The sequence below is a fragment of the Puccinia triticina genome, chromosome 3A (genome assembly GCF_026914185.1).
Source record: "Puccinia triticina chromosome 3A, complete sequence".
Classification (NCBI taxonomy): domain Eukaryota; kingdom Fungi; phylum Basidiomycota; class Pucciniomycetes; order Pucciniales; family Pucciniaceae; genus Puccinia; species Puccinia triticina.
The window spans coordinates 1,617,730-1,688,306 of record NC_070560.1 but is presented as its reverse complement, the minus strand read 5'-3'; the positions used below and the strand labels follow the sequence as shown (position 1 = coordinate 1,688,306).

At 44.6% G+C, this 70,577-nt stretch overlaps 11 protein-coding genes across 11 annotated transcripts in view; 4 read left to right on the top strand and 7 right to left on the bottom strand.

Moving 5' to 3' along the window:
• Positions 1–395, bottom strand: part of PtA15_3A190 (uncharacterized protein) — a gene marked incomplete at both ends in the record, with an annotated part of 1,958 nt that extends 1,563 nt beyond the window's left edge. The window contains 2 exons of the mRNA XM_053167134.1: positions 94–203; positions 269–395. Of these exons, the coding sequence (XP_053018381.1) occupies positions 94–203; positions 269–395 (237 nt within the window). The remainder of the gene's footprint in view (positions 1–93; positions 204–268) is intronic.
• Positions 396–1,262: 867 nt separating this feature from the next.
• Positions 1,263–5,077, bottom strand: PtA15_3A189 (uncharacterized protein; the record flags this gene model as incomplete). The annotated part of the gene is made up of 8 exons (XM_053167132.1): positions 1,263–1,455; positions 1,521–1,690; positions 1,789–1,835; positions 1,956–2,121; positions 4,365–4,514; positions 4,573–4,586; positions 4,676–4,919; positions 4,982–5,077. 8 exons carry the CDS (start codon positions 5,075–5,077, stop codon positions 1,263–1,265), a joined length of 1,080 nt encoding a protein of 359 aa, XP_053018380.1.
• Positions 5,078–6,346: 1,269 nt separating this feature from the next.
• PtA15_3A188 (uncharacterized protein) lies at positions 6,347–7,256 on the top strand (the record flags this gene model as incomplete). The annotated part of the gene is made up of 6 exons (XM_053167131.1): positions 6,347–6,395; positions 6,555–6,626; positions 6,717–6,794; positions 6,866–6,894; positions 6,971–7,000; positions 7,071–7,256. The coding sequence occupies 6 exons, from the start codon at positions 6,347–6,349 to the stop codon at positions 7,254–7,256; spliced, it is 444 nt and encodes a 147-aa protein (XP_053018379.1).
• A 2,247-nt stretch (positions 7,257–9,503) lies between these two features.
• Positions 9,504–10,029, bottom strand: PtA15_3A187 (uncharacterized protein; the record flags this gene model as incomplete). Its single annotated transcript, XM_053167130.1, has 2 exons — positions 9,504–9,574; positions 9,675–10,029. 2 exons carry the CDS (start codon positions 10,027–10,029, stop codon positions 9,504–9,506), a joined length of 426 nt encoding a protein of 141 aa, XP_053018378.1.
• A 7,973-nt stretch (positions 10,030–18,002) lies between these two features.
• PtA15_3A186 (uncharacterized protein) lies at positions 18,003–21,338 on the top strand (the record flags this gene model as incomplete). The annotated part of the gene is made up of 4 exons (XM_053167129.1): positions 18,003–18,144; positions 18,214–18,477; positions 18,562–19,209; positions 21,304–21,338. 4 exons carry the CDS (start codon positions 18,003–18,005, stop codon positions 21,336–21,338), a joined length of 1,089 nt encoding a protein of 362 aa, XP_053018377.1.
• A 6,580-nt stretch (positions 21,339–27,918) lies between these two features.
• PtA15_3A185 (uncharacterized protein) lies at positions 27,919–28,641 on the bottom strand (the record flags this gene model as incomplete). The annotated part of the gene is made up of 1 exon (XM_053167128.1): positions 27,919–28,641. One exon carries the CDS (start codon positions 28,639–28,641, stop codon positions 27,919–27,921), a length of 723 nt encoding a protein of 240 aa, XP_053018376.1.
• Positions 28,642–48,803: 20,162 nt separating this feature from the next.
• Positions 48,804–51,967, bottom strand: PtA15_3A184 (uncharacterized protein; the record flags this gene model as incomplete). The annotated part of the gene is made up of 5 exons (XM_053167127.1): positions 48,804–50,226; positions 50,332–50,441; positions 50,508–51,359; positions 51,429–51,722; positions 51,794–51,967. The coding sequence occupies 5 exons, from the start codon at positions 51,965–51,967 to the stop codon at positions 48,804–48,806; spliced, it is 2,853 nt and encodes a 950-aa protein (XP_053018375.1).
• An 80-nt stretch (positions 51,968–52,047) lies between these two features.
• On the bottom strand, positions 52,048–52,747 carry PtA15_3A183 (uncharacterized protein; the record flags this gene model as incomplete). Its single annotated transcript, XM_053167126.1, has 2 exons — positions 52,048–52,474; positions 52,572–52,747. 2 exons carry the CDS (start codon positions 52,745–52,747, stop codon positions 52,048–52,050), a joined length of 603 nt encoding a protein of 200 aa, XP_053018374.1.
• A 1,035-nt stretch (positions 52,748–53,782) lies between these two features.
• On the top strand, positions 53,783–59,266 carry PtA15_3A182 (uncharacterized protein; the record flags this gene model as incomplete). The annotated part of the gene is made up of 8 exons (XM_053167125.1): positions 53,783–53,955; positions 54,040–54,080; positions 54,525–54,704; positions 54,792–56,402; positions 56,476–58,052; positions 58,120–58,568; positions 58,651–58,729; positions 58,808–59,266. The coding sequence occupies 8 exons, from the start codon at positions 53,783–53,785 to the stop codon at positions 59,264–59,266; spliced, it is 4,569 nt and encodes a 1,522-aa protein (XP_053018373.1).
• A 720-nt stretch (positions 59,267–59,986) lies between these two features.
• Positions 59,987–61,666, bottom strand: PtA15_3A181 (uncharacterized protein; the record flags this gene model as incomplete). Its single annotated transcript, XM_053167124.1, has 7 exons — positions 59,987–60,009; positions 60,104–60,448; positions 60,529–60,780; positions 60,849–60,983; positions 61,052–61,183; positions 61,271–61,396; positions 61,549–61,666. 7 exons carry the CDS (start codon positions 61,664–61,666, stop codon positions 59,987–59,989), a joined length of 1,131 nt encoding a protein of 376 aa, XP_053018372.1.
• A 665-nt stretch (positions 61,667–62,331) lies between these two features.
• PtA15_3A180 (uncharacterized protein) lies at positions 62,332–65,740 on the top strand (the record flags this gene model as incomplete). Its single annotated transcript, XM_053167123.1, has 5 exons — positions 62,332–62,509; positions 62,578–62,781; positions 62,865–63,343; positions 64,247–64,436; positions 65,016–65,740. The coding sequence occupies 5 exons, from the start codon at positions 62,332–62,334 to the stop codon at positions 65,738–65,740; spliced, it is 1,776 nt and encodes a 591-aa protein (XP_053018371.1).
• Positions 65,741–70,577: the final 4,837 nt, after the last annotated feature.

Below are 70,577 nucleotides of genomic sequence, written 5' to 3'. Positions count from 1 at the left end.
ATCGCAGATTTAACATAAGCTCATCAAGCAATCTTTCTCATTGATCACGGAGATGGTAGTTCGAGATGAGCATGGGGCTGAAGAGTACTCAACTTGTCGAACAGATGGTAAAACGAAGGGTTTCCCCTCTTGGTCCCTGTATGCGCCTACGCCAAGGTTCATTTTGAGTGGACTGGTGCATGCTTTGAAAGCCTCGGTGACACCTATGATCGAGAATTAATTCAGTCTCTCAGTGGTGATCTTGTTCGGGTAACAAGGAAAAGCATACCAAGGATCGGGTCGGGTGGGCCGGCTGGAACATTCGACCAGGTGGTGACGGACCTAAGGGCATTCTGATGAGAGAAGAGGGCAGACCGAGAGGAGTTTCTTGCCAGAGAGCGTGCCAAGGAAGCCATGATGCTGGTGAGTTCGTAATATGTTCCGTTTGGAATGTGACGTGGGTGCTGCTGGCAAACGTGGCTCGAGTGGGCTATTTGTAGTCCAAGAGAGCCCAGGGAGATGAGGCTGCTTAGTCAGCAGACCGGCCCCGGCTCACCGATCATCCAGACTCCCACAGCACACTTGCCCAATCGGGACGGCTCGGGAAGCTCGGGTGAGGGTGAACACGCTGATAAGCCTCAACTCCCGGCAACTGACATTGAGCGACTCGGGCGATGAACTGTTGCACATAGAAAATCCAGCGCCACGACGCAGTCTCGGTCGGTATGGCCCGGATGAATCCGCAAGCGCGCGAGTTTCTACTTGGGTCAGGTCTGCCACTGCCAACTGGTCAGGTTTGCTGAATTCATGCATTGGACTTGACTCATAAGAACCAGTGGACATTCTCAAACCGGGTGATATTCAATCATGTACAACATAAGTACAATCCAAAAAAAAAAACGGAGATGCAGCGCGACACAAATGGGCTTCCAAGAAGGAGGACTCAAGAGTCACTTCATTTCAAGTCCAAAGATACACAAAAACACAAATTTTGAGACACGCAGTCTATGTAAATGAAAGATAGTTTATTGTAGAGCAAAAACACGTAAAATAAGATGATGAGAATGAATGAGCTGATAAGGCTGGTTTGTGAAGAAATAAACAGTCAAAGAAGTAATGCAGGCGGCTATTGGAAAGGAAAAGGCAGAGAAAATAGTCGGATTGGTTTTGGTAAGAGGTTTTTTCCAATTCGCAAGACAGCTGGATTGTTTCTCGAGATAACAAAATATTCAGCTCCTGCTGCGATTTAACGGTAGTTAGATGTCGTTCCCGGGTATTGCCAGTCAAGGGGGCTTCACCTGGGCTTTGTGATTGACTGCTTCATCAAGGAACTTCATTGAACGAGCTTCTTGGTTTTCACAAAGACAATCCTGAGAAAGGGATGAGAATGTCAGCTTTCTCTTCTTCGTCTTTGGCAACCATTCTGATCTACTTGCCTGAGAGGCAATTGCACCTTTACTTCCCTCGTGCTTCGAACTTCAGGTATATTCACATCAATCGCCCATCGGACAAAAACTTCATCCTGGTGAGAAAATTTGGACCTCCAGGCAGCAAGATCCTTTCTAATTCTTTTCCGCATTTGGACTGATAATAGTTCACGCTTTTCCAAGTTGGTTTTTCGCGAGGCAAAGTTAAAGCCAGGCCCATTTGATATCCCCGGATTGAAGTGTTGTTTTCGAGCTTCAGGTTCGGTTGTTTTCGCTGTATTGTGCTGTTTGTAATACGAATGAGCGGATCAGAGCCGTCAGAATCCAGTACTGATGACCCAATCTGGCCAGATGAAAACTAAAGAGTAAGAAGAGTACTAACCAGGCAGTCGGGTTGGTCAGGAGCGTTGGCAGCCTCAGGATGGAGAGCTGATACAACCGCGAGGACAAAACATAGGATCCAACAGATCTTAACCAACATGATCCACGACCGGCAAAGAATCCACGCAAATGCAATTTTTAAGCTAATTACAACGGAAGTATACGAACAATGTGTATTGCTGTAATCCGAATGGTTAAGAGTGATGGGTTTCCCCTTGGAATGTGGGCTGATTTGGTTCGGTGGCGAAGATGTTTCAAAGAGATGAGTGGTTAAACTGATGGCAGAACTTAGGAGATCATGAGGTGGGCAATCCGAAGCCCTGGCGCCAGGTGCCTACGAGCGAAACATGAGACATGTGGAGAGGGCCTGGCTGGGTTGCAACATACTTCAGGGACTTGGTAGCGAAGCAATCGAGGTCCCAGGGTGTGTTGAGTTTTATCGACGACGAATGCCAGATGCCGTATCATCAGGAGTTAAGATGGGTCCAGAGAGCACACAACAGCACACATTTAAATCGAGATGACAACGGAACCGCAAACTTAGAGTCTCTATTAGGTCGCTTCGCTCCCCTTCCCATTGGTCGGGTTATAAATCGCCGGGTTATAAAGGCGAGTTAACCCGACCAAGCCTGCATGGTTGGTCACTCGCATTGATGCCGGGTTAGCATCAGGTTAACAAACCAAAGGTTTGATTTCAGGCTAGTGGTCGCTAAAGTTAGCGACCGCCAACCTGAGAGCATCTCCACCCGGGGAGGTAAACTCGGGTTGCTAAAACACCGCGATGGCAACTCATGTTTTGCATATAGCAACCCGCGCGGCTCTGGCACGCACCCGTGGTTGCTATAATATTTACATACGGAAGCACCCCAACACACTCCTTCATGACCCATTAAAAGCCCTATATATGTAGATGGTCATTGATAGCTTGCAAAGCCGTCCATGATTATTATAACCGGTCGTCGATAGCTTGCAAAGCTATTGATGATATGACCAATTGTTGAGTGAAAACTATTGACAACCATTATAATCGGTCCTCAATAGCTTGCAAAACTATTGATTACCGTTGAAACCAGTCGTCGATGGCTTGCAAACCTATCGATGACCGTTATATCCAGCCGTTGATAGCTTGCAAAGCTATGGAACCAGTATATCCATAGCTTTGCAAGCTCTCGATGACCGGTATAACTGGTCGTCCATAGCTTTGCAAGCTCTCGATGACTGGTATAACTGGTCGTCCATAGCTTTGCAAGCTCTTGAACCGGTCATCGATAGCTTGCAAAGCTATGGACAACCGGTTATACCGGTCATCAAGAGCTTTACAAAGCTCTTAGTGAGCGGTATAGCTGGCGAAGCTTTCGATGACACCAGGGGAAATTTCAGGGCACTGGCCTTGCAGTGACTTCAATTCAGAACTGTGACACTTTGAGGGATTCAGCAAAAATGATGAAAATCACCATAAAGATTCTGGATAGAAAACAAGTTTCAATTTAAAATCACTGGGTTGGATACTGAATATATTTTCATATTCACAAGGTAAGATTATGAAATTGCCCAAAACTTCCTTCTTGTATACACAACAATTTCACACCAATTTCAAACTAGTTTTCTGATGAAATAAAAGCAGATGCTAAAAAATTTAAGTGTATCAGCAATGCTGGAACAAATACAATACATGTATTTATTATACATGGCATGTATTGCTTATACATTGCATCTGTATTGCATTTTTTATCCAATACAATACATCATATTTTTTGCATAATGTATCATAGGGGCAACACCACAAGAGCTAGACTACATGTAGCAGCAAGCATAGCAAAAGCATAGCAATTTTGGCCCAACTCACTATGCTTTTAGTAGAAGGCTGGGTACTATGCTTTTCATTGAATTTTTTAGGCGAAGAAATGCACCAAAATAGCAAGCTATTTTCAGCAGCAAGTAGTGAAACTCCGGTATGCTTCTCACTAAAGTAGGACAAAAAACACTATTTTAGCAATTTTTCTGCAATACTGTAGCACCATTCAAATGTCAATCCACAACATCATTGATTGATGGAGGATTGATGATTATTTATCATTTGCCACATTTTCCACCAAAAGGTGCACTTGCTGGCTATGCTTTTGGCACAAAAGCAGCGTCATTGCTATGCTTTTGGCGCTAAAAAGTGCTCATAGCGCCAAAAAGCACCAATTTTTCTGGTATGCTACACTGTAGCTGATTTGAAAAAAAGGGAATCACTCCACACTGCTCAAATTTACAGTAGCAGTGCTGGTGGTTCACTACCACTCAAAGTAGTGGTTTTCCACTAGCACTAATGCTACTCTGGATCCAGAGTAGTGGTTTTTTGCTTCACTACACAAAAGAGCTGCTTTTCATAGCAAAGAGTAGCTCTTGGGGTGTTGATAGGGCTCTGCATCTTGATGTGATAAAATTGAGATTTACAACAGCATTCTTAAATTTGGCCTGGTGCTGTAAAAAAGTTCTATTCTTTGGTTGTGCTATAATACATTCCCTCATTGACCTAAATGGAAATAAGTCAACCTGTGTTGCATATAATTCAACAAGGGGATTACTCACTTGAACAATGATAAGGCCCAAAAATTCATCAACTCCTTCAAGGCTTCCGTAGAAGTTTACCCTATCTCCTTCTTTGAGAATCGTTCCAGGTGGAATTCTTATGTGATCATTGTCTAAGATGTACCTGGCTTTCAACAGTTCACCATGATTCTATAGTAGGATGTTAGTGAGAATCAAATTAATTGAGAAAAGTTGAATGGACACTTACATTCACCTTGTGCCCTACAATGACCTCAAAACTAAATTCAGCTCCTCATTCAATTTCACCGAGAGAATAGTCCCATCACTCCAAATCATAACCCTGGTTTTACACGTTTCCTTTGGATCTCCTCTGGCAATCCTTGCGTCATTTGGACCAAAGTTGAAATTGAATAGTCCTCCAGTTGGTTCAGACGTAACGTTTCCATCTATCGTATACAGCATATCCTCTAGCAACGCGTTCTGAATTTTCCGAGTAGGAACAAGTGCCAGAGAGCACATATTCTGACCATTTGACCATTTACCAGAAACAAAGCATCGGCTCATCACTATCCCATCTATTTTACAGAACACAGACTAAAGATAAAACACAATGTTAAGTAGCACATTTCATGAGTTATATCAGATCTTGTGCATACCGTTTCATTGGTTTTTATGTACCCCCAGAAATGAACTTGGTCTGCATTCGGTATGACTGTATTTAAATCGCCTTTGATTTTGTATAGACTGAGCATGGTGTCTGGAAAAATTGTCGAGATTTAATTGCAGTAATGAGCCGTAGTAATATGTAAGTTTAATCCAATGATATTGGGGAGATTCCACAGATTTTTTGAAGCTTGCTACGGGTAAAACTTTTCCTCTTAACAATTGAGGATGATCGTTCACGCTTATCATCTATGTTATAAATAATTGAAAGTAGAACGCTTCCACATCTGTTTGGCTTAATCTCCACAGCTGCTGATTCGAGGAAATCACATTGAATTGATGAGTTGGTTTTTACAATATGTTGATGACACCTTTCTTTGTGCCAGTTGGTTTGTGATCGGATTACGAATTCAATGGATACACTTCCATCGGTACACTCAAACAGAATTGATTGATCATATAGTGGAGTCATGTGATCCTGTCCCGTCCAATCGGTTGGTAAGATGCAAACAAATGATGGTTCAGTTTTTTTTAGCTGATTTTGATATACCTTGATTGCATCCAAATGATTCATTTTTGGGCTCAAATTTGGCAACATACATGACATTTCTAACAAAACTGCTGAGCAATTTTGCATAAAGTGACATGTTCCTTTATTCATGAATATTGGGTTTGATCGGAAGATCACTCATACCAGTCAAGGGGAACAGCTGATTTAAGGTGGATTATGGTATGAATTCATGCATCCAATTGCGAGCTCATTAATCAGAAACAGTGATTTTGAGGATGCACTTCGAGAAAGCTGTGCTTGCATTGCTGTCAAAGCATAAAATTCAAATTCAACAGTGACACTGCTCAATAATGTCAAATTGCACTGCGTTGTTCGGTTGACTTCAGAACTCAAATGGTCTTGAGTTTCTATGTCAACAAAGGCCAAATATGGTAAGATGAATCATACTTTTGTGTATGCACTGCTGATTCAAGGTGGAGGATAGTGGGATGTGCTGTGTTTGATTGCGAGTAGAGTATATTATTTATGTAAGGATTGCATGGCTTTGGAATCCGTGCATTCATAGTGTAGTGATACAACAGTGTTGATTCTGAGAGAAGTTTTTGCGTACCCAAAGGACTTATTTGGTATTGCTGATTCACAGTACAGAATACCCAGGCCTCAAGTGTATAATTGTGCGAAACGATGATTTTGAGGTTGCCTCTAGTCAAGTCAGGTCTATGAAGATATATATATGTGCTGTTTGATTTAGCAATCAATTCCCCAGAATCCTCAAAAACACTTCTGACCAATCGAAATTCGTGTTACACACTACTCTTCAGTGACAAGAACTTTTCAAGAACTGATAATGGACACGAACCCCAAGACTAAAGAATCACTTCGTAATAGTGTGGACTGTCAGTTGATCCCACAAAAAACTTCCCTCCTGCTTCCTTTTTATGCTCATTTGGATTTTGTGATCTAAAATAAGTTCATGCTCCATGTGGAAGGCTGTTCTGTGTGTTACACATTTACTAAGATATGAAATGTTTCCATTGATCAATCCCTAAATTCAGCTCCAGATGATCCTGTTTTAGATAGATACTCCGAGTCAAAGGATGATTCAAATATTGGGCAGAGTTCAACTGGTATGTATGAATTCCCCTCACTAGGTTTTCCGCTTATGTTACACTCCTCACCTAAACTTTAAAACAACTGCTTGACATTATTTTCTTCAGAAAATCCGAAAAACACAAATCAAATCGGACCTGACCCCAAAACTTTGATCAGTCAATCACCAGTTGTGAATCCCACAAGTAAGTCTTATCTATTTTGGTGCGGATTTTATTGGTGACTGATATGCCTTTTTAGGAACTGGGACAGCTAGGTTACAGGGGAGTGCTTCACGGCAAAGTAGTTAGTCATTTAGATTTCTTGCTTCTTTTTTGCGTGATAATATGCCAGGCTGCTCATTGTATGAAAAAAATAACAGAAACATCTTCTGCTGGGAGTGAAACAAGCCGTATGTTCTGCCTTCATTAATTCTTCCCACTACACAAGTTTAAGTTGCTAATATTCTGTTTGAAATTTAGGTAGCCAAGTCCGAACAAAGGAAAGGAAACATGGGTCAGCTTCAACAAGAAAGGGCTCGTCATCAAGAACGGAGGGAAGGTCTGGTGAATCACGCTCTGGAAGTGATACTTCTGCAACTTTGCAAACAGCACTTGCTACTCAACAACACATGCGGCAAGCGAATGTTCCCATCCGAACTATGTTAAGAAACATATCTGAGGATGGAAATACAGCTGGGGGTGATACCGGTGAGCCAGATAACTCTTATGTATTCTGCCATTTTATAAATTCAAAGCCATGAATGTTAACATGTAAACAAAAGATCGGCTTTCAGCCAACACATCACAGGTTCCAACGGTTAGCTTTTCAAGAGCAGGAGACATTCAATCCACGCAGTCAAGAACCTTGAATGATGAACAAGGTAGTCAAACTTCTATATCAAGTGTGTTTGGATTCCCTCCACATAATCATATCATCGGAACAAATGGGGATACTCACAACGGGTGATTAAAGATCGTTTCCAGGAATCAGTAGCGCAAACAGAACAAAAATCAAAATCATTGACCCCTAGAGGCAATGAAAATAGCAGTGATGATGATCGAAGTGCTTGGGGAAGGCATCAGCCGAGAGAGTTTTATGAAAGTGGGTGGTTTCTTGTGTACTATAATCTATATGATTCAGTGCAAGCTTTGACATCTTGGTCTTCTGACCATTGTTTCAGGCGATGGAAGTGAGGATTTCTATCCTCTAGGAATCTCTCTATCGGAGGTTAAGTCAACAGGTGAAGGTCCATCCGCATCGGTTCGTTGGAATGAGGGCACCAGCCAGCCTAGACTAAACTATGAAGGAGGCTGGAGAGCTGGTTCAGAGGAAGATAGTGAGATTTTTATGATTTACTGTTAATTATTCGATGTTCCTAATAATTCATTTTGATTTATCAGTCATATCACCGACAAGAAACATCTGGAGAGATGATAGTAGTTCAAAAACAGATGAGAAAAATGTGGAACAACGTGAAAAGCAGATGTCGGGTGGATTCATCATTGATGTGGATAAATGTAAGCTTGTGTGATACTGAAGATAGTGAGAAAACTGGATGAAGATTTTTTGCATGCTGATTTCTTCACATTGGATCCAAATGTGGAATAGCTCATGGAGAGGTAGAAATCAATGATAATCCGGAAGCCGCAATTGAAAGGCAATCATTTTCTCTAGTGACACGTGCAAATGAAGAATTGCAAGATGAGTTTTGGAATCCATTTTATGTTCCACCAGAGCATGATGCAAACGTAAAACGTATGGGATTTCTTTAAAAATCTATTATTTTGTTATTGATTACTAAATTTTGATAAGGTATATAGGAAAAGCGGATTTACTTTCAGAAGAGTTTGGTAGGAGGTCAGAGATTCTAAGAAAAACTGCGGTACTTTCAAGGCACGAGCAAGAGAGGAGTAAGATTTTCAACTATTTCATACATGTTCCAGGTAAATTATCTGATTTTTACTTTGTGCGAGTTTTTTTAGAAGAAATGATTGAGAAATGGAGGAAAGGGCCCCAAAGAACACCCATAAGTCATGAGAGTGGTGGATCTCGGCCAGAATCATACCTGTCAAAACTCAACCCACCTAATATGGAACCTCGTAAACGCATGCAATCTTTACCTTTGAAAGGCAAATTCAACAAGAAGGAATTTGGGAGCCTCATGAAGGGGCCAAAGAGGATGAACGAAGATTTGAACCCAAGTAGGCAGAGGCTGATTGATGCAGCCGTGAGAGGTGGGGGAGTTTTTAATTCACGGCAGTTTGGCGAACCTCTTCAAACCCTGGCAAAGAAAAGTATGTTTCATGTTGTCCCAATGATTATTCTGGGTTTGACAGTTGAATAAAAACAATTCTGTTTGTATGCAGCTGGGGAATCTTCAAAACGTCCACGCCTTGATCAAGAGAATGCAAATCAAGGCTGGGATTGGAATTCATCTGCTTTGAATGTTAACTGTAAGTTTTTCAATCACAATTGGGCGGTTTTTGAGATATTTCTGTTGATATTATTCACTGGGGGAAAGTTGGCGAGCCCTCCTCTCCAGTTGAACGGCGTGAGAAGGGAAAAGGAAGGGCAGTAGAACGTGAGGAAGTAGATATACAGATTGATTTTGAAGGTAAATCATTAATCTTTTGGGGAATTATGTTTGCAGAAAGATTCTCTAAATTTCCTTGCTCCACAATTTTTCCAGATCAAACGAATCAAATAAGACCAGTCAACTCAAGTGAAACCCAAAATCAATTCAACCCTGGTTCATCTACTCAGGCAAATTCTTCAAGAAAACTTGTTCGAATTCACTCTGGTCCACACCCACTTTCCAAGGAGATCCTCCAGCCTATTCCAACACTAACTTCTGACTCACCAATTCCAACACGATTGGAGCCAAAAAAGGCAAAATCCATCACCCACTTGGCTCAGAAATACACTTCTGGTTCGACTTCACAAATCCCACAAAATCCAAAGCCACCAGCTTGGCGTTCTGTACCTTTCGCCATTCCACAATCAAATGCTTCCACACAATCTCAACCGCCCCAGCCAAAATCATCTATACAAAATCACCCAAACAAAAATGCTCGACAACCAACACAACAAGCTGGCGGTTCTGGAGGAAATGGGGGCAGGAACAGTGATGAAGAGGGCCGTGGTGGTCAAAGAATTGGAAGAGGAGGAGGAGGAGGCAGTGGCAATGATGGTGACAGCGGTGGCGGCGGCGGAGCTGGACGAGGCAGCGGTGGCGGCGGAGCTGGAGGAGGCGGCGGTGGCGGCGGAGCTGGAGGAGGCAGCGGTGGCGGCAGAGCTGGAGGAGGCGGCGGTGGTGGCGGAGCTGGAGGAGGCAGTGGAGACCGTGGAGGTGGAGGAGGCGGCGGAGGTGGAGGAGGCGGTGGTGGTGGTGGAGGTGGTGGAGGTGATGGAGAGGAAGGAGAAGATAATAGTGATCATTCTCCAGCTGAAGATTATGCAGCTGATTCAAGATCTAGGCGGAACAAGGGTCTACGAAATAAGTTATCAGCTTCTGCAAAGAAGAAAACCCAGAAGGAACGTATGAAGGATCTGCGCGGCACTTTACCTGAAGGTTCGGAACCACTGAAGAATATTGTTCATCAACATACCCGGCTGCTCCTTGGTGTCACCGGAACCGATCTCAAAACACTCCCCCTACAACCAAATGCCGAAGAGCGAGATCTTGCAGTTCAGAGGGGAAAAAACCTTGGATTCGACCAACCACGTCCAACAGCACCAGCAAGCACCAGCAATCATACCCAAGCATACAAAAGCTGGCTGCAAACCCAGTTACGTGATCTGGGTTTAACACGCTTCACCTTTGACTGGGAAAGTTCCTGGAAACACCCTTTCAATCAGCTTATGGATGTAGTTTTTTATCGGACTCTTAGCATGGCTCTTCACTCAGGAGAGTATAACAATCATCCTTGGTCACCTGATCATGCTACCCATGCGATAGCTTCAGCCTTACTTGAACGATACTTCAATCATCTTCAGACTCAGTGGAAGTTGATCCAAAAGGGTGGCGAAACTGCGTTGGATGCACAAAAGGCACGGAACAGGTCTATAAAGACACGCTCAAGGGTATGTTTGAAATTTCTTATCTTTTCCCATTGAATAAATGACTCATGCTTGGTTTTATTTTGATGGAAGGTTTGTGAAAGAAGGCAGCAGTGGTGTGATGAAAACGGTTATCCAGAGCTTGCAGCTCAGTTCAAGGACCCAGCAGTTTGCTCCGATACCGAGGAGATATTGGTTGATCGTGTTACAAAACATAGAAAATTGAAGTTGAGCTGGAGATCTGATGGGTTTTCTGCCCTGGTCAAAACTATTGATCATGAAATTCAGGTTGGATCACGGATTGGAAAATCGAGACGGAAGAAGAAGTTCATAGCACGGGAGGAGCCAGAAAACACGGAGGAGAATCCAAGAATCCCAGAAAGGCTCTCCAGGCAGGTTTACAAAGAAGAATGGTTAAAAAACTTGACTCCAGGCACCATTGAAAATCTTAAAATCAAAGAGGTTCGTATTATGACTGATGATTTCATGCCTTATGCTGCCCATGCAAGCTAGTCTTTTGTATAATTTTCCATTTTTGTAAAGTATTCTGGAGTTTCATCGGTGGTCTTTTATATAATTTTCCATTTTTGTAAAGTATTCTGGAGTTCTATCCGTGGTCTTTTATATAATTTTCCATTTTTGTAAAGAATTCTGGAGGTTTATCTTGTCAGCATCTCTTCCAAAAGCTCCCTCCAATCAGTAGTGGTTAAAATAGTTGATCTTAACTTTTCAACTTGGTCAGAAACATAAAATCTGCTAATTTCAACCTTTGAAACAAACAAAAAGACTCACTCGCTTAGCTTTTTCTTTCTTTTTTGAACCTTTCAATTCAATATAAGAGCAAGTATTATTATTATGTGCTGTGAGAGTTAGTGGAAATGTTTAAGAGAGTCAAACGAACAAGAACAATTTTCTCTTCAACAGTTTCAGGTGTGATGAAATGGAAGACCTGTACAGATTTCTTCTGGCCAATTCGGTGAAGGCGGTCAAATGCCTGTGCTTCAACAGTAGGGTTCCAGTGGGGTTCCTACACAGAAATATTCATCATTATCTCTGCATCCATTTTCTAAAATTGAGACTCACCATGATGAATGCTATGCTAGCACAGGTGATGGTGAGTCCAACACCTGCAGTTTGCAATGATGCCAACAGTAAATTGGTGTTTGGGCTGTTTTTGAAATCCTTGAGACATTGGTCCTGCATCCTTGCATCCAGTTCACCATCCAGACGGTAGAAGGAAATATTGTGTTTTTTCAGGGCTATTCCAATCCTTTTGATTATGAAACAAATTTGATTTTTAGTGAATTTTTGAATGCATGATTATTGTTAGATAGGCACTCACAAATCCAGGAAACGTGTCCACGTTGAAAAAATCACAACCTTTGTATTTTCTTTCATGAGGGGGGAATGAGGGTCTACCATTTCACATAGCTGGACAATCTTTTTACTTTGGCAGCATTCCTCATAAGAAACATGATGATTAATTGTTTGACATGATCTACTTGAGGTGATGAGCTGATTTGCATCATTATCATTCATCTTTATCTCACCATCATCAGTTAGTCGGAGGTTAGGATTGGAAAGCAGTGGATGGTCACAAATGCCTCTGAGGCTATGGAGATAAGAAAAAAAACTCTGCTCCTTGTTGAGGTGGGTGGATGGATTCTCATTGTGACAATTTTTCAGGAATTTTTCAAACTGGTGATCATAATATTTTTGGGCTGGTGGTTTCAATGGCACAAGTATGTTGTGGTGAGTGATATCTGGCAGATTTTTCAAGGTCAATCTTTTTATGCGGCGTAACATGACATGTCTGAGAACAAGCTGCAAAGGCTTGACATTCCCATGTTTAAGTTGTGGCTTGAGGATATCTGACCATTGGTTATATGAGGCTTTGAGGTTAGAACACATAAAATTGAGGAGTGCCATGAGGTCATGAAGACTGTTTTGAAGAGGTGTTCCTGTGAGGCAAAGTCTTCTTTCAGCCACTATGGACTGAATTGATATTTGGGTTTTGGATTCTGCTGTTCTTATTGTGCTGATTTGAAAACATAATTTAGCTTCTCATTAGCAATAGTTTTGAAAGAACTGAAAACTCACTGAGCTTCATCCAATATCACTCTGAACCAAAACCGGGAGAATATGAAAGAGGCACTTGAGGAATTGGAACTCTGGAGCTGATTGAATTCTGCTCTAATGATTTCATAGGAGGTGATTATTATACTTGCAGAATCAATTGAAGACTTGGGAATCAAGTGACGTTGAGGTCCATGATACTTCAAAAACTCAATTGATCCCTTCTGTACATGTTTTATAATCTCTTCTGACCAATTATTTATTAATCTTGCTGGGCAAACAATGAGTGTTGTATGAGTGTGAGGAAACTTTACATCAGAGTTGTAACCATTTTTTGAAAATAGTTTTGCCTGTTCCACAGATGTTGCTATGAGAGAAATGGCTTGCAATGATTTTCCCAAACCCATTTCATCAGCAAGAATAGAACCTAAGGCTGTCTCTGGAACTTCAGCAGGATTTGAGAATCCAATATGAGTCCCATTAATCTTGCTCTCCCAAAGATACCACTTTTCAGTGATAGATTTTGACCATAAAGATTGTGCGGAGCAGGAATTCACTGATTCACGGTCAATCATGAATGAGAGTCCTTGGGCCTGGTGTGGTAATAGTTTTGTCTTGATAATATTTTGTGGTGGATAAATTGGTTGAAGGTCACATCCACTTGGTATTGACAGAAGGCTTGGATCAAACCTAGGGTTCATAATTTTTGAGCTTGAGATCAATCTTTCTGGCAGGTTTGCAAGTTTACAGCCAAGATGTTTGTTGGGATCATAGTTCTTTGGGGCCTGAGGGAAGAGGCTAGATTCAATTAGCTGATTGAAAAGTGACCCTATGTTGAGCTCATTGATGAATAGGGTAAGTGCAAGATTAATTGTTGCTGTGGGCTTGCATTTCACCTGCAAGAGTGATTCAACCAATAAATCAGGAGCTGGTAGCTGGGAGGGTTTGTAACCTCCAAGTGGACCATAGTGGGTTGGAGTTTTCAAGTTTTCAAGTAATACGGAGCTAAGTGGGAAGGGAATGCAGCCAATTGGTACATTGAAGGAAGTTATTTGGACTCCAATCGCTTGGTTTTGTGGTATTAAACGGGCCCAGTAAGTTCTTTCACTTTCAAAGAGTTGAGGAACAATTTCTTGTTGCAGATGTGATAGAGGACAGTAAAGAACTCCCAGGCAAACGAAATTACTTGCCATGATTTTTCTCCGACAATGGTGAATTCTGACCAAGTTGGGCAAGACTTTTATAACCTGAAATGAGGGTGGCACTTTGGCAGCAATGTTTTCTGCACAGAAAATATGTTAGACATTTCCAATTGAAACCCACAGAGACTACATTTAAAACTGCAGATAACTGAAACTCACATTGAAACCATGGAGTTTGTGTGGAATGTTTCAGCATATGCCTCAAGAATATTCATTTCTGGAGTTTGTGTGGATTGTCTCAGCACATGCCTTAAGATTATCAAACGGACAGGACGCCGATGTTCTGTCCTGTCCGTTTGCGTGCAAACGGACAGGACGCTGATGTTCTTGTCCTGTCCGTTTGCGTGCAAACGGACAGGGCGCTGATGTTCCGTCCTGTCCGTTTGCACGCAAACGGACAGGACGCCGATGTTCTGTCCTGTCCGTTTGCGTGCAAACGGACAGGACACTGATGTTCTGTCCTGTCCGTTTGCGTGCAAACGGACAGGACGCTGATGTTCTTGTCCTGTCCGTTTGCGTGCAAACGGACAGGGCGCTGATGTTCCGTCCTGTCCGTTTGCACGCAAACGGACAGGACGCCGATGTTCTGTCCTGTCCGTTTGCGTGCAAACGGACAGGACGCCAATGTATGTTCTGTCCTGTCCGTTTGCGTGCAAACGGACAGGACGCCGATGTTCTGTCCTGGACGCCGATGTTCCGTCCTGTCCGTTTGCGTGCAAACGGACAGGACGGAACATCAGCGCCCTGTCCGTTTGCACGCAAACGGACAGGACAAGAACATCAGCGTCCTGTCCGTTTGCACGCAAACGGACAGGACAGAACATCGGCGTCCTGTCCGTTTGCACGCAAACGGACAGGACAGAACACACATTGGCGTCCTGTCCGTTTGCACGCAAACGGACAGGACAGAACATCGGCGTCCTGTCCGTTTGCACGCAAACGGACAGGACAGAACATCAGTGTCCTGTCCGTTTGCACGCAAACGGACAGGACAGAACATCAGTGTCCTGTCCGTTTGCACGCAAACGGACAGGACAGAACATCGGCGTCCTGTCCGTTTGCGTGCAAACGGACAGGACGGAACATCAGCGCCCTGTCCGTTTGCACGCAAACGGACAGGACAAGAACATCAGCGTCCAAACGGACAGGACAGAACATCGGCGTCCTGTCCGTTTGCACGCAAACGGACAGGACAGAACACACATTGGCGTCCTGTCCGTTTGCACGCAAACGGACAGGACGGAACATCAGCGTCCAGGACAGAACATCGGCGTCCTGTCCGTTTGCACGCAAACGTCCAGGACAGAACATCAGTGTCCTGTCTGTTTGCACGCAAACGGACAGGACAGAACATCGGCGTCCTGTCCGTTTGCGTGCAAACGGACAGGACGGAACATCAGCGCCCTGTCCGTTTGCACGCAAACGGACAGGACAAGAACATCGGCGTCCTGTCCGTTTGCGTGCAAACGGACAGGACAGAACATACATTGGCGTCCTGTCCGTTTGAAACGGACAGGGCGCTGATGTTCCGTCCCGTCCGTTTGCACGCAAACGGACAGGACAGAACATACATTGGCGTCCTGTCCGTTTGCACGCAAACGGACAGGACAAGAACATCAGCGTCCTGTCCGTTTGCACGCAAACGGACAGGACAGAACATACATTGGCGTCCTGTCCGTTTGCAAACGGACAGGACAAAACATCGGCGTCCTGTCCGTTGGCACGCAAATGGACAGGACAGAACTTTCGCGTCCTGTCCGTCTGCACGCAAACGGACAGGACAAGAACATCAGCGTCCTGTCCGTTTGCACGCAAACGGACAGGACAAAACATTGGCGTCCTGCCCGTTCGCACGTCAAAGTACAGGACAGCCCCAAACCTCCCATGTTGTGGCGCTTGTCCTGTCCGTTTGACAGAGGTGTTGGGGCTGTCCTGTCCGTTACGGACAAGACAATCCTCAAAGTGTATGAAATATCATGTTTCAGCCTTGTCTGTATGAATTCCAAGGGACCTGACTGCACCGTGGTCTTCCCATCCAAACAGACGGGATACTCGTACATGTTTCAGAGGCATCTGTTTTCTGACAAGCCAACACATTCGTACTTTCCTGTCTGGTTTCATGCAAACAGACAGGACAACAGTGGCCTGGCCATCCTTTCAGTTCCCATGCAAACAAACTGGCCTAAGACTGTGAGGCAATCCTCTCTGATTGCATGGAAATGGACACGAGCACAATGGTGCAGCAGTCTGTCTGTTTGTGTGCGAACCAACAAGAATGTATGATGTGGGGCAGTGTTATGATATGATGTGTCACCCTACTACAGTACAAATGTTTGGTGATTTAATTGTGAAACTGTGTCAAATTCACAGTACTGGTGTGGGGCTTTTTTGATGAGTTTCAGTACACATGGTTTTCCCAAATCCCCGGTGCCTCTGAGTCTGGGAGAGAAACAACCCTCCTCTCAACTCCCATCAATCTGTTACAGCTGAAAACAGGAATATTTCCCTTACTCAAAATACTCAACTTTTTGATCAATCCAGATGTCATCAATACCAACATGTTTGGTCCTTGCACCACGCAACAACCAAGCAGAGCATGAATTCTCCATCCAAAACATCGTTGTCAACCCCAAAAATCCAGAAGAATATATATCTCTAGATATCAGTCCCCCCTTTCTCACCCTGAGTATTGACCAAACATCACCTCCCAGTCAAATCAAATGTCCAGAGGTCACTGACATCAAAGCAACCCAACAGTTCCTTGAACAGGCAAATCATACAATCAAACCTGATCAACCAACAGCTATCCTCACAAACAGAAATAGAGAAGTTGGACTTTTTGTCAAGCAAACTAAGTGGTCTGATATGCCCCCTGATGAATATGAAGAAATCAGATTCTTAACCACAACACTAGTCCAGCTTGGGCGTTACTACAATGATCAAACCAATGCCTCATGGATTGAAGGAATAATGAAAGGATTTGGTTGGAGAAAAGGTTATGGTCAAAATGATGAACATTCTGGTATGATTGAAAGTTTTTCTCAACACTTAAATTAGAGTTTCTATGTCTTACTGAATTTGCCCAATTCATTTCACTTCTGCTGCACCAGGAACATATACCCCATCAAAGGTCAAAACTGAAGAGGATTACAGAAAATGGAAGGCTCTTATACTACAAATGCCCAAGATTGAGTCAATTATATCTAAAAGATACCAAAAGCTTGCGCCTGGCCTGTTCCGTCAATCAGTTGAGAAGATGAAGTCTGCCAAACTCCCTAGCTTTGCTTCACCAGAATTCAATGAAACTTCACCTATGGGGTTTGCATCAAATATTACAGCAACTTGGGGAGAATTTTATAATCAAGCTCATGTTGACAATGATGTCAATTTGATTTCTTATGGTGGATGGTGTGGAATATTTGAAGAAACAGGCGAGCCAGCTTCACAAGAACAAGGGTATGATGTCAAGCATGGTCAATTCTTTCTTCCAGGAATCTCAGTTGTCGTGGACTTTAATTCTGTTGATGGATTCACCGATATGTTCTGGTTATCCAATTTAGTTTACCATCAAACTGTTAAATCTGATAGGCCACCTGAGAGCAGTTTCACCTGCTTTGCATTCTCAGCTCAGATATGCAAGTCACTCTACGACGGCTTTATATCAATCCTTGGCCAGACTGGACACAAATTTGGAGGATTCTTGGAGCGGGATGCACATCTTAGAAGATTACTTAAAATCACTGGTAAGCAAACAGTTTGATGTTTCCTCTCTAATCAAACCTGCATATCCGCTTCAAACCCACTTAAATCATCTTAGATAATCATGCAAAATCAATATCATGTGTCATCACATGCAGATTGTCATTTTAACCAAGCAAATATGATTTGTCAGGTGACAATCCACATCGGTGATCGGGTTTCCAACAATATCCCTCCCTATTGGATATATAAAGACTCACTCTCACCCCGCTCCAACCCAAATCATCAAAAACACACCTATCCTCAACCAAATTTACCTCTACCCCTATCTGTTCTCAGAATAGTAGAACTTATACAATTTACTAACTGTTCCAAATGCTTACGCGTCGCCGTTCCCGTCTTGCTCAAACTGAACAATTGAAAAACTCTGTGATCAACGATAATCCTGGCTCTCCTGATTCCTCGATACTCACTGACTTGGATACAGATGGCAATGATGGTGATCAAAAAAATGATGGTAAGCCAACGGCTTGATGCTGTATTTATAAGGTGGATATTTGAAACTTATTCTCCTCATTTACTTCAGAATCTTCTCTGCCGAAACCTGTCTGGCCCGAGGCTTCGAACGAATCAAAACCCATTGAAAATAAGACTTTGCCACCTCCACATGCCGATTTCACAGCCTTGCCCGATGAATCAGAAGTGACAGTCTTATCTGCAAAAGAGTTCTTGGATAACCTGAAGATCAAGCGTCAAAAGTTAGAGTCAGTTCTCAAAGACCCAGGTCTCCCTCGTAAGGCACGCTTCCATCTTCAGCAGTCGATCAAAGTGTTGGATGAATCATCAGCAAGTAAGTCAATGATTGTTTTTAGTTTTGGTTTTATTAAAGCATCTGAACTAACCTGAAATACGTGACTCACTAATCCTCATTTAGCTGTCGAAGATGGGAAAAGTCTCCCAGCGAGCGAGGGAGTCAAGATTGGAACTCCAAATCTTCTTGGAAAGCGGAATATATCAAGATCCACTAAACAGCCGTCCCAAAAGAAGCGTCACAAGTTCACCTCTGATGAAGACTCCAAGAAAAATGAAGAGTCCGTGAATCCAAATCAAACAGAAAATGATGCCGCTCCACAAAAAACGACTCTGAACGACTCGGCCCCCGTCCCCACTTCCAGCTCTGTAGAAAAACTTGAAAAAACTAGTCAACTCGGCACCTCTGATTCAAACAACCGCTTTGAAAAAGACACTTCTGATCTTAATCCAGAGAAGAACTCTGTCAATCTGCAAAATGCCACTCCTGATCGATCGTCTGCTCTGATTTCCGGTCCAAACTCAGCTTTGGAGAATCCTGAAGATCCCAGTCAAGATCCTCCAATCTCTGCTGGGAACGATGATCAAATAAATCCGGGTCCTGAGAAATCACACGATCAAACTAAACAATCGAACCAAGAGCCACCAAAGGATGATTCCGAACCTGCCGCTGGGAACGATGATCAAATAAATCCGGGTCCTGAGAAATCACACGATCAAACTAAACAATCGAACCAAGAGCCACCAAAGGATGATTCCGAACCTGCCTCCGGTCCACTTAAAGAAATACAACGATCTCCAGCAGACAAATTGGAAAACTTCACCAAGAAGCATTGGGATGAACTTTCTCCTATCCATGAACTCTACTCATCCTCTCAGGTCGACTACAATGGCTACCATCTCGCACTTGAATCCATAAATCAACTGTACTCGGCAAGAATCAATGGATTGCTCCCTCAAACTGAATACAGCAGTTTCTTATCTTCCCAAATCGAATTCAATCCAGTTAATGGAAAGACACTCAAAACTTGGCTGAAAGAATTGAGAAACAATGGTAATTGTAATCTACTGATTTAGTTAACATTCTTTGCACCTCAAAACTGATTTTCTATACTTGATTACAGTTCCGGACATTATTTTCCCAGCATTCAACGAGCCTTTCTATAAGACAGATGTTTGGAGTTTCCCATCAAAGGATTTTCACAAGGCAACCAAAGATGCTCAAAAGTCTTTGTCTGAACGCGGAATGGGCTCGGAACTCTTCCCTCTGTTTGCACACCTCTGTCATCCGGTTGAAGTCATCCAGTTGAGATGGGCTGCAATCTTTTTCCAGTCTGTGGCGCTCGTTTCGAAGGACATCAGCTCTCTCCCAGCGTACAAGAAGCCAGCCGATTCTACGAACGAACTCGAAATGGAACTTGCGGTGATAGACTACTTCATACAATGTATCAATGGACCCAAAGGCAACCAGATTACCGACTCAGCCACATCCAAAGGATCTGAATCCAGAGTTAGCTTTACTTCTCTTGACAAGTTCATCGACAACATACATCAAATGCTACTTGCCTTCGCCATTCTCAAGGCGAAATGCAAGATTCACAAGAATGAACATTCTATTGTTAGTTACTCAGAACAATGGAGCAAACTGCCCTCCGAACATGTCTCACGGCCACATTTTCAACTCTTGGCTGCTTTCTGTGTTGCTGGAATTCGGGGTCTCTTTCTAACCCCAACCGATCCCAAACTGTTTTCAGCATCCAAGTGCTTTTTATTGATTTCTGTTGTAGCAAAAGTCAACTTGCTCCAGCCTCCGCCTTCGAACCAGAATCTTGAGCCTATTTGGAAGAGAACCAATGCCTACATATGCTCCATCATTAACGCTGCTTTTTTCCCTTCTGATGATAGTACACCTACTCGCATCTCCCGTTACGATCTTGCCAAATTTATTGTACTAGATTTCAGTGATTACTGGCTTCAATACAATCCAGGGGAGAAAATACTCAATGTTCCCAAGCGCTCCGACTGCCCAGGAGCTACAATTCAAGATCTTTGATTTGTATTATGCTGTTAATTTTGTCTAGTCCAAAAATAAATCATTTTTTTACTTCATGTTTCATGTCTCCTCTATGGCTTATCATAAATTTCAAACAAACTATGTTTCAATTGGCATCTTATCTTATCTGCTCTTGATATCTTATCTTTTCCTTATCTTGGTGTCTCATCATATCTTATCTTGATGTTTCATCTTATCTTATCTCCAAAATCAATTCACATTCTTATCTAGGTGCCAAAATGATAAACATGTTTTTTTTTCCGGTGCAATGTGTAACAAAGGTCACAAAAGTGGCATCCTGTTTTTTCATCTTCATTTTGCCACCCTCACGAACCTATTAAAAGGTGATATCTTTGACAGTTGTTCCCAAAATTCATATCCACACTACAAAATTGTTATGGCACCTTCAACTCCCCATGGCCATGTAATTTGCACATGTCTGAGCTGTGGCACAAAGCAGCACATGACTCCTTATGGTCTACGGCCTGGTCTATCCTTCACAAAAAAGCAGTATGAACTCCATGTCTCTCAAGTTCAACCTGTTCCTAAGCAAAACCAACATGAATTTCAACCAAATGATTGTGATTCCACTCAAAACATTTCACATCAAACAAAGTCTCATCAACTGATTCATAAAACTCCTAACAAGATTGTTTCCCAGTTGAATTCAGCCTCTTCTCAAAATTCTATGGATATTGGAATACCCATATTTAACACAGAGGAATGGGCACAATCCTGCTGGAAGCAAAATGAGCGCCACGTCATATTTCCAATGGTTTTTACATCCCTTCTGAGTCTTCACCACAACATTAGCCGAGAATCTTCACGATTCCTCCTTGAAGCATTAAACTTACAAAATAGAACAGTTATCTCAGAACTTGCACCAGATTCAATCAATGAACTTGGAAAGATCCCCATTAGTACATCAACAATTTTTGATGGCCTCAATATCAACCCAAAGCTTGAGATATATGCTTGCTGTCCTGAGTGCTTGTATCTTGTAGGAATAGAAAAAGATATAAAAGATCCCAACATAACATGTAAGCGCCACCTGAACAAATATGAGATTGATGGTCCATGTCAGTCACAAATTGGTAAAATGAAAACTTCCACAAATTCCAATAAAAAGCCAAGAGAAATTCAAGAAAAAAAGTTTGAAGCAAATAAGCATTTTGTTTATCAACCTTTCAGGAGTTGGCTAGCAAGACTACTACTACAGCCTGGAATTGAGGAAGATCTTTCAATCCATCTGAAACAAGAATATAAATCAACAATGACTGATATTTGGGATGGACATATTTGGAAGCATTTTGCTGGAAAAAATGAAACTCAGACATTTTTATCACAAGATGGAAACCTGGCCTTTGCACTCTACATTGACTGGTTTAATGCATTTGGAAAATCAAGCCGGCATGCTAGTCTTGGAACCCTGATACTTGTTTGCTTGAATCTCCCTCCTGAAAAGCGCCTCAAACCTGAAAATGTATATGTTGCTGGAATCCTTCCAGGACCAAAGGAGCCAACAACACCTCAATTGAATAATTTATTATTTCCACTTATTGAAGAGCTTAAGTTGTTGTGGAAGGGTGTTTATTTTTCCAGAACATTTAAGCACCCACAAGGAACTAAGATAAGAGTTGCAATGCTGACCGTTATTGCTGACTTGCCTGCAATGCGTAAGATTACTGGATTCAAAAGCCATTCTGGAACAATGTTCTGCAATTTCTGCACCATTTCCACTGAGGACAAAAATGATGTTCATGGTTTTTTATGGGAAGCAAGAACACTTAAACAACACAAGGACAACATCCAGAAATGGCTGAGTGCTACCTCAGATTCCCAACGTGAAATAATTTTCAAGGAAACTGGTGTTCGTTATTCAATACTTGAGGAACTTCCTTACTGGGATCCCACACGGATGATTAATCTGGATGTAATGCATAATATGATTCTTGGTGCATTAAAAGATCATGCTGAGAAAAAACTACATATCCCAGAGAAATATTGGAAGGGCCATCCTGAAAAAGAACAAGGCTCAGGCAGTGGGGAATCTGATCATGAAAGTGAACACGAAACCTTTTACCATTACACTGAGACAGAATTTGATGCAAGAGCAGCCAGGTCTTTGCGCCGAGAGGCAGCAGAAGATCTCAAAAATCTTCCTGAAAAAAGAGTGAAACAACATCCATTAGCCAGTACTAGTAAACAGACTCCACCCCAGATAAGGAGCAAAGCTGCATCACCAACTTCAAGCTTGACTGAACGTTACCAAGATGATTTGGACTTTGTACCAATAACAACAGATAATCCAAGCTCACATGATGATATGAATTTGGATGAAGATTCCAATCATAATTTTTCCTCTTGGTCCAAGTTCAATCCTGAAATTTTGGGAGCATTGCAGGAGTTGATCAATGAAACCTCCATACCCTCAGACTGGACAAGAGTACCCAAAAATATTGGTGAAAAAAGTCATGGAAGTTTGAAGGCAGCAGAATGGTTAATACTTTACAAGCTGTATATTCCAATGTTGATGATTATGAAAAGATCAAATGAATCAAATCCTTTTCCTGATGACATTTTTCAAAACACATTCCACCTGATAAGTGCCCTGAATATATCTACCAGTTGGGCTGTTAATCAGCAATCTGGTGCTGACTTCACAAGACATTGGACAAAGTATCGCAAGATTAGCAAAAAAATGTTCCCAAATATGAATTCAAAGCCAAATCATCACATGTCAACTCACATTCCTGAGCTGCTTTTGCGCTGGGGACCTGCTCCCAGCTCAGCAACATGGGCCTACGAAAGAATTAATGGAAAGTTTTCAAGCCTTGGGAATAACAAATGTGTTGGTAAGTTCTGAGTGGATCATTTGTTTCTATGATCTTCCATTTTTTGCAACTGACTTTGAATTTATATGTAGATCAGATTCCAATCACCATTCTCAATAATATCTGCCGGTCCTCAAATTTGAAGTCCTTAGTTAAAATGCCAAGTGCCCCACCTGAAATAAAACAACTATGCAATATCCTAGAAGAGGATCAATCCAGATTTAATCACTCAGATGCAAAACCTCTCCATGTCAAGGAAGATATTTACAAATGCTTTGTGGACTATTTAAGAAGATCAAGACCAAAAACAAATTGGATTCATAAGACTAATTCATCCTCATTCCCTGATATCCACAACACATTTTGTGTATCCCCATGGTGGGTTTATCATAAAACAGTCCACTGGAAAAGCAAAACATTCACTGTATATGATAAAAATCTGGGAAATAGTATTGTCTGCTACTACCAAGAAAATATTGAAAAGTTTGGAAAGATAATAAATATTTTTACTGTGAATGATCCATACAAGCAAATTACAAACTATTTCCTTGTCATCAATAAATTTGATATAAATAAGGATTTTATGACTGATTGGCCACAACTCAATATGTATCAAGCACGGGCCACTTCTCATCATGAGATCATTACATGTGAAGATATTGATTGTCACTGTGCATGTTATGAGAAAAATAATCAATTTCTATTAACAAAGCTGTATCTATCTTATTATACTGAATGAGAATTTATATCTTGTGCTGCATTTCACTTTTATAATAATATATAAATTGCAACTGTGAAATTATTATTTGATTTCAGGGTGTGATTTTCAATCCTGAATGATGATTTTTGTGAAATTTCAATTTTTGCCACTGAAATCTTAGTGAATACACGGTGAATAATGTGAAAAAACTGTATAGAATATTAATGAAAATCACTCAAAATAACATCATTGAAATTAAAGCAAAAGCAATCCAAAACATAGGGATACTTGTGTAATGGAAATAGAGATGAAAAAGTAGGTACCTGGTACCTGCTGGCAGGTACCTATCTTACTGTACAGGTATCTGTTTTGTGTGAAGGTGCAGGTGTCCAGTCTGAATAAAATTTGAGGGACATACCTGCACCTGCATCAGGTACCTGGGTGCAACACACCTTCCCTACATAGTGGGGATGGCACTGGGTACCAGTTGGCAGGTACTGGGCACCTGTAGGTGGGTACCTGTCTGTTTTTGCAGGTACCTGGAGGTAGGTGCTAGGTGCAGGTGTGGGTGTCATGAATTAGTGAAAATTCAAGGGGGTACCTGCACCCACCACCACCTGGGTGCCATATATGCCATCTCTAAACAGAAATGTATTGATGAGGGATGAATATAGTAATGGAATCTTCATTATAGCAAGAACATGCTGATTATACTTATTATAATCAGTAATGGCCTCTCAAAACCCCAGCAGGTACTGCTGGTACCCGCCTTAAGTACTGCTGTGGGTGCCAGTTTTTTGCAAAAAATGTGTGGGTACTGGCCCGGTGCAACCGGGACCCGGGTCCAATTTGACATTCTCTATTATATATTCCCTGCTGATTCATAGATTTTGCTGATCAGCATAAATTATTGGAAAGTGAATTTCAAGTGATCTGATAAATATTTTCTGGAAGAAATTCAAGTGATTTTTATAATAAATTATGGGTAAATTGATTATCTACTCTAGTGAAAAATAAAGCAAACTCTTTTTCTCAAGTGGTGAAATTGAGTAGAATTTGAGTTTCCAGACCTTAGAAATCTTGGGATACCTTGATCTGAATAACCAGTGATTTGTTTTCACTGGATGACCAGTGCCCTGAAATTTCCCCTGGTGTGACCTGTAAAGCCAGTCGTCAATAGTCAAGCTCTCAATGACTGGAATACAGTCGTTGATAGCTCTCATAGGTTGATTTTTGTTTTTTTTATGACTTGTTGATGTAAAACTTACCTTATGGGTTGTTGTATGACATGTCTATGCACTTGAGTTGATGAGTGTTGAGGGGGGATGAGCCAGGAGGAGTTGCTATCGAGTTGCTATCGGGTTGCCATATGTAGCAACCCGATGCCAATTTTTACCTCCGGAGGCAAAATAGAAACTCATTTGCCACCCCGGGTGGGTGGTGTTTTTTGGGTTTGGGTTGGTAAACGCGGGATAGCAACCCGGTTTACCTCCCCGGGTGGAGATGCTCTGAGATCAAACCTCTGGTAGCCAACATACCTCTTGGGTTTGTTAACCTGGACAAATGTGTTTGAGGCTAACCCGGGTTTGCTAACCTGAATTTTAAAGGAGCTTACCGTTGGGGCTACCGCAAGTGCCATTAAATGACCAGTCTTCTGGATGCACACTCAATTTGATGGCCACTCATCAATTTGAGTACAATCACAACCAATGGTGAAACAATACAATACAGGATTGGTATTGGCCAATACTACATATAGTATTGTTTTTTTCATACATCATAAATCAATACCATGTATTGTATTGAAAAAAAGATATGATATGGTGGTATTGTATCTGAAAAAACAACACCTTTTCTGGGCAATTGGCGCTCAATCCAATGGCCCCTCCCAGCAATACACTTGTCTTGTATTGTATCAGAATGTATTGGCAAGACAATACCATGGATTGTATTGGTTTGGTGACTTCATCCAATACCAATACAGTGTTTTCTTTACTGATCCTGGTGCTATCTGTTATGTTACTGAGCCAAAAACATCTACTACCTCTTTAGTTTACCAATAAATGTAATGTAAAGGCCCATTGTTGGTTCTAGACTCTGACAGATTGAGGGCATGGACTGGATAGCAGTGGCGCAGCAGCAGGTGAGCCAGGGTAGCTAAAGAAGATGGAGCTGTGGTGCAGGCGTCAGTTAGAGACTGACAGATGACATGGGAGGTCAAGCATCAGAGAGGAGGAGAGCTGGGAGTGGAGCATGCAGAGCTTGGGTGGAGGTGTCAAACTAGGGCCGGATAGCATTGTGGGATCAAAGTTGGTTGGGAAAAGAGCTCAACAAGTATGGAGGGGAGGATGGAGGATGGCAGGGCAGGTTTCTCTATTGAAAATAACAGTATGGAGCAGATGTCATTGGTGATCACTCAGCCCAATACAGATTCTTGAAGAGAGGTGTCCTTGATCATTTAGGGACATCCTTTCTTTCTACAACAGTCATTGATCTGAGTCCTCAATGAAAATTCATTGACTGGTGCTTAATCCACTTGATGATTGGTTATTGGATGATGTTTTCACTCCACCCAATGACCGGTTATCAGATGGAGTGCTTACCCCACTCAATGTTCAGTTATTGGATGGAATGTTTAATCCACTCAATGACTGGTTATTGGATGGAGTGCCTACTACCTTTGATGAATTTTTAATGTTGAGGGGAGTCCGCACTCCACTTGAAAACTGATCACATGGATGGTGTTCTCCATTCCAAGTGGACCTGACTGGTCATTGAAGTGGAGTGTATTGACTCCAATCAATGACCATGACTGGGAGGTGTATGGATATACACCACCAATGACTGGATGAATGGTTTTTGTATCCCCTGTATGACTGGTTTTGACTGGCTAATGGTACGGCCTACAAGGAGACCATTGTGTTTCCATTTCTGAGCCACCAGCAAATTTTCCTGGCGGTTCATTTCTGGTGAGTTAAAATTTGATTAAATGTTTAAGTGTGCAGCATGTGCAAATCTCCTGGTGGGGTGGTCAAAGTTTTTTTGTGAAATCAAATCATGAACCCCCCTAATAGAAACCCCTTTATTTTGTTTTTTTCTGGTTAGAAGTGGTGACCACTCACTAGCTGCTAAATGAAAAGCCCGTCAGTGGTAGTAAATCTCCACAAACTACTTACTGGAAGTACTTTGGCAGCCCAACATTGCTACAAGCTCAGCACATGTGCTTTATTTTGACATAGTTTTACATGCCTGGGACTCTCCACAGTGCAACATGATGTATTTTCATCCAGCAAGTAGTTCTGGGATGAATTGTACTCTGTTTTTCTCACTCACTATGCCTCAATTGGTATCAAATTGAGCCAGAAAGGCTTGTACATGCTAAACACAAGAAAAGATATTTCAACTGCACCGTTTGAATCTGAACCCAAAATAAAAACCAAAACAGAAGCTAAAACAAAAAGCAATATCCAAAAATTGGATAGCCACCAAAGCAAACCTGAGAGAGAGAAATGAAAAAATATAGATCAACTGCCTTCAAATCACAAACAATCAGAAAAATACCCAAGAAAGAAAACATTGAATTATCATATGGAATCTCACCTAATGAAACAAACTGAATGAGAGTTAAGAGAAGAGAAAAAAAAAACAGAAAAACACTGGAGAAGAACCTCAAAAGAGAAAAGATAAGTAAAAATCAAAAGTGGATTGAAAGAAGAACTAGGGGTAGACAAATAAAAACTTCTGAGTGATTTTATTAATCTTCCACATTGCCTGTTGCTCATTTTTTTCCCTCTCTTTCTTCTCTGCATTTTACCTTGTCTTGGGCATCCTTTTTTGTTCTTACTCTTCAATATTTGTTGCCCTTGCATCATCATTTTTTTCTGGTGAGTTAAGTTAGACTTTTCCAGTTGCCTTTTTTATTTGCTCTGTCAAAATGTTGTGAAGTTTTTCTGTCTCTGGCTCCACTTGATTTTCATTTAACTTCAGCTTCTCATAGGCCGCTTCAAAAAATTGAAGACTAAAGCCTTGAAAAAGAGAATCAGCTGCATGATTTATTTCATCCAGCCGATTATATTTATTCAATTCAGGATTTTCAGGTAAAGCATTCAATTTATCCTTTTCAGGTATAACTTGCACAATTTTCTTGCCAAGCTCATGCCATTCATGAATAGTTGGAGAATCTTGAATTGATAGTCCATTCTCACCAAAGCTCTCTACAGCTGATTCAAGTGCATCCAATCTTGACAAGATTTCAGTACTGTAAGACATTGCTTCAAACTTCTTGGTAAAATTGCCACCTATTTTGTCTTCTTCCAGTAGGTCTCTTCCATAGTTTTCTGTAGAAAACTGTAACAACAAGTATGACAATCGCAGATAAAGTTCTTTTTCTTTAGATTTTGGAAGATCCCCAAGTCTTAGAAACAGCTGGGAAATGCCCCACAAGTTTTCCTTGACTTTCATTATCTTTGAATTCAATTCAAATGAACGTTTCTTGGGGGATTCATCTGTTGCTAATTTCTTCTCTAGGGTATCTATAAATTCTAAGTTTTGGTTCTGTTTCATTAATTCTGCAAAATCTTCCTTGATAACTTCAAATTTATTATCAGTTGTTCCCATGGTCAAAGCCTGCATCTCTTGATTGGTTTTTTGAAATCCATCATCAGCAAGGAAATGTAGCTTGAGTGAGTCATACTTGACTTGTCTTTTTAATTTTTCACCAATCACTTTGGTTCAAATAAAAGCAAACAAAAAACTGTATTGGTCAGTCATCAAAAACAAAACAAAAAAAGATAATAGATACATATCATAACTTCAGTCAAATTTTATCTTACCTTGCATTACATCACCAAAGTAGTGACCCTCCCACCCAAGAGCAGGAAATATGTCTTGCCTTGGAAATTTTAAATATTCATCCCCCAAAAAATACTTCTCTTGATACGGCCCAAAGAAATTATCAATCATGGCAATTTCAAGATTGTTTCCTCTTTGGAAGAAATCTCTATCCAAGTTTATTAAAGCCTCTGAATCACAAAACAAAAATTCAAGGGTTTCCCCCACAAATATCCAAAAATTTTAAAAAAAAATCAAGGGTTTCCCCTCTACAACTTCCAGAAAAAAAACATAAAGGGTTTTCCCTCTACAAATGCCAAAACAACAAAAAAACATAATTTTACAACAAAAAAAATACAACTATAACCTGCAACCAGCCACCTAACATCAGCAAGCTGATGCACCGTGGCCCACTGTCCATCCCTGTCTAGCAGGGTTAAAAAACAGTGAGAGGATGACCCCCAGCGCGCCGCATTGAAGGCATTATGCAAAGGGGGGCCAACGAGTTTAGCCCCTCAAACTGCGCAAGTGCAACAGCGGAGGGGGTGAGGACAAACCGCACGCTGGAAGTACAGCGGCAGAGGATGCCCTGGGGATTATCCAAACTCAAGGGCACCTCTTTTATACACGTTCCAGTTCCCCCAGCAAACTCGCATTGGCTTCCTCGACTTGGCCCTGCATGCCAAGTGCATATCCTTGGCGACGATGCCACCGCCACGCCGCTGATGCATCTTTGACCCGCGCGGCAGTAACTTCATATGGATGCAAACTACACACCCGGACGAATCGGGGAAAGCCGCGGCGCCATGCTCAGCTTGGCGTCACGGTGATAGGGGGCGGGGCGCCCAAGGCCAGGTGGCGTCAGGACCCACATCAGGTTGTTGTAAGCCACGCTGGGCGCCTTCGGGTCGCCCGTCCCGCAGGCCAACCCGTCGTGATGGTCGGGCAGGCGTCATTCCCTTGCGCTGCGGTGGCGCTGCCAACATGGGAGGTCCACATCAGGCACCCGCACACACCGGTCATCAAGTGGATACATAACCCACTCAATGACTGGCACACACCGGTCATTGAGTGGGTCTCAGCCCGCTCGATGACCGGCACACACCGGTCATCAAGCGGATACATAACCCACTCGATGACCGGCACACACCGGTCATCAAGCGGATACATAACCCACTCGGTGACTGGCACACACCGGTCATCGAGTGGATACATAACCCACTCGATGACCGGCACACGCCAGTCATTGAGTGGCTCTCAGCCCGCTCAATGACCGGCACACACCGGTCATCAAGTGGATACACAACCCACTCGATGACCGGCACACACCGGTCATTGAGTGGATATATCCCACTCTTACTGAGTCCCTATGCATTCTCAACCTATAGAGGATCATAATTTGAAAATGATTCTATATCTCAAAAATTATCTTATGAATCTAAAGCATTATCCACTTTTAGAAATCAATTTTGATAAAGATCACAGCTAAATAATTGAATCTTTCTGAATAAAATGTTGATTGTTCCCCTTTGGGTATATCCTTGTCTTGTCCTTTTTTGATTTTCTGTGATCTTTAGTGTTGATTAATTAACCATTTGATCAATTTTTGATTGTCCCTCTTTTTGGATGTACCTTTTGCTCATTCCAAATTACAAAAAAATTGATTTTTCCAGCCAAGTTTGGGAACTATTTGGTCAATTTTCTCCCTGCATGTTTCAAAGCTGCACTGCTTAACTCCTGAGCCAAACCCATGAATCATCATGAGCAGATTTGAGCTCAAAACAACACTCTGTAGTGGGTGTGTGATCTTGCCAAGCAAGGCCATGACAGCCCTTGGCATGAGTTGATTATGTGCTACAACGGTGGGCTGTTAAATTTACACATAGCTGTAGCATATCATAAAATATCAAAAACAATAGTTAGCTAAACGTAGCCTTGAGGGATAAATGACTACCCCTGAAAACAGCAGTTACAGGCTGGCTTTTGCAAATGCAGCCTGAAACACATTGTTAAAGTATTGTAAATTATTGAAAAATTTATGATTTTTTATTTATTTTATAACAGGGAAATTAAAATGAGATATAAGGGGTAACCTGCAGGATTATTAGTAAAATGACTGCTAACACATATAAATTTGTTGTTACACACCCACACAGACTCATAGTCCAAAACTTTCAGGAATTCTTCAATGTTGCATATTATTTGAGCTGATAAACTATTTGCAATGGTGTTTCACCAGAGAATGAAATATAAGGGGTGTGCAAAGGGCTTGGTAGGAAAATGGCCGCAAACTGTATCACTTTTTGCATAAGAAACCAAACAAGATGGGGAATTTTTTTTGATCAATTTTGGAGATTCCAGAAGTAATTCTTGGTTTTCCGGTGGTTTTTCCAATTGTATACCAGTGCAGCAAAACAACCATTTCTCTTGAGACCCTGCAGCGGCGCAGCCGCCTTGGCCTCTAGTAATCTTGCAAATTTATCACATTTTTCTTGTACATGTGATAAACTGTTAGAAAGATTGAATTTTGAAGCTTGAAGAGTTTTTTGTAAACAGGAATGTTCATTTGGTAATCAAGTGCTTTGTCAGTTTCAAATGAGCCAATCTTTTTTAGCAGAATTTCCAGTCTCTTGAGCAAATAAATTCCGGTTGTTTCTGCTGATGACTCTGCTAGTTTTGAAACCCCTTTCAAATTCAGGAAATCTTGGTAAGAAACAGATTTTTCTGAACCAGATAGGATTTGGTGCATGGGAGAAGCAAAATAATCAGAGTATACTAGCTTAGGAATATCTCCTTTACAAGACCACTGATATATATCTGATTTTCTACCACCTAATTTAATGACTTCATTTTCAAAATGAGGTAAGATCAGATCTTGAATGTGAATAAGTTCTTGAAAATTTTCCAAAAGATTACTAGTCCCTAGATTCTTTTCTTCTGTCTGGCTTGTCAAAACATCCCTTATGGCACTTGCTACATAATACCTCAATTTCTTTACATCATCAATTAATTTGAAAATTTTCACTGTAAAGCATCAATTATTAATGTCAATTTCCACTGAAAATTTACTCTGTGGTCATTGGGACTTAGAAGAATTCCCTGTATCTCAATACAATAGTGACTTACATGATGTATACTGGTAACCAAAAAATTATACTGTGTTTGAGTTTCTATTTCTCACCTCAATAGCATCATTATAAGCTACAATCCCGTAATTAATTGAGGTTCAGTATCATTTTTACCCAGAAAATGATCTAGAAAATGGTTAAAATTACCTGCAAGCTCTTCCTGAAATTTATTGGAATTGAAACGCTCTATGAAGTAGGTGGTGTGGTGAGTGGCTGGATATTTCATTCATTCAAAGAGGGAGGGATTTCTTACCTATATCTGTTGATCCTAAAATCTTTGTCATGACTTCTTTTACATAATTGGGTATTTCCTCAGCAACCTTCATTCCAATTTGATGTTTCACTATCAATCAAAAAAGCACATGGCCAATCCAATGGTAAAAATCAAATTTGTTTGCATGGGGTGTATAAGGATGATTCTATTCTAATTGATGCATATATGACTTACTTGCTTGGTAAAGTGTTCCGGTATTCTCAAGGTGTTTAACATCAAGATCTTCAGTGCAAGAAATGATCAGTTCTTCAAAACAATTCTGTGTGGTAATAATCAAACTGATGAGCAGAAGAGAGAGAAAAATACCTTTAATTCCTTCTGAAATAAGCTTGGGAATAACACCCCCTTTGAAAGTTGTGATGAGGTAAGTGTGAAGAAAATGTTTCTAAACAATATTGATTTTAGGTGACTTACTCAAATTATTTTGCTTGAGAGCTTCATTTTTTATGTCAGATGCAATACCTTTTCTCACCTCAGGATTTTTGATTCCTTTCACAATTTCTCCTGTGGATAAGCAATACTAAATTTCAATTTCCAGAGAAAAATCAAATGGGGTGGAGAAGAAAAATATTTCCACCCACGATGAATCTTCATGAATGGCTTACCTGATTCTCTTTCTACCGTTGGAAGTAACATTAATGATGCAAGATGTTGCTCAGCTTGCTTATAAAACCTAGCATTCACCTCTTTTTTATCAGGCTTATGTAAATCATTCACAATCATGTTTAGTTGACTTTCCAAGAAATCCATGTTGTAAGCTTTTATAGTTAAGAAATGGCAATATTTCACAAAAAAAAAATAATATCAGAATAAATAATATTAATCAAAGTAACAAAGTAGTAAATACCTTGGCTTAAATTTAAGCCCCACTTGTGTTGGGAATTCAAATTTTCTGTGAAGTATGGTATTAGTTATAATGTGTTTTGCAGTATCATTCTGTGATATGGATGGATTTGTGACTCACCAATTTCTGATTCTTTCTGAGACTGAGGCCATTTATTAGCTAATCCTTTATATTTGCGTTGAACTTCAATGGGTTGAGTCAATTCCCCTTCAAAAGTTACATGAAGTGGCTCCCTTGCTGAGGACTCCACTCCAGAGGCAACTGTAATTTTTTTTGTTTGAGAAAAGTGGAAAATACACGCTTTTCAGCCCTGTGATCTCTGGAGGGAATGCAGCTAGCTATAATACCCACCTGTATTGACTGAACTTTCAGCAGGAATCTCTCTAAAAGATGGCAAGCCGTGAGTTTCCTTTAAGCAGAATAGAGCTAGTAAAACCGTTTGGTGCAATTTAAAGAAAGCAGCCATTGTGGATGGTGATCAAGCAGTATAACATTTTATTTGAAAGGTAGCAACGTGTGGGTGAATGATTTCTTGAAAGTGGGATGAATTCTGGATCCTTGAGCCAAAAGGAGGGCTTTTGTAGACACAACCTTGGCCTAAAAGCTGAAGAACTGGGGTCAACCTGCCTACTCATTGTGTATGCACATGCCTGGAGGCAAGTATAACAGTAAGTCAAATGTGAAAATATGTTTCACATCAATTATCTGCCAATGACACATGTACAGTGGGTGAGCCATTATTTTTGGTGCAGGGTAAATACTAAAAACAAGTGACAACCAGGTACACCTGAGTTTCACCAGGGATGCATGTGGCCAGTCACCCAGCTCACAGTCTATTGTTGGTCAAGGATCAACACCGCCATTACCCCTTCACCTCACCAAAACACCTCAGAAACAATAGCTTGGAAGCATGGGCGACCCCAACCACCCTTTGGATCAAGGCTCCCAATTGCACCAACAACTATCACCGCAATACTCACTTGGACAGGAGCTGTAAAGAGAAAAAAAGGAATAATGTTTCTCCTTGGCCCTCAAAAACATCAAAATGGGGTGCCGAAAATATTAGCGCACCCACTGTACAAATAATAGGGGGGTTCACAATTGAAATTTACAAAACTTTGGGACACATTTTAAGGTGTTTATGAACATTTTTTTAAAAAATTGGTGAACTGCACTGATTGATCAGTATCACCTGCTGCTGTGCATTTTCCCAAAAATTCAAAATTTTGTTCATAAAGGCCTTAGATTTGGCTCCAAAGTTTAGTAAAATTCAATCGTGAACCCCCCTAATATATATGCTGCTGTCACAAGCAACCCTGGCCAGCCTGTTAAAACAAGTCAATGCAGAGCAACTCTGCCAGATCTTATTGCGGCTTTACTGATGAGGCAGGGTTTGCTTGACCAACTGCGGCACTGATCATAGAGGAAGCGGACACAGCTTGATCAAGATTAAATTAAAGGACAACTTAACACAGGCCTCACCTAAAGGACAACTTAACACAGGTCTCGCCAAAGGTAAGAAGGCTCTGCAATGCAGGTACTGCTTGTTGTTGCTTTGAAAGGTTCATCGCGATACACTCATGATGTGTCATTGGCCTATTTCGCCACGCAATGTACGGAAGCAATCATTAGTTAACACAGGTCTGGCCAAGGGAATGAGGTCCTGTGGTAGCAATGTATCCATAATCCACCACGTATTTGTAGCAGTTTTCTTACGGGGTGGGTGATTTTTGCCATGTATGACTTTGCATCAACCCCCCCATGCAAAGGGCACAGGATGTAAAAGTATACAAAATTGCGGGTGAATGTAATTTCACATACACATTGCCCAAAAGGGCCACATGTAAAGCCGCAACATGTAAAGCTCAAGGGGGAAAGCGCTGCGCTTCAAAAAGCGCAGCGCAGCGGTTTTGGTGGCCGCTGCGCTACCGCTTTTTGGGTCTGGCAAGAAGCGGGAACCCGCTACTTTCAGCGGTAGCGCAGCGGAACCATCGCTGCGCTACCGCTTTTTGACCTGGCCGCGTAGCGCTCCCCCGCTGCCAGCCAAAAAAGCGCAGCGCAGCGCAAAGCGCAGCTGTCTTGGTGACCGCTGCGCGGCGCTGAAAGGAGCGGCCTCGTCCGCTGCGCTACCGCTTTTTGGGTCGGGGAAAAAGCGGGCCCCCGCTATTTTCAGCGGTAGCGCAGCGGGACTGGCGCTGCGCTACCGCTTTTTGGGCTGACCGCGCAGCGGTTCCCCGCTGCGCTGCGCTAAAAGACTGCTTTTTTGTAGCGCAGCGCAGCGTTTCAGCCTTGTAAAGATGATGCTGTAAATCCGGCCCTGCGCCCCCGCATTTGGCAATTTTACATCCGGTGCATGCACAACCATGTTCAAAGCGGACGCAAATCCGCAGATTCAAACTAATGCATATAGATTTGCAAGGTTGTGAGAGAATTATAGGGTTAATCCCCTCACCAATACAGAAATTGCTCTCCTCCTGCATACACCACACACGCACAAACCACCGCCGTAGCCTTCTTGAACCAACCATTGACTTTGTGCAACTTCTTATCCTCCCCCATTGGATGCATCCGCGTAAATGGTGTGGCACTATCCCAAACCCGCTGGACTGGCAAGTAAGTATTTCTATTCCTTCATCCGGTCCCCTCCCAAATCCCCAGTTGACGTCTCTACTTTCTTTTTTCCTCCTCAGTCCTTTCCACCCACCAGCGCATCCACTTACACATACGTTCCTTCTTTATACCTCCTCATCATGACAAAGAATCAAAAGACCAAGAAACCCGCTTTGATCAAAGGAAAAGCTGAGGCCACCCCACCCATTCAACGGCCAATAGTGCCACTACCTGCCGACAAAATCAAGTTGCAGAACTGGGAAATACCCCACGGGATGGATCAAGATCACCAGACTTTCATCAACCACGATTGCATCCTCGACAAGCAAGGTTACCCAATCTACCCCAACCAACAAACCAAGTTCGTCCTCAAACCAGGAGACGAGATTACTAACTTTGGATTTGTTGGATACTGCAAGACGAACACGGTTTATTCTTGCGCAGAGGGTGCGTGAAAAGTGCGCCGCTACAAGTGCCTTGGGGTACTCCTTTGCGACAATGATGGATGTGATTACACCGGGCCTCCCCCCACCGGCCGCGGCAAAATCAAAGAACTCCTTGATGTGTAAGTTATTCTTTCCACTTCTATCCACTAAATCCGCCCTGGTAACTAGCCTACTTTCCAATTCTGTCTCTCAGAAAACTACCGTGCGAAGGAAGTGCTGGTGAATGCCTGGGGAACGTTTACTGGAAGCCCTGTGAGGGCACATGCATCCGCTTTGACACCCACAAAGAGACGGGCTGGAGTCTCATGCAACATCATGGTTATCACGAACACCCCTGGCCAACTGCAAAGAAGGCGGATCCCCTTGCATGAGCAGAGTTTTCTGAGGAGGTCAAGAAGAACCCTAAGGCAAGCACCCTGGAATTGAAGGTAACCTCTTTCCCTCATTCCCCATTGGTCCGTGATGACTATATTAATTAATTAATTAATTTGGACAGGTTGGCGCCCCCAATCCTGAAAACAACAATCAGCCCTTTACCAGTGTTGTGGACATACACAAATCATTTGGTAATTCCGACCGACTCCGCTACCTCCGCTGGGAAGTCCTGCGTGAGTTGAATCTTGGCCCCGAGAATAAGGGCTCAGGCATGAGCGACAAGTTCCTCCTGCAAATGCTTGAGTGGGATCGGTGAGCATCTTCTTTTTGTTTTCTTTCTTCTCTGTCACCCATTGAAGAGTTTTTTTTTTTGATTCTGCAGTTTGGTATTTTCAGCAAGGGAATGCACATCATCTCATCATCTTTCCGCGGCGGTAACAATCACTTCACCTTCCAGACCCAGTGGATTGCTGAAAGACTGCTAGCTCGTTTGGAAGAAGGCAATCAGCTTTACAGTGGCGGCCTCCTATCAGACGTTGTAAAGCTCAAAAGTGTTCCTGAGAACCTTTTGCTGAGTGCGGAAAGGGATGAATGAGGTTACCTCTGCCTTTCCTGGGTCACTAGACACTAAAACAAGCCCCCCAATCTACGATTGGAAGGTTTAATGTAGTGATAGTGGAGGTGTATCAAAAGATAGCCTACTTTGAGCAGGTGGCTTAAGGGGTATGGTGATGTAGCTGATGTGTAAGTGTTGTAATGAGGTTGTAATTTGTATGTAGTTGTTATGTAATAAGGGTAAAACCACAATATAGTGGGGCTAATACTGTTGAGTGAGCAAGTGTTGTACTGTTATGGGGTAAGCTGAGTGCAAGTAGTTTGCTGAGAGAAATTACAACTGGGGGGAGGAGAGCCTCCTTAAATAGAAAAGAGTGAGTGATTTCAGCTCCAGGGGAACAAGAGAATGAGGGGTTTTAGCTGCCCTGAAGACTACAATGAGGTATTTTGGCTGGTGGTTTACAGGTCACGTGAGGTCATGATGTCATATGAGGGAATTTAGCTAGTGAGAAATAGGAGGTGAGATGTTTTAGCTGGCCTGGCCTGTCAAATGATGTCATCTGCAAGCTGCATGAGGGGTTTTTGCTATCTTGACACCTGCATGATGTCATCTGTCAACTGTCAGACTGCAGCCCCTATTACACTAGTCTGCATGCACCTGCATAAGACTGCATCAAGTGTGCATCACACTGCATGACACTGCATGACATGTGCAAAGCACAATGAAATGAGTGCAGCTGATGAGGTAAAGTATATGTAAAGGGTAGACAAGCTGTCAGGGTGGTCCATGTAACGGATTACATGTCCTGGGTAAGTGTGGTTCATGTAACGGATTACATGACCTGAGTATGGTGTTTTTTGTGTCTGTAACTGAATGATGGTGTCTTGAAGGGGTTGTAACTTGTGATCCAGGGGGGTTTGAGGTGTTTTGTCCATGGCGTCCTGTGTAGTTTTGGCCGTAGAATCCAGTGGTGCCGCCATATTGGTTGATTTGAGAGTGTACATGTGAGAAAAAAGGAAATTTTGAAATGGGCTAGATGGGCAACCATAAAGCATACCACAAGGTAACCTATTGGTTCTTCAAGAATGGGTACCTTCTCACAACATCCATGTATTGCAGCCAAATCAACAGATGAATTCCGGTTCAACTGAGCTGGATCAGAGGTCTTACCGAAAAATATTATCAAACTCATTTCTCTACACTCTTCAAACAATTCCTCATCCCTTCAATTCTCCAGGACAAGCGGGACCAACTCTTACAAAGCGTGGTTGACTTCTCAAGCGCCCAACGAAACGGATTCATTGCCGCTGTGGTGAGCCTAATCAAAACCTTATTACATCACTCAGACACTCACCAGGAAGGAATCACCGCCAAACGCCCTCTAGAAATCACTCTGGTACATGTAATCCACGCCCACAGACACTTCATAATAGCCTAGAAACATCTCTACAAGGCGCCTCAACTTCTCAGTATTCACTTTCATGGATGGCCCTCCACAATGGGTAATAAAATATGTACAAAATCAGGTTCAAAGTGGGAGAAAGTCCACCATCAAACAGAGCCAGACTATTAGGAAGGACCCTGAGTGTTCACTAGAATTAACTCCTCTATATTCCAGCAAGGCGTAACTCTTTCTCAGATGCATGGCGGCTGATGCGCCATGGTTATTGTTTTCCTCTTATGTCATCCCAAGCCATGTAGTAGATGCCTTGTTGTTTTTTTGCCTTGTCACCTTGTTGGAGGCTTTTTGTACCCTGTTCCCATCTTTCTCTTCGTCTCAGAACCACCTGTTGTCCCCTCACTATAAATGTAGAGCCTTTTGGCCCATTCTGTTTGTCCCCCATCAGATTGTCACTTTGCATCCCTGGTCACAGAATAAGAATTACATAGCCTATTTTACCACATATTTTACAGTATATTTTCCCCCTTGATTTCGTCTAGAAAGCACTATTCTCAATACTTCATCAGCCACACTTTTCTTTAAGAGTCCATACTCTTATTCTTGTCCCATATTACTCTCCCAACCTGAGAGGCAGCTTTTCACGCACTCATCCCTCTCTAAGCTCTATTCCCCCAAAGAGTAGTTCCACAAGTGGTGTCCCAACAGTGGCCTGAAGATCTTTAGATTTATAGTCTCGTCATTTCTAGGCTAAATAAATACATTAGTTAAAAATTACTCTAAAAATTCTATTGATCTTAGTAGAAAAATTACTCTTACTCTTAGTTTAAAATCTTTTCAAACAAAATTCCGACCTAGAATTCTTCTGAAATACCTTTAAACTCGACACACCCAAGTCTTTCTACCTTAAATAACTATATCATCAACTTAGTAGACTCTAGAAACTTAACCGTAGAAATACCGCAAGAAATGCCTAACGCCGGCAGACGAAGCTCTTTCTCCGGACCGTACCCTAGGTTCCATTTATCTAATATGGAAATTCCGCCGTTTGGAGGAAATACTAGACAAGCAAATGTTGGATTAGCGCCTGCGCCGATGGACGTTGGATTGTCGGTTCCGCCGGGGAACGCTGGATCGTCAGTTACGCCGAGGAACGTCGGAGCTATGCCAATAGTAAATAGCGGGCTTACATTTTCATCAAATCAAGCGCCCTCAGTGCCATTTAATCCTGGACCAATGAGAAATACTAGCCCTTCGACCACAGGAAGCGCAGCGTTGGATCCACTCCTAGGAAATAACTTTTTAAACAGTCAATACCGCCCTGCGCCGCAATACGTAAACCAGACTCGCCAATCAGGCGCAGCAGCTCAAATTACCCCACATTTCTTACAAACTAGCATTCAGCTCCCCGCCTATAACCCAGAACCATTTGGAAGGAAACCAGTTAAAATCAAAGCTGGCGCCAAAGGACTTATCTTTGATGGTACAAACATGGACATTGGAGATTTTATTAAGCGCCTGGAATATGCGGCTAGATTGGATGGCGCCCAAGGATCTGATATTGCTCTACAAATTATATTCTTCTTGGAAGGGGAATCTTTAATAAAAGAAGTACAGGAAATGGCGGAGCGGGAAAGACACGACTGGGAAAAACTCAAGCTTAAATTAGTTCAACGTTGGGGAAAAATGCTTCCGCTTCTGCAGTACACAAGGAATGATTTGGACAAACTTATTTCAACCACGATGGCGAAGGGAATCAAAACCCAGAAGGAGTTCCAGGATTTCAGTATCCAGCTAGAAAACTTAGTAGCCTACTTAGTACGCTGTCGACACATGGTTAGCGCGGAAGAAATCAGGCACTCGGTTCTAAATTGCTTATCTTTTCCTATCCGGATCGCCGTAAACCGCGAACTCATAAGAGATAACCACATGGAAATGGCCTTGGATGGATCTCACATTCTTCCGCCGTATAACACTATCTTGGACTATATTAATAGAGAACTTAGGACTATGGCTATTTTAAACGACGAAAACATTCAGAAAGAAATTCAAACAATTCAGCCACCGGCGCAGAAAGCTCAACCAAAAGATAATGCTATGGATCAACTTACTAAAAGCCTCTCTAGCTGGAATGTACAAAAGCAGCCTTCTCCATTTGTGTCGTCAAGTCACGTTCCTTATAAACCCGCCCAACTAGACCGGTCCCCATCTAGCTATAAATGTAATTACTGTCACATGATTGGACATACCATCCACAGGTGCAATCAAGTTAACTTGGACGAAATCAACGGATTAGTAAAGAAGGAAGGAAGCAATGTTATTTTACCAGACGGAACTCAAATACCTTATGATAGAACCAGGCCTTTTAAAACCGTAGTTGACACTTATCACCAAAGCAGAGGACAAACAGCGGGAGTTATCAACCTACCGCCAGGAACGCATACGGGAAAAAAGGAAGATAGCGCACCAGAAGTCCAGACCTCTTTTGGAAAGCTTGAGGAGGTTGAATATGCGGAGGAAGACACTTTCGACTGCGACATTGGAAAGAGAACCAGAAGTGGTGCAGAATATCCTGAAGGGTCAGACAATTCGAAAGCAAAAAAAGTCAGAAACACAAAGGAAGAGCTCATGGACGTCGACGACGAGAGGATCTTAGAGATTGCTCGACAGGATGATTATGACCCAGTTCCTCTTCCTGCATCTTCAAGAAAAGAAAACCCCGCACCAAAGAAGGTTAAAATCCTCACGCCTCAGGACTCTACCAGCGCGCCAACAAAGGAGAAACCTGCCCGCAAAACCTATGTGGAAAGACCATTAGCTACGCAGTTCCCCGACACAGAAGAGAAGTTGGTCTCACAAATGTTAAATGAGAAAATTCAACTCACCATTGGAGAAGTTTTCGCCATATCTAACGGCGCCGTGGATGCATTCAAAAAGAAGATTAGTCCTAAAAGAGTTCCTATAGATCAACCTAAGACAACCAACGCTGTCGACGTCAACTCTGAAGACGAAGAGGAGGAAGCGCAAGATAGCGGTCCAGCGCATTACGCTTGCCCCTTAGGATATGTTGCTGTCACCATTAATGGGAAGCAAATTCAGGCGCTCTTAGACAACGGTTCTCAAGTTAATCTTTTACCTAGGGATCTAGCGGGGAAAATGGGGCTTATAATTACTCAAAAACCTATGAAACTGCGCGGTATTGGCGGACACAAGAGTGACATTCTGGGAATTGCGGAAAATGTACCGGTTAAAGTAGGAAATATTACGAAAGAAGTGCATTTCTGGGTCTCTTCTGCGGAGGTACAGCCTATACTAGGAAAACCATGGTTGATAGACGTCTCAGCTACTATTCAATTCAAGGACAGCGGTGTGGAATCCCTCTCAATAAATAAAAATGGTCAGACTTACCTGGTTCCAATTTTAAACCCATCAAACCAAAAATACGAGACCACTTTTCCTGTCAATTCCGCCACAACTTCGAGTCATTTTTTAGCTTCTGGCACCTTCCAGAAGTAGGTGATTGGAAGGTGCCCAAATATAGTGTAGAAGAAAAGTTAGTGTTTGCGGCAAAATATAAATCAACGTCAAAAAAAATCAAGCCAGTAAATCAGTTCATGCCGCAGAACATAAACTCACCCTTATGTAGTCCTCCTTTATCTAGAGATCCTTATGTAACACCTTTAACTCCTCACCCGCCTAATTTTACCCCTACTTGGAAAATCACAGAAGACCGCCTTAAAGTCATTAATTTCGGTCCACCCGGGTGGCTCAAACCTGAAGAACTTAAATTATTCAAACATATCATCGTAATGCGGCAGGGAGGACTTGCTTTTCGGGAGGAAGAGAGAGGACTTCTCAAACACACTTACGGGAAACCTTACATCATTCCCGTCATCGCCCACGAACCTTGGCAGCAGCGACCTATTCCAATTCCTGCCGCAATTAAAGATCAATTCATAGAGTTAGTACGGGAGCGCATCCAAACAGGTCTTTATGAGCAGTCTTATTCCTCTTACTCTAGCCCGGTCTTTTGCGTCAAAAAACAAGATGGAAGGCTCAGGATTGTCCACGACTTACAAAAACTCAATAAAGTAACAATTAAGGACTCTGGAATACCGCCTTCACCGGAAGAATTAATTGAATCTTTTACCGGGAGAGCTTGCTACGGTCTGGGAGATATAATGGGAGGCTACGATGAAAGAGAGTTATCATTAGAATCTAGGCCATTAACCACCTTTGAAACTCCTCTGGGACGATTTCAGCTTACCAGATTACCACAAGGAGCAACCAATTCTGTCGCCGTATACCAGGCGCAAATGATGTGGATTCTACAAGACGAAATTCCTCAAAATGTCGGTATATTCATTGATGATGGCGGTATAAAAGGTCCTGTTTCAGATTACAATCAAGAAACTTTGGCAGAAAACCCTGGCATCAGGAAATTTATCTGGGAGTACGCCGTCACTCTGGAGCGGATCTTATTTAGAATAGAAGAAGCTGGACTCACAATTTCCGGAAAGAAATTTGCCTGCTGCGTCCCCGCGTTGGATCTTGTGGGTCACGTTGTGTGCAGGGAGGGCAGAAAAATTTCGAAAAAACAGCTAAATAAAATTGAAACATGGCCGGTACCAAAAAATGCAACGGAAGTTCGAGGTTTTCTAGGAGTCTGCGTCTATGTCAGGATGTTTATTAAAGGACTTTCAGAGCTTGCCGCACCGCTTAGAAAATTGACCAGAAAAGACGCGGAATGGAACTGGAAAAAGGAGTGCCAGGATGCGTTTGATCTTTTGAAACGGATAGTAGGTTATGATATAACTCTAAAAAAATTGGACTACTCTGAAGGAGCAGGAAAAATAAAATTAGCGGTGGATTCTAGCTACATTGCGGCAGGAGCAGTACTCACTCAAGAAGATAACCAGAAAGACAGGCCAGTCTTATACGAATCCGTGGTTTTTTCGCCGGTGGAATCCAGATATTCTCAATCAAAACTGGAGCTCTGTGGCGTCGCAAAAATCCTAAAAAAATTACAAACTCAGCTTTGGGGCCAGCAATTCGACCTCTTAGTGGACGCTAAAAGCCTTATAGAAATGATTAACTCACCTGATCTTCCAAATGCTCCCATGACTCGTTGGGTGGCTTTTATTCAATTATTCTCTTATAATTTGGTTCACGTCCCTGGGAAAACTTTCACTATGCCCGACGGATTATCTAGAAGACCGCCAGACGATGATGAAGGAGAGCAGCCCAGTTTTGACGAAGATGAGAAATGGATTAAGCCTCATCCCGGTTTTGGCGTCAAAGAAGTTAACACTTTAAATTTGGGGGTGGAGCGCGGTCAATTTCAGCAAGAAGGAATTTGGGGCAAGCTTCAAGAATATTTGCTCACTCTAAATAGGCCAACAGATACCTCTGACGCGGATTGGAAAGTAATAAAGCATAAATCTGCCGGCTTCATGGTCTCTGACGGCAAACTTAAAAAGAGAAATAAACCTTTCCCGCAACTAGTTATCAGCAATCCAAAATACCAGGAACACATTCTGGAGGCGCTTCACGAACAACTTGGCCATAGAGGAGTGGAAGAAACTTACAAACGGACTAAGCTTAGGTTTTGGTGGCCGCACATGAAAAGAAAAGTCAAGAGTTGGGTCCAGTCCTGCGACGCCTGTCAGAAGAGAAGCCCCTTGAAACCTTTGGAACATAAGCACGCAACAGGGAAATCTACCATTTTTGGGCGCGTCAGTATGGATACAGTACATATTAAAGCGGGAAAGTGGAAATATCTAGTGATTGCAAGAGATGATCTCTCCGGATGGGTCGAAGCTGTGGGATTGGAAACTCTTAAAGCTGAAAAGATTGCGCAGTGGTTTACGGACGAATGGATTTTCAGATATGGCGCACCTCACACAGTTGTAGTCGACGGCGGGGCGGAATTTGGGAAGGAACTTCAGGATTGCTTAAAGCAGAAAGGATCCATTGTAAAAGTCACTACGCCATATTATCCGGAAGCAAACGGGATGGTAGAAAGAGGTCATCAGCCCATTAAAGATACCTTGGTTAAACTGGCTGGGACGGACGGAAAGAAATGGCGCAGCTACTTACCTCTTGTCCTTTTTGCGGATAGAGTTTCTACGAAGAGAACCACTGGTTATACGCCTTATGAACTCATGTTTGGCCAACCGGCGGTTTTACCAATTGACCTCGAACTGGAAACTTTCTTAGGGACTGATTGGGAGTCAGTAAAATCAACCGCAGACCTTCTCTTTGCCAGAGTTCGCCAACTGGAGAGGAGAGAATCAATTTTGCAAGAAGCCTACAAGAACATGAAGGACTCCAGGGAAAATTCTGTCGAATATTGGAATCAAAAGAAACCAGACAGAGGACCGCTTACGCCGGGATCCCTAGTTCTTGTGTACAATAAATCCCTAGAAAGTCAGTGGGGAAAGCTCTTTGAAAACCGCTGGAATGGGCCGTACCGCATAAAATCACAAGAAAAAAGTGGCTCATATACTTTAGAAGAACTCGACGGTCAAGAACTCAAGCGCAGGTATGCGGCGCCGCATGTGAAGCTGTTCCATTCAAGAAAACTCTGATTTTATTCTGGCTTTGTTGCCTTTTTTGGGAAAGATTAAATTTTCTATGGCTATTCACATTTCAGACAGTTAGATCTATAAGGGCTTTCAAGATTTTTTAAAAAAAAAAAAAAAAAAAAAAAAAAGAAAAAGAAGTGGGGGACTGGTGTTGCCGATAGGAAGCATAAATTAGTAAAATAAAGGAGTAAATTTCAGTGAAAAATAAAAAAATTAGGGGCTTACTTAGTAGGCCATTTGAATCTCAAAGCTACCATTTATCAGCGCCTCAAGTTCGCGCTCAACATGGCGGAATTCCAGGACCACCGGACGACTGCCGCGGGCACGGCCATTTCGACGAGCTCTTCTAGTTGGTTGATTGTGTTGGAATTGCGTTCTGGCGACAAGGAGGCGGAGGCGTTGCCGAAAAACATGAAGTTGCGGGAGTTCAACAACCCGAGTGACATAGGAGGCTGCTACATGTACTCCAGCAATGAAATCTTCGTCGTCGGAGTGGATTAAGATAGGATAATTTTGTGAACCAAGGGGATAATTATTTACTAAAGATAAGGGAGTATTGGTTTCGCCATAACCACTGCGCGCGTTTGTTTGGGAGTTTGGATCCCAGGCACCATCAATAGGCGATTCAGGAATAAAAGACATGGTCAACAGGAGAAAGAGGCGAAGTGGTTGTGTTGGCTTAGCAAGGAATGATAGTAATGAGGAGTTAGTGGATTGGATTTTGCCATCATTTCAATCCCCTTTATATAGCTTTGGGTGCTCTCCTTTTGCTCGGAAGGATCTGAGGACTTCGAACTTTTGTCTAGTGGGAACAAGACCATTGGCTTAGATCTCTGCGACCACGCCGGACTACAAGCTTCTGTCTAGCTAGTAACATGATCCTTGGCCTACATCTCTGCGACCACGCCGACTTCGAGCTCTTGGCGGGTCAGTAACAATAACATCGGCATAAATTAAAGAAAGCAAGTTTCCGGCCTAGGCCGGGCCAAACTCGAATAAACAAACGTACAAGACAAGTTTCCGGCCTAGGCCAGGCCAAACTCGAATCAACAAACGTACAAGACAAGTTTCCGGCCTAGGCCGGTCCAAAAACAAAAACAACAAGCATAGCTTGCACAACTGGGACTGGAAATGGTTCTTGAGGCGATAGCGGTAGCACCATCTTCAGTTCAAAGGTGGCCTTGCTAACAACGCGGCGCACAATACCATCTAGAAGCTAGACCGGAGACGAATTGCGTGGTGCTTGTTGTTTGAGGGGTTTGACCGACCAGCGCACTCCCCAGTTTCTTTCCCCCTTTTCGCGAGAGCTTTCTTACCACGACACACTTACATCTCGCCAACCTATTTGGATAAACATTTTCGTGATCAACTCAATACAGCACCTTCAAAATGAGTGAACATTCTAAAGTCCCTGCAAATCAGTCAGCAGAAACCTCCTTAGCACATTTCTGGCCCATCTACCTCTTTAATATCGCGCCGGGAACGTCCGCCGCAGACATCACGGAAGCCTTGAAAGAGCATGGAGCTATAAGAGAGTCTTTTACGCCACACGTCGGATCTGGGATGGAGTTATTTGCGCTGGTTGTGTTCACAAGTCGGGAGGGAGCTAATAAAGCTATTGGAGCTCTTGATGGCGCGAAAGCCGACGGATTGCTATTGGAAGCGCGAGCAACGACAAAGGAGGAGCGCCAAGGTCTGGAACTTCTAGCGCGGATGACATAAACAGCCCTGGAGACGAAACTAAGGATAGCTACGCCGCAAGGATCACACCAATTTGGGGGTGGTTTCTCCACCCATTTCCACTAAAAATTCTTGTTACAATTTTCCTTTATTTCTTCATCTAGATATACCTTTTCATCGTCACATTATTTCCTGGAAAATTACTATAAAATCAAATAAGAAAAACAGCATAAAAATCACTAAAGGAATATAAATCAACCAAATCTTATTTCTGCCTCACTTGTTCATAGCTTTTCTATTCTTCAAACTCATCTCAATTTTTTTACGCTAGAAGGAAAATCAAACATACAAAAAAAATCTGCACAAAAACCAATCAAACTTGCCACGTCACAGCCTTCTTTTGCCTTGCCCTATTTTCTTTTTCTATTCTTCGTCACGCCTCACTCAAGGTTGGATGATGGGGACATCATCTAATTTGGGGGTGGATGTGGTGAGCCTAATCAAAACCTTATTACATCACTCAGACACTCACCAGGAAGGAATCACCGCCAAACGCCCTCTAGAAATCACTCTGGTACATGTAATCCACGCCCACAGACACTTCATAATAGCCTAGAAACATCTCTACAAGGCGCCTCAACTTCTCAGTATTCACTTTCATGGATGGCCCTCCACAATGGGTAATAAAATATGTACAAAATCAGGTTCAAAGTGGGAGAAAGTCCACCATCAAACAGAGCCAGACTATTAGGAAGGACCCTGAGTGTTCACTAGAATTAACTCCTCTATATTCCAGCAAGGCGTAACTCTTTCTCAGATGCATGGCGGCTGATGCGCCATGGTTATTGTTTTCCTCTTATGTCATCCCAAGCCATGTAGTAGATGCCTTGTTGTTTTTTTGCCTTGTCACCTTGTTGGAGGCTTTTTGTACCCTGTTCCCATCTTTCTCTTCGTCTCAGAACCACCTGTTGTCCCCTCACTATAAATGTAGAGCCTTTTGGCCCATTCTGTTTGTCCCCCATCAGATTGTCACTTTGCATCCCTGGTCACAGAATAAGAATTACATAGCCTATTTTACCACATATTTTACAGTATATTTTCCCCCTTGATTTCGTCTAGAAAGCACTATTCTCAATACTTCATCAGCCACACTTTTCTTTAAGAGTCCATACTCTTATTCTTGTCCCATATTACTCTCCCAACCTGAGAGGCAGCTTTTCACGCACTCATCCCTCTCTAAGCTCTATTCCCCCAAAGAGTAGTTCCACACCGCATGCAAGGAGGTCTTCAACATCAGTGACAAAGCCGCCATATGTTACCTGAAGGGTTGCCATCATCATTTCCAGCACTACATGCAAACCTCCATACCTCCTCGGGGGAAATTTGGGCGGTTTATGGTTTTTTTTTTTTTTTTTTTTTTTTTCAACTGCTCAGCCTTTTTTTTTCAACTACTCAGGATGTGTCACTGCTCAGCATGTTGAGCCATTTTTTTCCCCTTTTATTTTCTTAAAATTTTCAGTGCTGTTCTTTCCATGTCACTGCTCAGCATGCTCAGCCACTTTTTTTTTCTTTTGTTTTTTTTGTGAAACTGCCCAGCCTGAGTTTTTTTTCTAAATACTCAGTCTAAATACTCAGCACATCTTACTGACTCAGCAATGACATTTGGTAATTTTTTTGAGCCACTCAGCGCTTTGTTGAACTTGTCATTTTACTCCTCATCTTTAGTAACAACACTTATTCAAGAGCAAGAATGGAAAAGGGTAAAAGAATAATTATTTACAACTATGGACAAGGTATAGGTACAATAGGTACAAGAGTAAGAATGAAAAGGGGTAAAAAAATAAGTAATAAGAACAGTTCAAGGGAAAATATATCTTACAAGAGGAAGAATGTTACAAAATTATGTACAACTAAGAGAATTTCTCTGTTTTGGATGCAAGAGTCTCATTGCCTTTATTGTATGTAGTGGGGAGTAGAATTGGTGCCGGTGGTGTTGATTGTGCGGACCATGCGGCTGGAGGAGGCGGGGCGCTGGAGGCTGCTGCCACCGTCATGGGACAGGCGGATGAGGCGGAGGCAAGGCTGAAGGCGATGGAAGGGCAGAAGACGATGAGGGAACCGGTAAACCAGGAACGGCCGAAGGGGCCGAAGAGATGGCCCGTGCATGGATGGAAGCAGTGAGTGCACGGGCCGCAGTCGATGGAACAGCTGCTCCATCTGATGGAGCGGCAGCTGTTGTCACTGCTGCAGTCGTTGAACGCACAGGGGCTTGAGGGGCTTGAGGGACGGCTGGGGCTTGAGGAATGGGTGGAGGTTGAGGAGCGGGTGGGGCTTGAGGAGCGGGTGGAGCTTGAGGAGCGGGTGGAGCTTGAGGAGCGGGTGGAGCTTTAGGAGCGGATGGAGCTTGAGGAGCGGACGGAGCTTGAGGAGCGGGTGGAGCTTGAGGAGCGGGTGGAGCTTGAGGAGCGGGTGGAGCTTGAGGAGCGGGTGGAGCTTGAGGAGCGGGTGGACCTTGAGGAGCGGGTGGAGCTGAAGGAGGGGAAGCTTGGTGAACGGATCGAGCTTGATGAACGGATCGAGCTTGATGAACGGATCGAGCTTGGAGAACGGATGGAGCTTGAGGGACAGGTGAGGCTTGATTGGCAAACAGCTGAGGGTCAATTTGATGGTTGACTGCCTCCCCGAGAAAGTCGGCTAGTATTGCATTCATGAAAGAGACGTCAGCAAAGCGGACTTTTTTGCTGACACCACTATTTTTTCGAGGGATCGCGACAACGGGGCGGATTATCTTGAGATTAGAGACTGCGTTGGATAGATCATCCAGGATGGGATCTACAGGAACAGCTCGAGTGGGGGAAGAGGGTGGAGAAGGAACCTTGAAGTCGTACGCGGGGCATGACTTCTGAGACTTACAAGCGCTTCTGATCGCGGTGTACTGAGGTGGTTTCGAACTGAGCTGAGGTGGCTTCAAACTGACAAAGCTGAAAGTTGGTTGGTCGGGCTGGGTTGATACCGGTAAAGGGGTCTGGGTCGATACCGGTAAAGGGGTCGAGGCCTGGAATATGGATCCCCCGGGTTTGGAACCACAAAGGTTACTGGAGAGGTTTGATTTAGGTGGTGGTGGTGGCGGCCTTGGTGGCGACGCATCCGGCATGAAAGGGTTATTTCTTGTGGGCTGCATAGTCGATGGTTTGAAATTGGCGGTGGGGAATGATGATTGGCCAAATCGAGTCAGAGGAGGGGGCGGAATGTTAGGCGGCAGGAGCGGCGGCTTTTCCTGGGTAGACTGACCGTATTTAGGTGGCGGGGGCAGTAGCGTTTGCTGGATGTTAAATGGGCAAGAAGACTGAGCGAATCCGCCAAATTGAGTGGGTGGGGGCGGCGGCGCGTTTTCCTGGGCGCCCGATTGGATATTCTTCAGGGAACCGTGCATGGGCGGCGGGAGCGGCAGTTTTTGCGGACCGGGCAACTGGCTGTTGTGTTGACTGTTGTGTTGACTGGGCGGTGGAGGTGGTGGTTTTTGCTGGCTGCCGGAAGGGCAAGAGAAGTTGAAAGATGACTCAGTCTGACTTGCAGACGGGGTTTTTTCCACATTTTGCAATTGGTTCTTCCAATAGTCGGAATAGTCGAATGGCTTTGGGCCACTTGGGACCCCTAGCTTGGGCCCGTTAACTTTTGGAGTATAAGTCTAAGCAGAGATCACGTGAGTTAGAATCACAAACATGTCGAGATCATACTGATCATACTAACTTACATGATCTATAAAGCTCTGTGGAGCATAATCAAAATGTGTCGATGGCGGCTTATGTTCAAAGGTTGGAGTAAGGATTGACCGCGAGGTGTTGGGCTGAGAGGTTATGGGGGCCAAGGACGGTTGTGGATATTGGTAGTTTGGCTGGGACAAGTACTGCGGCTGAGAGAAGTACTGGGGCAGATTTGAGTGCTGTGCCTGAGTTGGGTGCTGTGGCTGAGTCGGTTTATGTGGCTGAAAGGTCGAGTGCTGCGAGTGTGAGGTTGACTGGGAGGCTGAAGAAGAAGGTCTAGACAGATAGGAGGTTGATGTATTAGGCTGGGAAGTTGAGCTAGAGATATATGCGGAGTCATATCCGTACGACGGAGCTTGGGTATTGGGTTGAGATGAGTAATGAGAGGAAGATGAGAGGTGTGAGCCGCTGAGAGTTTCAGTCATACTAGTCGGACAAAAGGGGATTGATGCGGGAGTAAAACGGTATTCAGAGGTATCTTGATCCCGATGATCGTGATCAAGCCCTGGAGCAGCATACATTTGATTTCCGCCGTGAAGTCGAACATACCGCCTGCGTTTGGGACATGGGTTGTAGGGATTGAAAGGGGGTGTTGGGGGTTGCTCTGGTTGTTCGCGATCGGGAGGCAGCTGCAAAAAAGGCGAGACCTTTGGGCGAGCATATGAGTTTGGATCGTGGCGTCCCTCTTCAGCGTAGGTCAGCTCATCGAGAGCAGGGGCCGAGGGTGATGGCGGTCGACGGCGAGAACGGGTATGATATCGATATCCATCATCATCAGAAAATCCGTCAGATTCGATTTCTATGACACGAGTGCGAGTACGCCTCTTGGGTGGCTTTGTCGCCTGGAAGAAAACAATATCATCAGTTAATGCTATAACGTAATTTGATAAAGAGAAAAAGGGTTTGCTTACCCCTTTGACGGCAAGGGCCAACTTGAGTCGTGGCCTGACTGGGGACTTGATGGGTTTTTTCGCGCGGTTCCTTCCAGCGGGTGCAGTCTTAGCCGGCGGCTGACGTTTTGCAGTGCGCCGGTCATCCGAGTCGGACTGAGAGAAGTGAGAGGTTTTCGAGTCTTCGGATTGAGAGGCATCGTCAGACTGGGAAGCATCTTGTGACGGTGAATCTTGCTGTGACGGCGAATCTTGCTCTTCTTCACTATCCAAGGGGTCTTCATCGTGCCCGAGTTTTTGTTTGTATCTGGTGGGCTGCGATTTCGCAAACGTGACCTGGCGGCGTTTCTTTATTGGTGAAGGAATCCGATGTTGATTGCGAGAACGGGAGCGTCTTGGCGGCGGGGAAGCTGATCTCCTAGTAGATACTCGTTTTGGTGAGGGAGAGATTGTCGATTTTGCTTGAGCTTTCCGGTTTGATCGCCTTGCTGGTGATCGGCCACGACCGGGTGAAAGGCCACGATATGGCTCAGGAGAGGGCGAGGGCGATGCGCGAGCATCCCGCTTGGAAGATTTTGATGGGGTTCGAGTCACAGTAGCTGTTGAGCGGCCACGACCGGGGCTACGGCTACGATGTTGCTTAGGAGATGGTGAGGCCGATGCCGCCCTGCGCTTGGAAGATCTTGATGGGGTTCTGGCCGGTGATCGGGCCACAGGAATTCTGACAGGTGATTGGGCTGCAGTTCTGGCAGATCGAGCTGCAGTTCTGACAGGCGATCGGGCTGCAGTTCTGACAGATCGGGCTGCAGTTCTGACAGGCGATCGGGCGGAGGTCGGCACAGGTAATCCGGCCGCGGTTCTTGCCGGTGATTGAGCGGTTGTCTTGACTGATCGGACAGATCTTGCCCGTGGCGGGGACGGCGTTTCGGGTATTCTTGATCTTGAGGCTGTGGGGCGATGACCTGGTGATGGAGGAAGTTTTGGTGGTGAGGGGGAAGGCGCCGGTTCCGAAAACTCCTCGGCCGATGAGAGCGGTGAAGTAGGTGGACCCGGCGTGCTGCGAAGTCCTGTAATTTACAATGTGTAGGCTTAGCATCTTTCATGAGGAGAGTGTGATCGGTGAGGTCGGTGAGAACTATGAACTTACTGAGTATCGTCAAGTACTCGTGAGCCAAGTCACGCAACTCATTGTTAACCTTGATTTTGGTGGGGATGTAGGCCTGTGAATCGACAGCGGTGATAAAACCGACAAGGTCGGCTCTATAGTTTGCCTTGTCGTAAGGCTTGAAATCGGTGGATGCCGTTTGAATCGGCTGCCGTTTGGCTTTAGGGTTGGTCATGGAGGACGACTAGGGATAACTCGGGGGCGGATTGGGAATAACTATTGAAGTCGATACATAACAGGCAGGATGATAATTACAGAGAGCGAGACTGGATGGAGTTTGGGCCTGGGGACCTACCGGGTGATCAGGATGATTGAGGACCCCGACTGTCGACAACCTGCTGAGTTGGTCAAGGCCTTGTTTGGTGGCGCCTCCATCTGCCGTATGGATACGTACTGTCAAGCTTGGTTCATAACAGCAAGCTTTGCGGACTTACCGGCCAATTTCCGCGGCACTCGGTTCTCGACCTTCTGAACATGTACAAGCTACGACCATCAAGCTTTTGGCTTAACGGCTGACCATCAAGCTTTTGGCTTAACGGCTTTCGGCTTAACGACGCTTTCGCCGGCAACGCTTCTGGACTCGACCTTTCCTTTTTGGTAAGCTTCCTTTTACTTTTTGTACCTTCCTTTTCTTTCTCATTTCATCCAATGGCCGTGTGGAAAATCAACCTTAGCCCTTTGAGATCGGAAGATATCCGAGCAGGAAGATCATCACGCAGATCACACGTCATAGCAGGTCATGTCGCCAGCCGAGGCCAGCCAGCTTAATTACATAATATTTAAGTTTGTTTCTTTGTGATCGGCCAGATCACACGTGGACGACCATCAAGCTTTTGGCTTAACGGCTTTCGGCTTAACGACGCTTTCGCCGGCAACGCTTCTGGACTCGACCTTTCCTTTTTGGTAAGCTTCCTTTTACTTTTACCTTCCTTTTCTTTCTCATGTTCTGTTTATCTTGATGTCTTCGCCCGCCGCCCAGCCGATTTCCTTCAAGTTTCATCCAATGGCCGTGTGGAAAATCAACCTTAGCCCTTTGAGATCGGAAGATATCCGAGCAGGAAGATCATCACGATGCTTTAATTACATAAATATTTAAGTTTTTTTCTTTGTGATCGGCCAGATCACACGTCATAGCAGGTCACGCGCCAGCCGAGGCCAGCCAGCCTGCCACAGCTGCCATTATTCGACCAAATCTTCCGGCCAACCTAGTATGTATTTCGATCGCCCAAGTAGACCCATCCGCCATCCACCCAACTTCCACCTGCCCGCGATTCAACTACCCACCGGCCGGCCAACTGAAACTACCACTCGAAACTACCACTCAAGGACCAAGTACTACCACCAACTGCAAGCCAACCGAAAGATCAGGAAAACCACCCAACCGTAGAGAAAGGCATCTTCAACAAGGACGCACCGGATTAAATCCATGAAAAGCGAAAGAAGGAAAAAATGCGACCTCGACCAAAGACAACAATGGACTGGCATGACTTGGATGCGATTGCGACAAGGTAAGTCCTTATATTGTTGCTTTCGTCTCTGTGCTCTCTACCCGTCCTCATTTCATCCAACTCGAAGCTATCAAGCTGATTCCGCCTTGTCTGATTTTTTTTGGTGACAGACCACCTGCTCCTTACCCAGCTTGAAGCTGCTTTTCCCTTCTCCAAATTACGCCAGCTTGACGCTGCTAATCACTTGTCCAGACCTTTCAGATCGCTTTCCTTGCTCTTGTCCGAATATTTCAGGATCTGTTTCCTCTTCCGATCCGAGTATCTCAGGTTTCCTTCGACCCAGCTCTTTGACCTATCCCCATCCGAACTTAATCAGTTTTCTCTACTACCATCTGCTTATGATGAAGCGCTTCAGAAATAACGACGAGGCTGAGGCTGCATGGCAAGGCAAGTTTTCTTTTTTTCATACTTGATACCATGTAATACCAACGTTATGATTCTCAGATCCAAATCAGCTTGCAATCCCCGCGCTTCGTCAAGCTTTGACCACGTTTGGAATCCGCTTGGAGGAAGGTGAATATCGCAGCAAATTGTTCCAACGCTATGTCAAGCTTGCCCGCATCGAGTCACCTGAATCTGTGGAGCGTTGGATTGAGCTGGACTCGTTGGACGCACCTTTGCCAGGTACGCAACCGTTATTATTCCCGCTGAGTTTCAATCTTGTCAGCTTTAATCTCGAATCTTGACTGACACATTTATCACCACTCTTAGCCGCCGAACAACTGGTGGTTTCCAAGTTGAGAATCATACTGGCTCTTCACTCGGTCGACTACCCGGCACAAGCGAGTCGCGGGCATCTAGTCAAGCTATACAATGCGCTTGCGAATGAACTCAATCCCAGTGGGTCAGTCGTCGATGTCAGTACCTTGTTGCCCCCCTCACGTTCCGATCCCAAAAAGAAGAAGAAAAACTCGGAAGCGACCGGCAAAGAACCATTGCCACCGCCAACGCCGCCACCGCCAACAGACGCCCGATTTCCCACCTATGCTGGAAAGACTCGGCGTACTAAGTCTGCAGCCAGGGAGGATACATTCTTTCAGCCATATCGATCCTCTGCCAGACCAGCCAGATCATCAGTGTGTCACACATCGCGAAAGTCTGCCGTCTGCCCCTCATCCCGAACATCCCAAGCCGCATCATCATCAGGCCGCTACTCCCTTCGACGATCCCCCCGGTTGAGAGCAGCCCAAGAAGAGTCTGACCCGCCTTCCCAATCCTCTGACGCGAGGGATCAAACTTCGGTTTCGGTGAAGGAAGAATCTGACGATGACGATGAATCTCAGACGCCCACACATGTCAACCGCTCACCATCACCCACACGATCACCAACCCGAGGGCCTTCTCCCTCTGAAGCTGTCGACGGGCACCTTGCCTCCGATGCCGGTGACTCTGAAAGAACCGCCTCTGAAGCCCCCTCGGAGCCGCCCTCCCAATCTTTTGATGGGCGCCATCCTTCCGAAACCTCCTCCGATCCGCGTTCCCAATCTGTCGATGGACACCATGCCCCTGAAGCCGGGGACTCTGAGCGAACCGCCTCTGAAGCCCCTTCTGACCCACGTTATGCCGGTGACTCTGAAAGAACCGCCTCTGAAGCCCCTTCTGACCCACGTTATGCCGGTGACTCTGAAAGAACCGCCTCTGAAGCCCCCTCGGAGCCGCCCTCCCAATCTTTTGATGGGCGCCATCCTTCCGAAGCCTCCTCCGATCCGCGTTCCCAATCTGTCGATGGACACCATGCCCCTGAAGCCGGGGACTCTGAGCGAACCGCCTCTGAAGCCCCTTCTGACCCACGTTATGCCGGTGACTCTGAAAGAACCGCCTCTGAAGCCCCTTCTGACCCACGTTATGCCGGTGACTCTGAAAGAACCGCCTCTGAAGCCCCCTCGGAGCCGCCCTCCCAATCTTTTGATGGGCGCCATCCTTCCGAAGCCTCCTCCGATCCGCGTTCCCAATCTGTCGATGGACACCATGCCTCTGAAGCCGGGGACTCTGAGCGAACCGCCTCTGAAGCCCCTTCTGACCCACGTTATACCGGTGACTCTGAAAGAACCGCCTCTGAAGCCCCCTCGGAGCCGCCCTCCCAATCTTTTGATGGGCGCCATCCTTCCGAAGCCTCCTCCGATCCGCGTTCCCAATCTGAAGATGACGAAGATGACGCCTCAGAGACACCCACAAGCCACTCTCCCGCCGTGGCGGCCCCGCTCCAAGCCCATGACTCTCAGCCTCACCTTGCATCTCGAGCCGCCCCCACCCCCCCGCCAACATTGGCACGAAGGAGCCAGGCTCTCAAACGAAAGTCGGAAGACACCTCAGAGTGGCCGGGTGAGTCTTTTAATCTTTTTCCATGTGTTTCTACGTTGTTCTAATTTTTTTTTAACTTTTCTTCCGCTGGTAGACCACTCGCAGCTCTCGCGGGAACAAATCACAGAGTACTTGGATCAGCACAACGTTGCGTACAACTCGACCACTCGGACCGCACGGCTGATTGGCAGCTACAACCTCCTACGCTCCGGCCTCTCCAACCTTGGCAAACGACCTAGAGCTTCTCAGTCCCGCTCTCGGTCAACCTCTAGAGCTTCTCAGTCCCGCTCTCGGTCAACCTCTAGGCTACCTTCTTCCCGTCCTCGCCCATCTTCCGCACGCAGAAATCAATGCAGAGTCGAGAGTAGCGAACCCAAAGACAATGATTGTGGGTTTGTATACTCAAGGCCCGGGCCACCCTCCAGTCCTCGAAATGAAGCGTCATCCTCAGGGCCTGCTAGCAGTCGCGCCAACTCACCATCTTCAGCGTTGTCGTCTAACTACCAACCATCTGTGGCGTCAACTGAGTCATTGGAAGCTCCAATCTCCCGGGCATCACTCAGCGCCCGTTCAACCTCCACTTCAAGAGATTTCCCCACTAAAAATACCGGTCAGAAGCGAGCCAAGAAAAACGATGCTCCAATTCAGGCCCGCAAGAAACCAGGAAGACCTCGAGCACAACAATCCTTGCGCCCAGGACGTCGCCAGTGGCGTCGTCCATCCTCGACTCATCATGAAGATATCAACTTTGTTGCTGTTCTTCCTGACGGCTCAAAGAAAAGGAGAAGGCAACATGACGACCTCTCTTCAAGCGCTGGTCGCATGAAACGAATTCGCCCCGGTCCCGATGATACTCCTCGTCCTCAAGCCTCCAGGTCACGTAGCACTAGAAAAAGACCCGCTCGACAGAATAGCTACACACCGCCACCGTCTGGGAACCATCGCCCTGCTCTGGATCGATTTGCTAGCCCTCCTGCCCATCGGCCTCAAGCCTCAACCTCGGATCTTCAATATTCTAGCCAACCTGCTCACCCGGATCACTCTTCTAGCCCCCCCATCAATCCTTACACATCCGGCTCAAGATCAAGACGCCATAGGCACCGCATTATCTCTGACGACGAAAATTCTGACGACGAGTTGGAAGCCAATGGAGCTGCCCGAAGAAAAAGGAAGCAGCCCCATCACCCTTTGTCAAGCCCGCCACACGCCAAAAGACAGGCCGCCCCGGTCTTGCGACGTATCCCGACCAATGCAGAAGTTCGCCGCCGAAGACAAAGACAACAAAATGCTGAAGATCGAGCCCGGCGCAACAGCGTTCAGATCCATCCAACTTTCCGCGACGACGAGGAGGTGATCATGCCAAGTGATCCCAGTGGCGTTCAGGGGTGGAGGTCCTCCCTCCCGCGTGATTTCTCAGGCCTGTCAGGATCAGAACCGTCATCCCCTTCTGGACCAGCGCCCCCACCAGATCAAACCCACAGTGGCCTTGTGGCCAGCTGCTGCTCTGGTCAGCAATTGGTAAGTCAGCTGACACAGGCAACCGGGATCCTCACCGAGGCTCTTGAGCAGGTCAACCTCTCTCAACTCAGGCCGAGCTCCAGTGGTGAACCGAGCTCTTCATCTGGTCCTCGTCCTTCAGGATCGGGAGAACCTCGCAACCTCACTCTTTTGGTAAGTCCTTTTTATTTCAATATGAGCCTGGTATCGATATTATTTTGCTGATTCTTCTGACATGTAGGCACGAGTCCGCCTGCACATCAAGACCCTCTTTGGGAAGTGTATGGCCTTGAATCAGTTCCCACCCCCTGCGACCGACCGCGAGAGAGCCAACTGGAAGAATGAAGATTTCGACAATGACGACTCAGACGATGAAAGCACGGCCTCTAGCGTGGCTTCGTATGTCGACCCGGCATTCCCATATCCCAACGGTCCCGGCCATAAGAAGGCTTCCCCGGCTACACTCTCAATCATGTGGCGGACCATGCGACGGGCTGGTGTTGTTTCATTCAGGCCTGACTTGGCCCGGGGTCCCCGTGATACCGACAACGCATTCCTATGGGATCTTGCTCATACGATCTTCATGAAACTCGTTCGAGCGCAGGAGTATTTGGATATCGACCTTGAGAATTGCTCCACCGAAAAAATCCACGACGCAATTTACGCTCATGCCAAACAGATACATCGAACGTAAGTCTATCTTGTCTTCTTGTCTTGGCTTTAGTCCAATGGATGGTTTTTCTAATTATTCCATCCTCACTATAACTTGCAGGTATCGAGAGGCAGCCTGGAATCCCCAACGGCTCGACCAGAGGGCTATCATGAAACGTCGACTCGCGCGCACTCATCGGGTAAGCTTGTGATTCACAGTGTGCTCATCACTATTGTCCTGGTTTATCTCGCTTATCTCTTTGAAACTTTACTCATAGCTCCGCGATATGCGAGTCAAGTTTCTGACTAGCCGGGCAGGCCTTGTTCCTCTCATTCCGGTTGTGACTCATTGTACGAGTGATGCCGATACTGACGAGGAAGGCTCCGAGGAATCTGAAGGCTCGGATACGAACACCAACGGTCAACGTCAAAAACGTGTGGTAGTCAAACATCTTCCATGGCGCCATCCTCGGATTGGGCGAGCATTCAAACTCATCGATAAACTTATCACGCTGAAGCGAGAATCCGGCTGCAAAAAATATGGTAAGTCAACCTGTACCCGTGTGCAACCTCGTCGACAAAAGATCAGCCAAAGATCCTGTCCCAAATCACTTCCCTCCGATGCCATATGTGATGAGTGGCTCCAAGGACAAAGACCCCGCCAGATCAATGCCTTATCAATTCAATCTCTCCCGGCTCTGAGGCCTGTCATTAGAGAGTTAGAGCGGATGACCTAGACCTAACCTTGGTTGCCTTTTGTCCTGATTACTTAATTTTGGAAATAGTGGATATACTTTCCTCCTCTCTCCCTGTACATAGTCTTTTACCCTTTCCCAGCCTCGCCTCTCATTGATCCTCCAAGCCCGTCGCCAGATTCATATTTTAATTTTTATTGTACATAGTTGTATTTCTTAATACAAGATCATGAGATCGTTATAAATAATACTATTATCTCCATTATGCCATATGGGCCAAGCTTAAAACAACCGAGCCAAGCTCTCGCTGCAATGCCGCGCGGAGGCTTTCTGATCGTGCACAGTCTTTGAGTGATGCGTGGCCCTGGTGCAAATTCACCCACATGACCGCATTCCAAGACTCCAAACTCGCCCGGGAATCTTCTGATTGCGAACCGGTATCACTGATATGTGCAAGGCCCTTTTGCACAGAATATGTATTCTCAGTGAAACTCACAAATGAGTCCGGGCTAGGCCTGGGATCTTCCAATCGTGCGGAGTCCGATAGGATCTTTGCAGAGTCCAGACCCGTCCTATGTGATCTGGAACTCTCAATCTTATGGCCATATGTGTATATTGGGGCATCAGAGAACAGGTTGGAGATTGGGGCATCAGAGAACAGGTTGGAGCATAAGAGAACAGCAAGCGCAAGGATAGTACTAAGCAGCAAGCGCGAGTTTAGTACAAGCTAAGATGGTTGATGCAATGGATGAGTTCGGTAGACTATAGTCCAAGTATAACCGCTTCTGGGCTCAAAGAACCCAACATGAGCTTATCCAAAACACTCAATCGTCAGTCATCACTTGTTTATTCCTAATGATGTACACAATTGATGCTCACCTCCAGTGTTATCCATGTCAAACTCCATACTTCGAAAAGCTATGGAATCAGGACAATCATATCGGAGCTCCCCGTTCCCGTTGGTCCATACTGCGTGGATCCTTTGCGCAATCCAGTGGGTGGCGATTGGCCCGTCGGGCGTGGTGATGTAATTCATCCTGATCGGGAGGCTGTACCCGTAGGTCTTGACTAGCGTGCGAACCACTTGCGGGAACTGGTGAATGTTGAGGGGCCCTTCAAAAATTCCCTTGGTGAACAAGAGATCGAAGAACCCACTCAACCCCTTGGTGGTAAAGCTCCCGTCCGCCTCAAAGATGCTGCCCTGATTGAAGATCACCAAATCACCTAGATGAAGCAAATCCAAGCAAATCAAAATTCTACGCTTCAAAATTATTTAAATTTAATTCGGATTGGATAAGACTTACCGGCTGGAACTTGAAAAAATAATGGTAAACCGATATCCTGATCAGAGATTTTGCCTTCCTCTGAAGCTGGAGACTTGTCCGGCTTACTATCCGCACCCGCCTCAGCGGTTGATGAACCGTGATCGGACTTGGCAGAACTTTGACCTTCATCTGCCGCTGCAATCTTTTCAGGCCCGCTATGCACCGCGGTCTTGGCCGGTCTACCCAAGCGCTCAGCCGCCGTGAACGGCGTATCGTCCTCGATCGCAGTTACTAGATAGAAAGGAAAAGTAAGTGTCAGAAGGGTAAAGTATAAATAAATCAGATGGGAAAATACAAACCGTGATCGGACTTGGCAGAACTTTGACCTTCATCTGCCGCTGCAATCTTTTCAGGCCCGCTATGCACCGCGGTCTTGGCCGGTCTACCCAAGCGCTCAGCCGCCGTGAACGGCGTATCGTCCTCGATCGCAGTTACTAGATAGAAAGGAAAAGTAAGTGTCAGAAGGGTAAAGTATAAATCAATTGTATGGGAAAATACAAACCGTGATCGGACTTGGCAGAACTTTGAGCTTCATCTGCCGCTGCAATCTCTTCAGGCCCGCTATGCACCGCCGTTGTCGTCTCAGCCGAGCGCTCAGCCGCCGCGAACGGCGTATCGTCCTCGATCACAGTTACTAGATAGGGGTTGGATATTCAAAGATAAAGGAAAAGTACGTGTCAGAAGGGTAAAGTAAAAGTAAATTAGATGGGAAAATACGAACCGTGATCGGACTTGGCAGAACTTTGACCTTCATCAGGCCCATTGACGGCTGCCGCCTCAGCATCTAAAGTCAAGCGCTCAACCGCCTGCAAGAGCTTATCGTCCCCGATCGCAGTGCCTATGTACACTGTCTAGAGCGTTAGGGCATAGGGCCAAATGGACCAGAAGGTTAAATATGTAAACACCCGCCTTGCTCGCACTGGGCGCCTGAAGCTTGAAGCATGTCAGTCATGCTATCAGCAGCCAAGTCAGCCGTGATGACAGCAGGTGCGTTTTCACCGCGGATATTCAAGGCAAGTGGCATATGATTCCAGAGGTAAGACGAATTCCAGAGGTAAGACGAGTTGATTAGAGTGTGTATGATCGGGAATAATTGTGGAGGGAAGTTGAATAACATTGTGGCTGGTGAAGACAACCACGATGAAGACAACGACGATATACGACAATATCAGGCCAGCATAACCTTGGACCTGAAGAGCCCGGCCAAAAGCCCCGGTACCAATCTCAACCGGCATCCCATTGTTGTTCGGCAAAGAATAACCTTGTAGGTTTTCTTTGCCGAGCCGCAAACAAGTTACAACCATGTTTGCCCATGTTTGTAGTTGCACCCCAACTTTGCCTCTTGTCCAAAGTTGTGGTGCAAGATACATGTAGCAAAACTGGCAGTTGGGCCTGTTGGTACAATACCGTCGGAGACACGGCGGACATGACGGTGACCCATGTACAGTGCTGAGTGACTCCTCTGATGACCGGCGGCAGGCCGCAAACCTCAAGCTGCCTCTATGTACCTCACATGTGATCGATTGTATGTACAAATTTATTTATGCAAGCAACAAAAATCTCATCGATCACCGACTATCACCGATCAGTATGTGTTTACGTATGTCATACACAAGTGTGCGCAACGGTTTACATATGTATTTACAGCAGGTTACCGTTGCGTGAGGTGTGAGGTGTGATTATAACTCTCGTGGACATATACATACATACCAGCGATCTCTCCAGGTCGTACTGCCCCAGCTCCTGCGATTTGCCCTCCCCACCCAGTCAGCTACCTATGCGATGTCCGAGACACGATATGCCCCGGTGGTTTGTCTTTGCCAAGCGTTCGGATGCAAGCAACAGCGATTCCGGGACAGAGAAGGCAACTGGCAACCCGGCGCAGTAATTGCTCAGTCCACTCGAGCCAAGCACCTTGAAGCCGACAACCTCTTTGCCGCACGATATGGAGGAGACCAAGGTACGTTTGCATCACTTTCTTCCAGTCAATCATACTTCACCCCGCTGATCATCATATTTTCCAACAAGATTCTGAAGATGAACTCGACTTGGACAAGGACAAAAACGACGACAGTGACCAGAGATCTGACCGCTCGGATGAACGCCGTTCTAACCAAAGCCACAACGTGTCCGAGCTAGACCTTCAAGAAATTGGCATCTCATCCAGTAGTCCCAGCCCCGAAATCACAGGCGACTCACCGCGAATCCCAGATTTAAACATCCTTGACTGCCGTTCGTCTCTTTTCCCTACCTTTTTGCCACATGTCTTTCTCGATGCTAACAGAATTTTTATCTTTCCTTCACTTCATACATAGGGCGGTACTACAAGTTCAGCCTCAGGCATGCCGACCCGTCAGTCCTGCATCTTTCACTCCTCGCGGGCATGTTAGCCATTTTCGATCACTCGTCCTACGCTACGTCGGGCTGGATTTTGAAGTGCGGCCAAGATCTTCTTAGGCTTACCGCTTCTTGTGGACTCGGCCAACCTCGAAAAAAGGACGAATCCCTCCATTTCCGTCAAAAAGACACCCTCAAAACCCTCCCTGTTGATATCCGAACCGTCTTTGACTGGATGCAGATTGATCCGATCCTAGTCACGGTCGTCTGCTGTCCAGTGTGTTTTGCCATGTACCCCAAGCCCGACATCCCCAAGAAAAAAGCCTCCAAGGCCCCACAGATCCCACCTGCTCCGATTGGCCCCACGCAATGCATTAGTTCGGCGTTTGCTAATGACAAGGATGATACAACGGAAGATGATGATCCTGGCGTGTCAGATCCAGATGAAAATCCGAGCGTCTGCGGGGCCGAATTGTACCAACTTAAGAATCCCATCAAGACGTACGCCTATCAAAGCCTTTACGACTGGATTGGTCGACTTTTCTCTCGCCCAGGAATCGAACACGGTCTAGATAAGATTGCCGCCCTCTCTAGTGAACCCTTCGATCCAAATGGCGAACTCACTGACATCCACCAATCAAAAAGGTGGAAAGAATTTCTTGGCCCAGATGGAACGCCGTACACCACTCACGCTGCAAATCTGACCTTCGGCATGTTCGTGGACGGAATAAATCCTTACGGGAAGTCGACAAAACATGCTAGCATCCACTTCATCATCATGGTCTGCTACTCTCTTCCTCTAGAAATACGATACGAACCTCAGAACATCTTCATCGTTGGAATCGCACCCGGACCCAAAGAACCCTCCCTTGAGCAAATTAATTGGATCCTTCGACCAATTGTCGAGCAGCTTAAGGTTTTATGGGATGGACTGACTCTCTCCCATACCTTCCTTTACCCTAGAGGACGCCGGGTCCGCGCAGCCATCCTTCCCTTCTTTGCAGACTTGCCCGCCCTCCGCCGTGCACTTGGATTCGCATCTCCTATGGCAACTCGAATGTGCTCGTACTGCCTCCTAATAAAGTCTGAAATTACCAATCTTAACCCGGAAACCTGGCCGCCCCGAAACCTGGCAGATCACAGGTATTGGGCCGCTAAATCTCGAGACGCCACAACCCTGAAGGAACGCCTGGCTATTCTAAAAGATCACGGTGTTCGATACTCAGTCATGCTCGAACTTCCATACTGGGACATCATCAATAACCATGTGGTAGACTCGATGCATAACCTCCTCTTGGGGCTATGTAACTGGCATTGCCGACGTTTTTGGGCTATGTCCGATGTCGATGACGAACCCGAGCCGAAGCGCCCCCCACAGTCAGAACTGAACGATATGAACAAAGATCGCCGAAACCCAAATCTTGCCATGCCTCCTCCAAGCCCAACTCAAATGGAAGACGAAGGCACCCCCTTTCTAAACATCAATTTCCCTACCACCGATAGCGACAATTCATTCAATCCCGACCTCACCGCCGAAGGCTGGGACACAGGTCCCTGGATTCCTCCAACCGAAGACAAAATAATCTTCGACAGAAAAGCCGTGGCGTTCATCAACGCGCTCCTCCCACGAATCCGCATTCCCACCTGGATCAAGCGAGCGATCCCAATCTTGGGTAAAGCATCGTTTGGCTCTCTCAAAGCGGACGAATGGCGAAATCTTTTCACCATCCAACTTCCGTTGATCCTTCCGGTCTACTGGGCATCTGGAGGTTCGACTGCGCGCTCTCTTTTCCGCAACTTCTCGCACCTAGTGTCCATGGTCAACCTAGCCCTCAAGCGATTGATGACCTCCGAAAGAGTCGAGAAATATCGGCATCATACGTCAGAGTACCTCAAGAGCTGCCTGGTGCTCTTCCCCAATGTCACCCTAGCTCCCAACCACCACATGTGCATCCACCTCGCCGATTGCCTGGAAAACTTTGGACCAGTACGAGCTTGGTGGTCATTCTCCATGGAGAGGCTCATGGGTAGAATACTCAAAGCAGCCCATAACAACCGTCTTGGTCAGTTTTCTTCTTCTTGGTGCAGTCGGTCAATTGGAGGCTGATGTAAGCTTGAGCAATCACTAGGCGAGCTCGAAATCACTTTCCTCACTAACTTTTGCCGCATCGGCAACTTGAAGACGTTACTTTCTGCGCCAGAAAAGCTCCCGGATAATATAAAGCCTCTGATCCCTCAATTGGAAGCTTATTATGATCCGATCCCGGACCCTCTCAAACCTCAACTTATGCCTAAAAGCCGCGAAGGTTTTCTTGACTCGGAAACGCTAGACATTCTAACCAAGCGACTAAACGAGCTGTATCCATGCCCCTCTGGTACGACTTGGATTACATCCAAAGAGTGGTCGAAGAAGCGCAAATCTGAAGCAGGAAGGTTCCTCTCCGTTACTTCTGGGATAGAAAATCTGTCGGATTGCTTAATCAACGGCGTGATATTCTCCACCTCTCGAGAGAATCCGAGCAACAGTGTGGTTGCCCTTCGAGCCGGTTGTGCGCCTCAGTACGGAATCATCGAAAAAATCTTTCAGCATCGCCGAACCTTAAAGGATGGTACCAGCACTTCCGACACATGGCTGGTAATCCAACCTCTCTTACCTTGTAAATTTTCCAGCCCGTTTGCAGGGATATCAAAGTTTGATCTACAAGTTGAGCTCAGGAGTGTTCATACTGAAACACTGTATGTGAATCACACCCGGGAGATCCTTGCACACTGTGCATGGATCAAGTATAAAGGTTCTGAAATTTCGCCCCTCATCAAGAATGAACACATTGCACTAGTCTCACTGGATCGATAAAAAGTAGTATTGAAAGTTCTTTATTACCTTGTATTTGTAATTAGCACATAACTGGCCTTGAAAATACAAATAAAGAATTATGTGTGATATGCTGAGTAGGAGTAAAATATGCTGAGGAGGAGTAAAATATGCTGAGTAGGAGTAAGATATGCTGAGCACTTGAAAAAAAGTGGCTCATGAAAAAAAAATTCTAAGAATGCTAGTAAGTGGCTCATGAAAAAAAGATCTGAGCATGTTGAGGAGAAATCTGTGCTGAGCACTGGAGAAAAAAAAAGGCTCAGCAGTTGCAAAAAAAAATGGGCTGAGCAGCCAAAAAAAAACCAAAAAAAAAACCATAAACCGCCCAAATTTCCCCTGAGGAGGTATGGAGGTTTGCATGTAGTGCAGGCTTCTGTCACCCATATCAAGCGAAACCAGTCGGTCATCATGGCAGATGAAGTAGTAAGCTATCTTATTCACTCCCAGCCTTTCTATTACACAACTTTTGATGCTTTTACGACTCATCTATGTGTTTCATAATTTCCAGAAGCCATTTGAGAAATTATGTCACAAACTTCTACTAACAAACACCAAGGCCGGTAAGACACATGAAGAAAGGATCAATGAAATTTGACGCTGCTTCCCAAAGGTGAAGAAGTGGCTGGACTGGTGGACGATGGCGGATGTGGAAGCTACTTTATTCCCCAGCCAACGGGTGATGCTTGAGGATTCTCCCAACGGGGATGATGGTCTACCAAACACCACCAATGCCCAGGAGAGCATGCACCGTGTTTACTATATGTTCAGGTAAATTCTCTTCCAGAACATCCTTGTATTCCCTTGAAAAAAATTAACTGACATCCCTTTGTGATTTAACAGTGCCGGAAAGAAGCATCTGTTCTACAGTATGGTCAAACTTTACAGATTTGTAATGGCTTTGGAGAGGGATTACCACATGGTCATGCGAGGCATCCCAATCAAGTACGGAAATCGACCAAGAAAGCATATTGACATCAGTGAATCAATTGGCTGGAAAAAACCCACGAAACGGCAGCAAGCTTTTATCAACGATGGAAGGGCCCCTGACACTACAGATGAGCTTGTTTCAGAACGTCTGGATAAACGTGCAAAAGGCGGACGGCCTCCCAAGGCCCCCAACATCAACCGAGGCCTCCACACCACATTCGTATCCTATGCTGCACCTAAGGAGACTCATAAGCAGTTCGATTACTTGAATAACCGGTGTTGGTTAGTGGCTACGCTGGAGTCCCTTTTTGCTGTGTACAGCCCCCTGTGGCTTCAACAACCCGGTGGCAAATCAAAAGAACTTTTCTTCAATGTGGTATCACATTTCTCAACCCGTTCAACCTTTGATCTAACACCAAAAGGCTCCATTTGTTCCACACTGACCAACGGGTCAAAATCAATCTTTGACTTAGTCAACCAAATTAATCCGGCCAGCTTTGTCCCGGGCAAGTTCTCCTCAGCGGACCAATTCATGGAAATGTGCATCAATACTAGCAGCAATTCCTCGAAGGTTCTCCCATCATTGTTCCAGGTCCACAAGGCTCACAAATTCTTGTGTCCCACACACCCTGACGTTGATCAAAAGCAGCATCCTCGGGCCAAAAGAACCTTGGATGTATTGAAGATTGTTGGAATACAGACAACCCTCATAAGAGGAGTACCCCCGGTGAGTATAGTACTTTTGTACACTCACCACAAAAGGCTCATAATGAATAAGCTTATTCATTATGTTCTAAACCTGTGACAGGTCAATCGGATGGCTCCACTCACAAGAAGTCTTGCACTCTTGTGACGAGCAGTTACGCAAGTAACCATCTTGCGCAAAACCCCGACGATCATCAATTGTCAAGCTTGTCGTGAGTTTACTCCTCACTTCACAAACTCAGCCGGTCGGAAAGTTGACCTCTTTCCTTCCCTCTACAGATCGGAACTCGTTGAAGTTCAACCCAAACCAGACCATCAAAGAAGCCAACTGCTCACTATCTTATTGTGAGTAGCGTGACACTTTGATTGAATCAATACAAACAGAACAGAGAACTGACTTTGTTCTCTTTCTAACAAATAGCCCTACGAGTCTTATCAACCGTATCAGCTCGGCAATCATCAACAAAGATAATCTTTAAGAAACAAAACTAGGAACAATTACTCTCAAGTAATATTGTTCTTCTTTCTCAAAAGACATCTTTAAAGCTGTTGAAACATAAACTAATTGAATCAATCTGTCAATCTTATCTTTTCTAGAACAGATATAATTTATCTATAAAAGTCTAAAAAGACAGCGCATTGGATTGATATTCGTGTGTAGATTAAACTACTGCCTTCAGGTAAAATAGCTTTGGATCTAGAACTCGATTATATTCTATATTGTATTTATTATTATTTTACTTACAATAAGAAATATATCTTCAGTTTTATCAAATCTTACAAAGATCACCCGGTCAATGTTTGAACACAATAACCTTCAACCGGCCAATATTACTGAGATATTTACTAGGTGGACCACAACTGGCCTGACTGGCATCACAGCGCTGCAGTGCCATGTGTGTAACACCAACGACAATAAGAGGAAAACAAAGAAGACGGCCCCCAACAACCCAACACCCACTCGATACATGCACAAAGAATCTACGTTGTCTTGGGAGAACAACAAGCCCCCACTACACTTATATGCTCACGTTTATTACCACACAGAATTGTTTTGAAGAACTGATCATTTCTTGCACTGAAGATCTTGATGTTAAACACCTTGAGAATACCGGAACACTTTACCAAGCAAGTAAGTCATACATGCATCAATTAGAATAGAATCATCCTTATACACCCCATGCAAACAAATTTGATTTTTACCATTGGATTGGCCATGTGCTTTTTTGATTGATAGTGAAACATCAAATTGGAATGAAGGTTGCTGAGGAAATACCCAATTATGTAAAAGAAGTCATGACAAACCACAATCCCCGACGATGATGATAAGCTAGATTTTATGGCCATTCAATCTGACAGTGGCTGGCGAAGTATATACCCTGATATCTCGCGGCTTCTGGGGCGGGTTCCATTATTGGAGAAAGGTTTTGCAACATGTTAACGGCATCACTGGCGTGTGGTTGCACAACGATCAAGTAAACGACCGACTTGCACAATTGGTCAACCGTGTACCTGGAAGTATTAGTGGGCCCCAACCTAACACAAGCTGGGTTATATATTCCCAAAGATGGACGCCTCAGGAGGATCTCTTTGTGGATCAAAGTATTGCTAACATTGCTTGAGACAACCCCCGAGCAGGCCTGGATCTTCTTTTCTCACAAATGCGGGCACTTCTGTATTCTTCGTACTACACTGACCGGCCAAGTGGGGCCCATATTCATCCTGTGGAGGTGGATTCCTCGGCAGCAGCTGTACATTCAAATATTGATACAGATACCAGTAGGTGGTGCGGTGTGGATTCACATTGTTTTTTATTAGATGCCTCAGGTAAATGGGAGCTAGACAAAATAGTCCCGTCGCGGGTTAGCTATTGGCACTCGCGGATCCGGTCTCCAATCTTGGTAAATTGCATAGTATCAAGATAGTGAAAGAGAATACTAACCTAGACAAAATAGTCCCGTCGCGGGTTAGCTATTGGCACTCGCGGATCCGGTCTCCAATCTCGGTGAGGAAAGAGACTGGAGCCGGGGCGCGAGATCAGTTAGACTAAATACATGATTCTAGCCCTAACCGGTTGAACTACCCTGAATATCACTAACTAGGTTACAGACTAAGTACATGATTATGTTATACTTAGTTTATGTAATCTTGATCTTCTGTTATCTTCCGTTGGCATCACAACACCCCCCCCCAAGATTACAAAAACTACCCGTTGACGCCAAGTTGATCCAGCGCTCCGAGCATTTTTGTTGGTCCAAGCCGTTTGGTTAAGACATCTGCTAGTTGATTTCGCGTACTTGTCCACTTGACATCAATTTTGTTTTCTCTTATCAAATCATTAACAAAATAAAATGCACACCACAGATATTTGGTCTTTTTCTTCAAGGTGTTGTCCGTTGCAATGAGTACCGCTGCTTCATTGTCACAATGCATTGTCAGTCGTGGTTGAGATCCCAGTTCTTTGAAAATATTGAGGAGATGTGCCAATTGTTGTGCCCCTTCCGATAAAGCTAGGTATTCCGCCGCACATGTTGACATTGCCACCACAGTTTGCCTTTTTGACCCCCACGCGATGCTGTTTCTGTCGTGTGTCAACAAGTACCCCGTTGTCAACCTTTCCTGCTCTCCGCCCCAATTTGCATCCGTCCAAAGCGCCAATCCCCCTTGCCTTGCCTTGTATACAAGTGCCTTTTCCGTTGTTTTTGCCAAGTAACCAATCAACCAATCTAGCGCCAACCAGTGAGAGGACGAGGGTGCCGCACAAAATCTAGCTAGAAGGTTAACTGCGTATGAAATGTCCGGTTGAGTTCCGCAAGCTAGGTACATTAAAGAGCCAATCACTGATCTGAATTCAGTTTGGTCGATAGGGTCTCCTGAGTATGACTCCAGATCAGCTTCCGGGAGCGGGCAATCATGTTTGTAGAAAGATCTGTGATAAGTTTCAACTATTTGATTTGCCATCATGGATTGGTTCAGCTTCAATCTTGGACCATCCCACTTGAAATCGATGCCCACGAGGCGTTGCACACTGTCCGACCATTTGATTTCCAGCTGAGCTTCCATTCCTCAGCGTAGTTCATTGAGTAAGGACCTATCTGACGAGAGAGCAAATCCATCGTCGACGTGGAGCCAGATGATGATGAAGTGTCCATTACGGCGAAAGAGATATAAAGAGGGCTCAATCTCG